The following is a 54766-nucleotide window of genomic DNA, read 5'->3' as shown; positions in this document are numbered from 1 at the left end:
ATAAGAGAGAAAAAGAATATTAGAAACAAATTCGGCTAGTATCACGCATTTAATTATGTTGTTTTTTTTTAAAGATTTATGTTATTCCTTTTTAATTTCTTGAGTTATATATTCTAGCTAGCTAGAATTAATGTATCCTACATGTACTTACAAATATTAATTATGAATCCTGTGAGGAGGTAAAATATATAAGGCCCGATTTTTAAGGCACAACCCATCAAAGAGCCATCACTAGAAGACAAATGAAGAGAGAGGAAAATGAGACAGAGAAAGGACAAGGGAAGGCAATGGGTAATGTGTCAGGAAAGAAAATGAGTTATTTGACTTAAAGTAAAGGGAAATGACATAAAGCAAAAGGGGGGCAGGAGATAAAATAGAGAAGGTGCCTACGGTTTTAGGGACTTTTCTTTTGGACGCTTAGAGGGATTTTTGGATAGGCTTTTTGGAGCAGCTTCTGCTTCGGCTACTTCTTTTGTGGCTGCTTCTTCAACCTCTAGAGATGGAGCTCCAGAGAGAACATATTCTACAGGAAGTAAATCTCCAGCTCTCATTGTACAGTGAGAAATGAGAGACTGTAAACAAGCATATTATAGTTAAAACTCCCCTCCCTAAATCCCCGTGGACGTAGGCCTAGTGCCGAACTACTTAAATTTGTGTGTCCATCTCTTCTTATTTTATCTGTATTTAAATACCATTCACCTCCACGGACACCGTATAGTAGCATCAGATCATCGCTGGGGGCTCCACACCTCATCGATCGAGGCTAGCCCACCTTAACGTGTCTGGGAATGAATTTTTTTCCCCTTCCAAGCTGCGCCTTTTTTGGGCATTAACAAGTATTTCATAAAGCAATTTGGGCGTTAAAAAGTAGCTTTACAATCAAAAGTATTTCTCGATTATAAACGTTAGAAAAGATTGAAACCCTAAGATTAGGGAGAATCAGCCAAATTAAAGTAGTTGACAATAGATAAATTAATAAAGCAATTTATTGTTCGTTTAATAATGGCTTGAAATATTTTGAGTCTTTCTACCTCTCTCACTTGAGATATGGACCTTCAAGTTCGTATTAGAAGGTTTTCTCATTCAAATCTAATATCCCAGAAAGCTAACATTAATCGCTCACCTGCCACTAAAAAGATAAAGAGAGAAAAAAATCAACTACAAATCTGGCTAGTATTACACATTTATTTACGTTGTTCTTTTTTTTATTGAAAAGATTTATGTTGTTCCTTTTTAATGTTTTAAGTTCTGTATTCTAGCTAGGTAGAATTAATGTATCATACACGTACATACAAATATTAATTATGACTGTGAGAGGGTATAATACACCAGATCCAAAATGGTTTTTAAGGCCCAGCCCATCGAGGGGCCATCTCTAGAAGACAAAGGAAGAGAGGGAGAAATGGGACAGAGAAAGGACAAGGGAAGGTACGGGTAATGTGTTAGAAGAGAAAATGGGTGATTTGATGTAAAGTAAGAGGAAATGACATAAAGCAAAGGGGGGCTCGAGATAAAAGGGAGAGGGTGCCTACGGTTTCAAAGACTTTTCTTTTGGACACTTAGAGGGATTTTTGGCCAGACTTCTTGGGAGTTTCTTCTTTGGTTGTTTCTTCAACCTCTAGAGAGAGCTCTAGAATGAACATCTTTTACAACAAGTAGATCTCCAGCTTCCATTGCAAAGTAAGAAATGAGAGGTTATGAGAGACTGTAAACAAGCATATTATAGTGAAATCTCCCTCTTCCAAACTCTCGTGGACGTAGGCCTAGTGCCGAATCACGTAAATTTGTGTGTCAATCTCTTCTTAATTTCTTTGCATTTAAATACTGTTGACCACCATGGACGTACACGGACACCATACAGCCACACCAGATCACTGCCAGGGGCTCCACACCTCACCAATTGAGGCCCGCCTCAGCGCATTCGGGAATGGATCTTTCTCCCCTTCTGGGTTACACTGTTTTTGGGCGTTAATAATGACACCGTCTGTGGGATTTGAGTTACTTTTTACACCAGAAGCGGAAGAATAACGATTTTTCGGTGCAACAAAATATCTAAATGAGCAGATGAAGTATTTTTATAGATAAGTGTCCTCAACCTTCTGCCTTTTATTTTTATGAACAACACTATTGCAAAAACTGGGCGAGTAAACCTTTTATTGCCTAGATGGGAACCCCAAGTTACTCGCCACTTGAATTGCAAATGCTCAGTATCCTTTAAGGGAACTGTATAAAGGGGCATGTATGGGAGGATGCAGTACACTTAGAGTACACAAGCAGGAACAAACAAGCTCACATTGCACAAGCATACAGTGCTTGAGCGCACAATGCATGTATTGTGCATGGCATGAACAGTGCCATGCACAGTGTGGGTTGCATGTTACTGTGCACCTTGGGCTCCCTCGACCACTAGCCATGGTGCCGAGGAGGATACCGGCTGCCACCCTTTGGATTGCCAACGTGCTTTGTCAGCGCAAAGGTGGTTACCGGCAATCCTTGTGGGCTGAGGGTGGCCCATGGCCACGCACCGAGGCCCGCGGTGTACTTGCAGAAGCACACTGCGAGCCACGAAAACCTGTCGGCGACTACCACACAGACCACCGGCGTAGTCTGGACCTCCCAAGGTGACCCTCAACCACCTCCCTCCAGTAGAGACCCCGTCGCGCCAACCAAGTGCATGCACAAGACTGCACATGGCCAAGGTCTCCTTGGCCTAGTCCCACCACGGCAAGATAGAGGTACCAGCAGCCACCATGTATACCGTCGACGAAGTCTGTCGTGGCCTGAGTGCCTCTGGCACGCCCCGATGCACGACGGGCAACAATGGCCTTTGGCCATGTACTTCGTGCACGTAGCAAGCTCACGACAAACTGCCACAAGCCTCTTAATCTCGTCGGAGATCACCACTTGGACCGCCAACATCCTCTGCCATCTAAGGGGTGGTCCCAAACCACCACGACTGACCCTAGTGGCCCCTCAACCACGCACCCAGTGCATGAAATGTGCACTAGATTCCTCGACCAGCTCACAACAATTGCCGTGAGTAGCCAGAGTTTGCTAGCGGCCACTACGAGGGCCACCGACACCTTCTGAAGATTCCATGGTGGTCCTCGACCACCATGGCTTACCCAGCCACTCCTCTCAAACATGCACCTAGTGCACGAAACGTGCACTGGGCTCCTCGGCCAGCTCACGACCATGGTCTCCCCTGGCCCTCCGAAAGACCTCCACTCCTCGGCTATGCTCCACGGCCAATACATTTGTCGCCAAGCAACTTATCGACCAGAGATATCCATACACCACGACCATGCACCACGGCCAGAGATCTCCTCGCCCATAGCCATGCACCACTGACAGAGGTCTCCTCGGCCAAAGCCTCCCTCGGCCAGTGACGACTCATCACCCAGACTCCACGACCATGCAACTCCTCGGCCATGCAAGCTCCTCAGACTCTTCCATGATAAACGGTAGACTCCATGCCAACCTTACCCTACAACAGGATCAGCGTGAACAAGTGCACGGCTCAAGCCAACCTCCAGCACACGGCCACCCGATTTTTTTACCTACATGGGCAACATGTAGCAAACGTTGCATGGCCTGTGCAACGTGCTCCACTAGCCCTTGCTTGCCCTCCACAAGCACGACCAATGGAGTCTTGACCCACCCAGTCGCTCGGCTAACCGTTCCCAACTAGAGGCAGAGTGTTGCCGCCACTGGCATTTTCTACCACCAAGCTGCCCCCACTTGACCGTACGGATAGAAATCACAGACAAGCATGCACCTAAAAAAATGAAAATAAAAATGAGGGACAAGGAAGAGAAGAAATGACAAACAACAGTGAGCAAACAGCAACGGACAAAAATTAGTCATAGCGGCTAAATACTCTGGTTCGTATCCTTCAAAACTTATGTGGATTTTGTTTTCACTAACATAATTGATCCGTGTAGCACGAAATATCCATCAACTACTTACCTTCTGCGATGCACCAAATGGATGCATGTAATGCCTAAGGTTGCTCTATCCCTCTCGCGGAGGAGTGCGGGTTAGCCTTCGGCTACTCAAAGACTGAATCTCGACTAACGGAATCTCCATCAACTACTTACCTTACTGCAAGGCACCAAAGGAAGAGTGTAATGCCTAAGGATGCTCTATTCCTCTCGCGGATGAGTGAGGGTCAGCCTTCGGCTACCAGAAGACAAAATCTTCACCAACAAAATCTCCATCAACAGAATCTCCAGCAATTACTTACCTTCCTGCGAGGCACTAAAGGGATGAGTGTAATGCCTAAGACTGCACTATTCTTCTCGCGAAGGACTGCGAGTCTGCCTTCGGCTACCCAAACTACTCCTGGGACGTCATCTCCTGTAATGGAACACCATCTCCTGCAACAAAACTTCATTTCTAGCAACAGAACGCCAAACGGATAAAGCCTCAGACCTTTACCGCACCCCAGCAAGACATCTTAGGTTCGCAAATTTTGCACTTGTAATTGAAAAATATTTGCACTAACAGATTTGACTTTTGAAACATCTCCTACTTACTTTCCCGTGAGGGTCAACAGGTGCGTCTAACCGTAAGGTGGCCCAACCTGCTTCACGGCGAAGTACGGGTTCAATCTTTCGACTACCCGACATTACTTTTAAGACAACATCTTCTCCAGTAAGTGTCGAGCCTCTGATCTTCGCCGCGCTCCATGACGACAATTCAGCACGATCGGACATCTTCTACTTACCTTCCTCGTTGAAGGTCAACAGGCGGGCCAGCCTTAAGGCGGCCCTGCCTGCCTCATGACGAGTATGAGTTCAGTCTTTTGATTGTCCAACATTACACCTGAGACAACATCTCCACCAGTGAACGCCGAGTGTTCACACTCGTACCATAACTACTGCTTGCAGGTTACCTTCTGGAACGAGCATTCGGAGTTAACGTGCCTCAGAGCTCCACAACCTTTGAAAGTGGACCTAAAATGTCGACGGGCTCTTTAACCACTTCGCGCGAGCTACAACAAACATACTCTAATGTTAACCGTAATTCACATAAAAAAAGGAAAGTTCACCAACATCATCGAAAATAGAAACACCAGAAGAACATATGCCTTTCAACAAGACTCAGAGTGAGTCCAATCTTATAAATTGCTCGACCCTTTTCACCATTTTTATAAAAGTCAACAGGCGGGAAAGGTTAGGGACCACCCGACCTCCTATGTGTACAAATAGGCGGGCAAGTCACTTGATTGCATGACCAACTTTTGTACGCACTTTACGCAGTCAGGCCCATCTCCCGCCATAGCCGAGCTACACTCTCGCATCCTATGCGGTCGAACCCACCTCCCGCTTATCTTGCCAAGACAGGCTTCATGCTTGCACTCAAAGCGATCGAGCATACCTCCAGCTTATCTTGCCAAGACAGGCTTTGCACTCGCACTCCATGCTGTCGAGCCCACCTCCTGCTTTTCTCGCCAAGACAGGCTTCGCGCTGGCACTCATGCAGTTGAGCCTACCTCCCGCTTATCTCACCAAGACAGGTTTCGCGTTCGCACTCCATACAGTTGAGCCTACCTCCAGCATATCTCGCCAAGACAGGCTTCACGCTCGCACTCCATGTGGTAGAGCCTACCTCCTGCTTGTCTAGCCAAGATGGGGTTTGCACTCACACTCATGCAGTCGAGCCTACCTCCTGCTTATCTCACCAAGACAAGCTTCATGCTCGAACTCCATACAGTTGAGCCTACCTCCCGCTTATCTCGCCAAGACAGGCTTCGCACTTGCACTCCATACGGTCAAGCATATCTCCTGCTTATCTTGCCAAGACAGGCTTTACTCTCGCACTTCATGCGGTCGAGTCTATCTCCCGCTTATCTCACCAAGACGGGGTTTGCGCTCGCACTCTACGCGGTCGAGTCCATCTCTCGCTTAACCCTGCGCTCGGAAATCTTTACTGATTAACGCAAGAGGAACGGATGACCAGGGCTAGCTCCCAAAATTTATTTCTCTACGGATTAGGGTCGATCAGTTCGATTGCATATTTTACCCTTGAAAATTTCCAAGATCTTTTTTGAAACAAATTGCCCTTAAGAATTGCGAGCAGCTGTAGGAGTAAAATAAATCAGGCCCAAAATGATTTTTAAGGCCTAACTCATTAAGGGGTCATCACTAGAAGACAAAGAAAGAGAAATAAAAATGGAACAGACAAAGGACAAGGGAATGCAAGGGGTAATGTGTCAGGAGAGAAAATAAATTATTTGACGTAAAGTAAGAGAAAATGACATAAAGCGAAAGGGGCAGGAGATAAAAGGGAAATGGTACATATAGTTTCAAGGAGATTTCTTTTAGACGCTTAAAGGGATTTTTGGAAAGACTTTTTGGATGGACTTCTTCTTTGGCTACTTCTTCAACTTTTAGGAGGTTCCTCGTTATTGGAGTACTTCTTGTCAATACTCCCTCTGCCACCCCTTGGTCTCTTCACAGGCATCTCATGTTAATTTTGTATCTCTCTTGCTCATGCAAGAGTCGTGATTTTGCAATGGCTTTTTGCAGGGGAGGGGTTTCGAATTCGTAGGAAGCTTTTTTCATTTGTTATAGGTTTTAGTCAAATGTGTACTTCTATAATGTGCTGTAAAGCGAACGGACTACATGGAAGGCTATTATTGGAGGGCTGTTTATTGAATTAGAACAGCTAAACCGGTTTAAAGTTTTTCCCTTAAAGTATTGGACAATAGATAAATTCATAAAATAATTTATTGTTCGTTTAATAATGGGTTGAAATATTTTGAATATTTCTACCTCTCTCACTTGAGTTATGGATATTCAAGTTCGTATCAAAAGATTTTTTTCTTTCAAATCTAATATCTTAGATAAGAGAGAGAGAAAAAATCAACAACAAATTTGACTAGTATTACGCATTTATTTATTTATGTTTTTTTTTTAAAGATTTATGTTGTTCCTTTTTAATTTCTTGAGTTATATATTCTAGTTAGGCAGAATTACTGTATCATACACGTACATACAAATATTAATTATGAACCCCACCAATATTGCTGAACATCGAACCGATCATGATCACCATGGCCATGGGTCCACGACTAAAAACAAATTAATCGAAGCCGTTCAAATTAAATCCCAGTTCCCCAATAAAAAATTAAAAATTAAAAAATTAAGGTTTAAGATATGCTAGCTGTAGCATGCTGCATGCACGTATGATATATATGCTAACTGTAAGAGTTCGTGATGGACTAGGAATTATATAAGGAATTAGGAAACCCAACCAAATTAAGATATACATCTGCATCGATCAAGCTAGTGGATAAGAATATTTTGGCTCTCTATCATCATCATCGTGTCCGTCCTGATCAACTAAGTCTATGATCACGATGATATATATATATATATATATATATATATATTCCGTCCTCAAAACTCTCTCTCTCTCTAGACTCTCTCTCTCTCTCGCAAATTAATTAATTAACCACATGATGATCTGATCTCTCAACGTACGTACGCCTCCCACAGGCCACAGCGTTCTTTACAGTACCACCTTCAATCTCCTCGCACGCCCAGGTAACATCGATCATATAATATATATACTCTTCGATCACGGACGGCTTCATGATGATATCCCTGTTTATCAGGCTTTCAATATCAATCGCTAGCTCTTGGACAACCTCATTCTTAACATGATATTAATCTCGTACGTCTTGGATCAATATTGATTATCGTTCTCACGTACGTACGTTGTTTCATGTTTTTGATCATGTTGTTGCTGATTTCAGGGGGATTAATTTTAACTAGGTCTGATTTAATAGGTATTGTTTTTAGACGAGGTTCGAGTAGTTTCTTTGTTTTTATTTATTTATTGAAGTCTAGTACTTCCGCTTGCTATACTGCAAATTAAATACCTCTGATCTGATCGATGAGAAAAAAAAAAAATAGTGTTTTGGGGGCCCTTAGTGTTCACAGTTTTTAACTATTTCGTGGGATATAATATATATGAAACGATATTTGCAGTCATAAAATACGTAAATGTCGTACAATAACTTTTAAAAAAATTAATAAATATGAGACGTATATGATAAAAAATGAATTTTTTCAAATAATGAATCCCACCATTTTTTTTAAAGATTACTTGCGCACTAGTCCACGACTATATTTAAAATTATTCATGTAAATAACCTGCAGGATAAGCAGAAAGGTTATTGTTTTTGTAATATTGTTATTGTTATTGCTTGGAATTATTTTCTTCTTTAAGCGTACTGCGTGGTGATTGAGCTCATCATGTTGATCTGCATTAATGGTTTGGAGTCACAAAACAAAACACTGTTATATATACTTTCGAGAGTACGTACAGACGACAAAGATTAATGATGCATGATGATATTTGAAGATTGTTCATGATATCCATTAATATTGTATTCATGTATTGTATTGATGTAGATCGATCGAGATGGCAACACACGACATGAGCGAAGATGAGTCAGGTGCAGTACCAAGTGCAGAGATGGTTGGAAATGCATTTGTGGATCAGTATTACTGTACTCTTTATCAATCACCGGAGGAGGTTCACAGATTTTACAATGATTCAAGCATCCTTACACGACCTGGACCTGACGGTGTCATCTCATCTGTCACAACTTTGCAAGTAAATTTTTCCAAATAATTAAATAGCTATCTATCAATAAAATGCACATTGTTTGATTATACAGTTCAGATGAGATGAAAAAAAAAATTTTTAAAAAATTGAATAAAATGAGATGAAATGAGATGTTTTGTTTTGCGAATTCCATCTGCAAAAGCATCATCAATATTCTAATTAAAACACACACACGTCATGCAGGGTATTTAAGTTCTCAAAAATCAGATTTTTTATGGTTTTTTTATAGTATTTAAACTAGCTAGTTATAATTTCAATAGTTTTTTTTTTTTTTTATAAATTGGCATTTTTCGCTTTGGAACAGGCCATTAATGACAGGATACTATCCTTGGACAACGTGAACTATAAGGCAGAAATATTGACTGCTGATTCTGAGTTTTCATACCAGGGTGGGGTGATGGTTTTAGTTACTGGTTTTTTAACTGGAGACAACAATTATAGAAGGAAATTTACTCAATCTTTCTTTCTAGCTCCCCAAGAGAAAGGATACTTTGTCTTGAATGATTTTTTTAGACATGTGGGTGAATCTGAAACCGATGATCAGGCTGATTCAGTGGCAAATAATCATATTACAGAAAGCGCCTCGAAAGCTGTTGCTTTAACTCCTGGCTCTGCAGGTAATTATCTTGTTTCGAGGTGTTCTATATTCTTTTGTTTTTGTTTTTCTTTCGAAGTGTCCTGGTAAGTATCCTCTCTGATGGATTTATTGTTTTTTTCAAAATTGCAGAGCCATCTCATTGTTCTGACCACCCAGAACCTAATCAAACTACCCATGTAGAGGATGATACTCATGAACATAAGGATGATAGTCAACAATTGTCCAACGGCCAAGTGTCAGTTAGTGAAAAGGGAATTGATCATGAGAAGCATTCAATTGATCATTCAAATCAGAGTGCTGAAAGTCCACTCACTGAGACAGCTCCTACAGTCCAGGAGGGTGCTCCAAAGAAGTCTTTTGCATCAGTGGTGAGTAAAATTTATAGCCGTCTTGCTAGTGTTATCACTGACCTGAAAATACTCAATTGCCTTGTGTATATAATCCTGCTCGTTCCAGGTGCATGCATTGAAGAAGAATGATTCTCCATTTCATGTGAGGGCTCCCCTTTCCAATCTACACATCGGTCCCGTGCATCTGTAGCACCCGATCAAGCTTCCGCTGCTAGTTCCAATAGTACTTCGGAAATAGTAAATGATCATGCAGGTTTTGTGTTTGATCTTCTTGTGTTCTTGTTCATTGATACCTGGAATATTGCTGAGAATGAGATGTTATAACGCCTTCTATTTTGGTTACCAGCTAATTGTTTGTTCTAAAATATTTGATTGATTCTTGTTTCAGTGAAGACTTATGCCATATTTCTCCCAAATCTGCCTATGCATGCCACCGCCGAACAACTTGAAGTAGTTTTCAAAACATTTGGTCCTATCAAGCATGATGGTATTCAAGTTAGAAGTAGCAAGGTCCATCTCCAACTTGACTTGGTCTAATTCCATTTAGAGTTATTATTGTTCATAGAAAAAATCTATTCATCATCCCATGATGTGGCATTGATTGAAAACTGTAATCTTTATCTTGCAACAGGGGTCATGCTTTGGTTTTGTTGAATATGAATCTGCTAGTTCCATGCAGAGTGCCATGCAGGTATTGACCTCTGCTGTTTCATTTTCTTTGCCCCTTAATTTGTTTCTTTGTCGTGAGCCTAAAGCCCATCGTGTCTTGCTTAATTTCAAACTTCAATCTTATGCTTGTTACCATGCTTTTACTGGGTTCTTTTCCCCCAAAACAACCACTTCTTACTGAAGCTTTTAGAGAGCCTCATGTTCTGAACTGATCTGCAACTTTGGTTTTTAGAAGTTCTGATGTGATTCTACATCTAACTTTCAACTTTTCTATTTGATCAGGCTTCTCCAATCTTCATGTTCGATCGCAAACTTCACATTGAGGAAAGGCGAGGCAAGTAGTTGAACTCTTACCCATCATTCTTCTTCTTAATTTTGATATTGTGTTTGTGGAATGGTTTCCTGGAAATCTCAGCATCTTTGCCAGTTGGGCAAACATACTCTCCTTCCCATCCAATTGGAGCTAGCTAAGGAGTTAAGTTTTCTCTTGCAGCAAACAATGATAGAGGGAAGTTTCCATCAGGACGGGGTGGTTTTCGAAATGATAACTTCAGGATTCGTGGAAACTACAGGGGTGGGAGTTTTGGTGGAGGTAGGGGCTATGGCAGAAATGATTTTGAGAAGATCAGAGGTGATTTTTGAGAAGATCAGAGGTGATTTCTCAAGTCGAACACACCCTAATGGTACTGGACGGAATGGAGAAAATGGACACAAAATGGCCAGAGCTTAGCTACACGTGAAGCGCTCTCAAGGCTGCAGCCAGCATGAACTTGGCTGTGACGGCTCATCATTTTACTCTTTTTTTCTTTCCTTTTCTCTTTTTAATGACAATGAAAATGATTAGTACAAAACTCTAAATAAATAAGTTTCGGGCAATCTTTTAAATAAGTCTCGCGCAATCTTTTATAGAAGAAGAAAATCTCATTTTAAAAAAGTATAAAAAATTATTTTTTTTAGTAAGATTTACTTTTTTATAAAGGATATATACGAAATTTATCTATTTAACACTTGTACCTAATATTACTCAACGATGTAAATGCCAACTTTTTTATTTTATTTTTTCCATTATTTCTAGGGTTTTGAATTTTGGATTATTAAGTACATAATCTAGTTTTTAGACTATTATTTTTTATGTTATCCATATTTTAGTTTTGTCGTTTCGAATTTAATTAAATAACTACCTATTTTAAAAGTTTAAATCAATAAAAAGTTAATTATTTAATAACATCTTAACAGTTCATCTGATCATTGAGAAGTGATGTTAATGGAAACTATCACTTTCACATCTTTATAAAATTTAATTTTTATGGGATTACCAAAATGAAAAAGGATGATGTGACCACTAAGAAGTTTAATCTTCAAGTGATTATATAACCACTTGGTTTGATTTAGACTTAAATATGAAGTAATTCGCATCTCATATTTATTATTGACAACACAACATCAAACAAGTCTAAACAATATCAAATAGAGATATCACTAATTCTATGTTTATGATTTGCGAAATGATTTGTACAATTTTAAACGTGCAAGTTTTTGTATTCTCTTTAGAAAAAATAATAAAAAAATTAAAATAGGTTACTTTTTTTAAAAAAAAAAATTTACAGAACTAGAACATCTTAAAATTATATATAACATTCCTTCATTTTTCAAACAATGAGGCAAATAAAAACTCTGAACATTAATAATCTGATTTGAAATTTTAGTCCTACAACCACCAGCTATTTTTATGTCAGCATTTTGTTATATATCAGTAATTATTTATTTTCACACTTTACACTTAACAATTTTTTTTACAGAATATCGAGTATGGGATAATAAATAGTGACTAATGAGAAGAATTATTTTTTATGTCATGATAAGAATACTTAACATTTCTCTCTTTTTTTTTTAAAAAAAAAAAAAGTACCAAAAGTTGGATCTTGATATATCTGTCAAGTCATTATATAGAACATACATTTTACATGATTTAAATAATATGATTAGATTTGTAATATTTAAATTTTAAAATTTATTTTTTAAATTAAATTATACCTGTAAATTTTAAATTGTGTACTCTAGGTTTGAAAATAATTTTTTTAAAATAAATTACTTTCCACTTATTCACTAATAAAGAGAAAACAAGAAAAAGAATAAAGAAAGAAATAAGAAGTTTGAAACATTATTTCCAGTAAATAATGCGTCAATCATAGAAGAAAAATCAAAACTATAAATATCTTTTTTCATAACAATCACATCGTTCGACGTATCCATGAACTCTTTTTACTTGCGTTATTTTCTTGCTTTCCAAAGGCCCAGTGGCCCATCCATGAATTCTCCCATTTTTCTTTCCTTCTTTCGTTTTCTCACGGTTATTTAGGCTAAAATGTATCCGTATGGACTTGCAAAATGTTCAAGAACTCTCTCATGGTAACAGGCTCCTGAGGCCATGTTTTCAACCGAGGGTATTTTCTCTGTTCGCCGGACGGGGGAACAAATCTCTGTTTTCTCTTCGATTTTAGTTACCCAACCTATCCTTAGATTAGCTTTGACAACATCTGAAACCAATCTTCGAGAGGTATGTTTGTTATTCTTCCATCTCTTCATCTGGGCTTCTCTATGATTGATTGGTTTTCATTTTATACGGGTTCTGTGATTACTGAATAGCCGTCAAGAATCGGCTGATGGGTTTTCATTTCATGCTTTCGTTTTGGTGAAAAGTTACGTTATCGTTGGTTGGGGTTTGGTGCCACTACAGTAGCTATTCTGTGTTTCCATTTGTATACGATTGTTATAGATGGTGGGACAATAGATGCATTGAAATTTCTGATATGGTTCTTAAAGAACGAAAATTTTGGGTTTTCGGGGTTTGAAAACCGAAAATCTAAGTTGCTCGTGCTGTTTTTCATCTCGGTTGGAATGCTCCTGGCAAAACTATTACTTTCCGTCAGTGGCGCGTGGACGATTTTAGCAATTTTGGCAAGTTTAGATGCATTAAAGAAAGAAAGCCATTGGTTTTTGTTGCTTTCGGTTTTTATTTCTTATTAAATTCGGTAAGCAACATATTTTTTACAGTTATTTGGACGAATTTTAATATGACTTTCAAGTCTCTTTGAGCTCTACTTCGTTAACTTAGTGGAGCTAGTTTAGTTTTGGTGTGGTGAAATTGGAAAGATCTAATCTAAAGACTAAAATGTTCTTTATATTTTATATCCTTTTCAACTAAAATTATAATTCTCCCGACCAGTCAGAGTTGATTGCTTCTCCATTGAAGTGATGGTTTTAGGGGATTTGTTCACATTTAGCCCTTTATTTTTACTTATACAACACTTCTAACTTTCAGGTTTTATATTCAGTGGATGAGGTTAATTTCAGTTGATCTGGTTTCAAATATGATCATTGACCTGCTTGCACAAGCAAGACTGTGCTTATGACATGGTGACATTTAGATACCATCTAACATATACTGATGTGGGCAATGCTCAAGCAATTCTCATCTAGGAAGCAAAGCAGGAAAAAGTAAAAAATAATGGAAAAACCACGGTATCATTTTCTTTCTCTTGATCTTTCTGAATCTGCATCTTCTCAGAACACTGAGAGGTCCAATTTAGATGAGAATGGAAGTCGTGGGTCTAGTCTTACTGCAGGCTTGAAGAAAAGAGGTCATGGGAGTCGATCTTGGATTAAAATTGATAAAAATGGGAACTCAAAGATTTTGAAGCTTGACAAGGCCACGATAATGAGGCATTGTTCTTTGCCTGCCAGGGATCTCCGACTTTTGGACCCTTTGTTCATTTATCCTTCTACAATATTAGGACGGGAGAACGCTATTGTGGTCAGTCTTGAACAGATCAGGTGTATAATCACTGCCGATGAGGTTATCCTGATGAATTCCTTGGATGGATGTGTTGTTCAGTACAAGTCAGAATTGTGCAAACGCCTTCGGAGGAATAGAGATAAAGCTGGTAAGAAAATCATTCCAAGCTAAATTGGTTATTGAACTGAACAGAATACTTGGTTCTACCTTCAAAAGCACATCTTAAGTTCTTGCTGAGAAAGGGTGCTGATACCATGCTGTGGAGCCTTTTGAACTCTTTAATTTTACAAAGTTAAATTTTTGCATGGATTGCTTATGATGTCTACCAATTTGATTCAGAGGATCTGCCTTTCGAATTTAGGGCATTGGAGCTAGCTCTGGAATTAATATGCATGTCTCTAGATGCTCAGGTAACAATCTGCAACACAACCAATTTATGGAAATTGCCTTCTTCTTTTTGGTAAAGTTGCCACACCACTTTGGGAACAATTATGAATGTCCTTGATAAGGAAAAAATCCAGTTTTATAATGTCTCAAACTTTAATATTCAGAAGGATATTCCTTTGGGTTTTTGTCCACAAATCTGATTGGTGTGCTTTTGGCGTTCTTAAAATAATCCCATTTGTGCCTATAAAAAATAAATAAATCAATCAATCCCATTTGATGATCACTGATGAGAATTTTAAACCCATCTTTGCATCTCGTTTCACACTACTCGGACCTGGAACGTACTGTTATCAGTCTTAGCTCCTTATGATTGATATGGTTGGTCTGACACACGTTTTTTAACCCTGAGCATAAGGGCTTATCTCCATAAAGTTATAATTTAAAGAGGAAAATGCCTTTTAACACCCTCCCTCAAACTCTTTTTGCAATATGACCACCAAACTATTAAAACTGTCACCTTACCCCCAGATAATCAATCCTTACTCCATATTAGGTGGAAGCTTGGTTTGCAGTCTTGGATCAGATTGAATCTGGGACAACATTTCCTTGTTCTTTTAGTACTCTGATATATTCATCTTGAACTGAGGTTGGCAATTAAGATGAAGTCTTCATATTAAGTTATAAGAGAAAAAAGGTGAAGTCTTCGTATTACTTCAGATGAGTCTGTTGGGATGAATTGCATGCATGTGGGAAAGTATTTCCTGATTGGATATTACCTGTTTCATTAATTTGTTTTTCTTTAGAGAGCCAAAAAAGCCTCAATCTCAATTACTTGGTGCTTATATGAAGTCTTCTCCACCATTGAATTCTATTTAGATCCATATTTTTCTGTTGAAAATTTGTCAAACATAACCACAATTTTAACATAATAATTTAGCAGGAAATACTCCCAAACTAAATCTACAGGATTGTTTCTAATGTCTCGAGCTTAATATTTGCATTCACTTTTGTACTTTGATGGGTTTGGCACAACTTGGGTTTCGCTAGAAGCTATTAAGTGGGTAAGAATATGTATTTAAAGTATCATGCAATCTACATGGAAATGTGTTATTTAGTGGACTCTGAATTTTGGAAGGTCTGCTTGACAAAATGAAGCTTGAAATATTATTTTCTGTTCAACACCTTGCACTATGAAGTTTCTGGATTTGATAGGTAAAAGAACTGGAAAGGGAGATATATCCTGTGCTAGATGAATTGGCGACATCTATTAGCACTCTTAATCTGGAACGTGTGCGTAGACTCAAAGGCCACCTCCTTGCCTTGACTCAGCGAGTTCAGAAGGTAAATATGTCAAGTCTAGGATATCTCCTTGCTTCTCATGTCCTAAATTAAATTAAATTTCCAGGTCCGAGATGAAATAGAGCATCTTATGGATGATGATGGGGATATGGCGGAGATGTATCTGACTGAGAAGAAACAAAGGTCAGAGGCTTATCTGTTAAATGACGTTTCTGTACGAACTGATACTTCAGGTGGGGCCAGAGAGGTTTCAAAATCTGCTCCTGTTTCACCTGTGGGGGCCTTCAGTGGAGCTCCATTTTTGCAAAGGGCTTTTAGTAGTATCATGAGTTCAAGCAAACATGGAAGCTTAATGGGTTCATCTGACGGAGAGAACATTGAACAACTGGAAATGTTGCTTGAGGCATACTTTGTTGTCATTGACAATACCATGAGCAAGTTGTCATCGGTATGAGATGTTTTGACTCCCTGTAAAGCATACATTTGACCTAATATGTTTAGTTTCTTATATAAAAATATTTTAGTTTTGAGATTTATAATTGGGAAATTAGTAAGTTACTTGTATCATCTGACTTTGCCACATCTCCTATCACTTATCTCTAACCAACCCGCTTGCATATATGATTTCTTATCATCAAGGCCCGATTCAGATGTGATTTATTGCATAGAATTCGGCAGGTGTGAGCATGTTATGCTATCCATACTCATAAAGAGAGGCACTTGGTTATTGGGATAGAATCCTCCAATAAGTGATTTGAAGGAATTGCCACTTTACTCTGCTTATGCTGATATCAAATTTTATTTCTTTTATTGGTAACCCAGCTCAAAGAATACATCGATGACACTGAAGATCTGATCAATATTAAACTGGTAAGGCATGATTTTTAACCTTCAGATTTTATGTAGCCTTCCTCATATTCTTTGAATATTAAAACATACATACTAAAATGTGTTATGTTTTTCACCGTGTTCATGAATAGGGCAATGTTCAGAACCAGCTCATACAATTTCAGTTGCTTCTTACGGCTGCGACCTTTGTGGCTGCAGTATTTGCTTCGGTAACTGCAGTATTTGGAATGAACTTTGCAGACTCAATTTTTGACCGCCCCTCTACTTTCAATTGGGTTCTGGTTTTTACTGGTTTTACCTGTGGGTTTTTGTATGTCTGTTTCCTAATTTATTTAAGGCATAGGAAAGTCTTTCCATTGTAAATTCTGTTGTGAACTGGACGTAAATAAAGGTACAAGGTTCTGACTTTGGAACTGTAATTCCATTGCGGGTTTCTTCCCTCTGTTCATGTCTTCCCCCTCCCCTCCGCGGGGAAGCAGAAATGGTTCAATCTAAGCCAGGGGTTGCAGAATAGGTATTTTACAACATATGGTGCTATTGATCAGTACACATGAAAGAATGGTACTTTGGCCATCTGATCACCGGCTGAGTGGGTTATTCAGCAGCAGCTTCTGCTAAGCTATCCCTCAACGGTTGAAGCGCTCAGCAGTTCCATAATAGGTCTTGAACATGGCTACGAGCTGTTGGGATTCACAAGTTCATCCTTCAACTAAACTGGGAGGCAGTCACAGTGAATATGCCTTCTCTGGAAGGGATTTGGGTTTCTTAGAGTGGGAGAGAGAGACACATGAAGCGGACTACACAACATTTATAGTTGTCACAGTGAATTTCTAGAGCAAACATTAAATGCTCAATAGATATAAGATAGTATGTGGCCCATTTTATATTTGAGGAATGATAGAACAATCACTAATTCACAACTTATTTACAACTTCATCTTAACATAATATTATTTTTAAATTTAAACGCTAACAAATTAAAATAGAAATAAAAATAAAAACTCTAAAAACCATTATTTTATTAGATAGTTGTTGTTAATTAGTTGTGAAATAGTGATTTATGTTATCATTTTTCTTTATATATCTATATCTTCTCCGCTCCATATCTCAAAAGTATAGTCTCCTTGACCATGAACATTTGAGTAGCTTCAGTTGTTGGATGTTCTTTTGCTACATGGATTTATTGAGGGAAATTAGGTGCAATTAATGGCATTAAAAGCAATAAAAACTTTATATGCAGTTACTTTTATATACTTTTTTACGCATTCTACTAATATGATTAGCTGCATCATTTTTTTTTAATATAAAATAACTGTTTCGATCAATCACATCAGTAAAATATATAGAGTACATAAAAGTGATTGTACGTAGCAGAATTTTAAAAGCAAAAGGAGTAAGAGGACAGACAATAAATAAATAAAAAAAAAAAAAAAAACAAGGTTGATGAATGCAATTGTGTTTACTTATAGGAGTCTTCAGCTAATAAATAAATAAATAAAAGCCTTCGGATAAAGAATATTTGAGTAAATAAATTCTAGGTAGGTGAAAATCAAAATTGGCAAACTTTCTTTAGGATGCGATGCCTACAGGCTAAATTTCCTTGAAATGTTTTACAGAAGAGATCGAGATTTCTCGGAATATCTCAACTCTCAAGGTTCACGCTTGCTCAACCGATGATGATGTGAGTATGGTCTCTACAATATAATAAAAAAGAACGATTTACAAAAACAACAGCTGGAATAGCTCAGTTGGCTAGAGCGTGTGGCTGTTAACCACAAGGTCGGAGGTTCGAGCCCTCCTTCTAGCGTTTTTGTTTTCGATTTTTTATTTTTGTATATAATAAATGATTTATTAATGTTTCATTCCTGTGAATTTGTAATAATTCATTCATATCTTGAAAGCTTACTTCTCTTATCTATAACAACAGAGCTTTGAAAGAGAGAATGTTTCCCAACTATAATAATGTGATCTTATTGTCTGAGTTGATTTAAGAATAGTAATATTTTATAAGTTCCGTTAAGATGTGTTTGAATGTATGAAGTAGGTTGAGACTTGAGATGGGTCTTCACTTGTTATGAGAAGTTGAAAAAGTAACGAATCTCATCAATGATTGGTTTGAGATAGGTTGAGGTGATTTCATCTTTCCAAACACAACCTGAGTGTTGTTCTATTTCATTAAGCTCCTCTTTCCTTTCGTAATTTGTGGGGATCTATCATAAATCCGTTATTCAAGAGTACAAACGTTTTCAAAACTAAAAATTCATTCATTTTTGCTGGCCAAGAAAGAGAAGTCACTGCATTTTGGGAATGTCTAAATTAGAACAAATGCTGTTGTTATCGTTGATTAGACAATCAAATAGAGAAATTGAGCAGATATACAGCAGAATGCAATCAGGGCAAAGAACATAGTCTGCACTTTAGGCTGACATTCGAAGACTTCCAAATCAAATCTTAAGCATGATTTCACACTCCTACTTTCACCTCAGGCCATTCCTTTGAGTCCAAAATTTGGTGGAACTTGGTCCTGGCTCCTCTTCTTTAAAAAAAGAAAAAAAGAAAAAAAAAAGGCAACTAAAATTTCCACCAAAATGGTCATTACAACAGTACAGTGTAATTATTATGCATATCCCTAAAAGATACATGCTGTCTCAACACTCAAAATGGACAGCAGAAGCCAATATTGATCAGAATAGATGGACATTCACAAGATCAACCAGCGTCCGTCACCATAGCAATGCATCAACCAGAAATACCAGAGGAGTGCAATTAATTTTAAGAAGGTGGAACAAAAAACATAAATAAAAGCAAAACAAAAAAGACAATGCAAATCATTAAGATTCAAATGACATAGCAGGAGGAAGGGAAGGGGGCATTCTTTTTTTATTGCATGAAACAGAGAACACTTGCAATTCGCGTACTGGAAAGAAAATTTACAAGGATATATCGAAAGAACGATTCCAAATACATTTATGTGCAGTTTCTATATCAACCACTTGATGCTGACAGAGATCCATTAAATTCCATATATTTATGCAACTTTGCATCTCAACCAATCACCTAAGCAGCAGAATATGCTTACTCTTGACAAGTGTATCAACTAAATTGATCATTTATGCTTTGTACAATTTCTAGCAATGCCCTTCCGGCAGCCTACTTATTTTCGATGCCCTGATGATCCCATAAGAACTCCAACAGCTACAATAAACATAAACAACATACTGACAAGTAATACATATGTCCTTCCTGATGATTTCCGATACTCTCCAAAGATAAGTATTCCCCAAAAGGTGCTCACAAGTGGAAGTGCCTGATATTACACCAAATTGAAATGAGCATCAGCAGTTGGTGAACATGCAGGTGTGCCAGGCGCAACACTTTTTCTACCAGTTTTTAAGAGAAAAAGTGGATGTATTTAAGCCGAAAATTTACTGACAAAAGAAATCTTATGATTTTTTTCAACGATTTTATGGATGCATTACACTAGACTATCTTATATACGAAATAACACTAACCTGAACAGCATCTGCTGCTGCATATCCTGCAGCTTGACCTCCCATAAATTGGAGACCATTGCCAAACCCACACAAAAATCCAGCCAAAAAGGCCCAGCCTCGGCCATTCCAGTCTCTCACATAAGCCTTAAGTGATGATCTGGGTAAATTTAGTACAGGGTGGTAAAGGAAGGTGATGTTCAGAATGATGGCAAGGACAAAACAGGAGACTGAGAAGTAGAAAAATGCTGTATAGACAGACAAGTGAGGAACCCCTTCCTTTAAAGTGTCCCATTGATCATTTGTTGCCAAATTGAATGCTGGTGTGAATAGAGAGAAGCAGCCACCAGCAAAGAAAGTTATGGTCAGTCCAATCAAGGTGCTCTTCCCAAACACCTGCAGTCAGAATCATACATGTAGTCTAAGTGTTACATCCATGGATAGATGTCTATATATGCCTGGTGGTTGAGCAATTCATTTAAAAAGAAAGAAGTGGGCCAATAAAAAAGTATAGAGGTTCTGGGCAGTCATCAGCTTATAATTTCAAGTACAATTACCTCACATTGATTTCATGCACGTGGGAGATAAATAAATGAAAGTGCCATTGTTCAAGATTAATACCATCCATGGCTATCGAAGCCGCAGTGAGAGAATATAATTTAGATTAATAACCACCCACCTTAATTGCTCTTCTGTTCTCAAGTGCTATGAGAAAACCTGCAGTCCCAGCTTTGGCTTTCTCTGCAGAATAACTTCCATTTTCGAGGTCCTTACCATTGTTTGTAACTGTTTCTTTAGACGTGGAAACATCTGCAGCCCTGTCAAAAAGTTCAGTTTGTAGAAGCATCAGCTTTATATGATCAATACTGCATGAGAAGAAAGGAAAGAATCCCCGATGCAGTATAAGTTTTACTGAAAAATTACCTAACGCTGCAAATTTAGAGCAAGGAACTCTTTCAGAGATCAAAGATAAAGTGGAAAAGCAACATTGTATAATGACGCCTGGTTTGGATAGAGAGATGCTTTCATCTCATCTCATCCCATCTCATCTCATCCTCATCTCATCTCAATATCCAAACACCACAAAGACAAACACTTTTCAATTTCAAATATTCAACTTTTTCATCTAATCATTACCTTATTATTACAATTTTTCCAATCTTCTAAATAAAAACAAAAAGCAATTCAACTTTTTCAAATCCCAAAGCAAAAATTATATTCTAACAATATTTGAATTTTATAATATTTTTATTCAACTTTTCTCTCTCATTTTCCAAAACTCCATAAAACATTTTAACTCAAACTATTCACAAACCATCTCAACTCATCTCATCTCAACTCACTATCTAAACCAGTTACTTCATTGACTTTCCAAAAGGAAAAAAAAAAGCTTCTTTTTATTTAATCCGAGTCTTTTACACTTTGTTGCTGCTTATCATTGACTGGCCCATGTCTATGTTTCTCATTCATCTCTCGTATGCAAGCACGTCACCCAAAAATTGTATTAATTTGAAACCCAGGACAACAATGATTTGTAATTTTTATTTTTTGGATATTGTTTCCCATGGGAAAAAACTAAGCCAGAACAAATAACAGAAAATAATGCAAAAACGAACCACATTGAAAGAGTTTAATAACCAATAAGGATTCAAGATTCTGCAAGCTATTTGGCCCATATAGGAAACCGATTAGGCAACAGTTTCTATAGACAACAGAAACCTTAGTTCTAGATCAGCACAATTCCATTTATAACTAATGAGGACAGAGGCATACTCGGCTCCAACTGTATAATCACTTGACAAACTTTCAAGCTTTTTTTTATTATCAGCTGCATTGGATGCATGAAGAAAAGAGCCAAGACAAACCGCAGTCAAGAAGCAACCAACACCAGGGAAAAGAATCTCAGCTTTATTGATTTTGTCATCCAAAAAGTAATTCAAGGTTGTGCCTGTCACAATCGGAAGAGAGACTATAATGAAAAAAATACATCTTGCCAACCTCTTATTTCATGGTTTCTGTTTAAAATGCATATCCAGACACAAATAGATGTGCACATACATAAGAATGTGTGTGGGTGTGTGCACGTGCTCAGGTGTGCATGTTGATGTGCCACTGTGTGGAGAGATAGAGAGACACCTATAACCACAGTGATGCTTGAAGTGATCACTTCAGTCACTGATAAACCAACAAAAGCCCAAGCATACTGAGTAGATAGGTTGCCAATGCTGAGCACCACCCCACCCGCCATTGCAAACAAAACAGAGGGCCAGTTATTCTGCATCAAGCACCATAATGAAATCACACATCAGTTGTAACTGATATGATGCCATTGAACCAAGACTCATGTCCAACTATGTAGCATCAATCACCTCAGAAGATTCAGAACTACTTCTGTTTGAGACACAACACAATTAACATACTTATGGTACATAATTACAACTTGATGGGGGATTGAACAAAAACTAACTCAAAATGAACCGCCTACTGTAGATTCAATTATTTAAGAAAGCATGGCATCATCCCCAAGCAACAACAGAGATCTCGTCATCCAATGACATTTCATTCAGCATCCTTCAACAGCTTCAAAGGCATTCTCTCATCTCAAAAGAGCATCCCCTCATTACGTCCCAGCATTCACACTATGGTGTCCTAGAGTCAATTGGTAAACATGCCAATAAATCACAATACCAGAGTTTAGCCGCCTAAATCCTAGAAAGTCTGGAGTAGATGGATTTCCTAAGTGAAATCATCAAGAGCATCAACTAAAAATTAAGTTCATATTTTCACCCATTTTTTCCTCACGAACAACAGCCAATTGTTAGTTTGGAAGTTGCACAGAGCGAAGACAATTTTCAAGCAGTTGGGAGGACTTGAACCCAAGCTATACAACCAGACTTCAACAACAAATCAGCTGTTATCACATATAACTATTATTGACACAACAGAGTTGCAGGAATTTTTCATACAAGTGAGCTGTTCAGAAAGATAACTTCATACTTTTTCATACAAGCAAGCAAATTTTTTACTGCAGTTAAAATCTTACATCCCCAGAGAGAGAGAGAAGACATAATACACTAGAGCACTATTAGTGATTATATAACTCCACTCAGGAAAAAAAACCTCCATCTTCCTTCTTTTCATAGATCTGCACCCAAACTTTCTGATAGTTTCCACATACTTAGTTAAGCAATAAAACATGGGATATCAATCTACATACGATAAGCTCCTCCGTTTTAATTGTTCAGAGTTATAGCTGAATAAATTTACAGTCATTACAGTTCCCAATCCATGTAAAGATCGAAAGAATGAAGTATTTCTTTCTTTTCTGTATACTGATCTTAGACAGTACTTTTGCCCCTTTTCATTTCATATGCATGGAAAAGGTGATAGCCCAATGAACTGGGGGAAGAGAGAGAACAAAGTAGAAGGTTGGCATGTATGTTAATGTGATTTAGTTGGGTTTTTTACCACAAGTGGAGCAAAAAAATTGGGTTTCCAGATCTATCCAACTCATATCCATAGAAAAATGTGAAATCATGTCCTTTATACTTCCAGCTCAGACAGAAGAATAAAAAAGAGCAAGTTATTTATGGTGACTACAATAAACAAGTCGTCAGATTCCCAATATTTTCTTCCCCTGCAAGAGGTCGCATTAGAAGCATACCTAAACATAAGAAAGGAAAATAACATGATTATATTAGATCATAACAATTAACAACAGTAACACCAGAAAATAAAACTCTACCATATTGTTTTTACTTTGCATTGAAGAATGCATCTTTTCTATTCACGTTTATACTTTCATCAGAATTAATTTTCATTTTCCAACATTATTTTCATGAGGACTGGTTTGCAAATGCTTCGAGAAATATGTCACAGTAATTTATTCACCAGATAAAAGACATAAATGATAACAAAATGTTAAGAACGCCACCTCTAATATACATAGAGACTTGCCTGAGAAAGTTGAACAAAAAAATTGGGCGAAGCAGGTGTGCTCTTGCCTATCTCCCCAAATGTTAAAGCAATAATGACAGCAGCCAAGAGATTTGTGATCGAGTAGTCAAGGTAAGTATGTTGAGGAAGACGACCACGTCTTTCCAGGAGAGTCATAACAGCAGGCCATGTGCCCAAGAACATCAAGGAAATCAGCATGCATAGGATGGCACCTCCTTTGCTCTCCACCAAATACATTTTCAAATCCCCAGATGTATAATCCTCTCAGTTGGAGTAATTGAGGAGGTATTCAATGAAAATCCAGCAGGGAGACCCTCCTAGAAAAATCGTGCAGGGAGAGGCAATATGAATTACTCTGTTTCATCTGGCTTACCACGTACATGTAGTATAGTACTACCCACTCATTTTGATAGCCAATAAAAGCACTTGCAGCATTCCAGACCCATAAAACAGGATGGAAATTCAGTTGCTGCAAAAAACTGAAATACAGGGGTCCCACTATAAAGGGAAGAAGAGAAACGTTGACTGTGTAAGTAAGAAAGAAAACAAAATCTTCACATACACAGCGGAAATGAAAGAGAACAGGTGAATTATAGAACCACAGATTCAGAAGATTTAACTTATGGCTACTGCTCCTCATGATTAAGAATATGCAATTCAGAGGGTCCCAAAGAGAATATCTTGAGTAAAATAACAGGCAAAAGATCACTAGTGGCGGCGAAAACAGCGAAGCATCCGGAACACACAGCGTTACAGAGCAAAATCCAATACTCTAATGACTAATGAAAAACGTAGAAACCCAACTGTCCACACAAGAAATCTCAAAAGTATCTACAGCCCACTTTTTAAGGAATGTAAATTATAACTTACAATTCACCTACCGATCAAAACCCGATGCAAACCCCACTACATGGGACACCAAAGTAGGCCAAAGAAATCCTCCGCACGCATCACGCATCACAATCACGATCACAAATTCACAACCTCAGATTCTTAGGTAGGAAGTTTCCATACTACGTGCAAAACCGGGAGAAACGGACAAGAGAGTGGCAACACAGAGAACCTAGAGAGAGCAGTTTGGATACAGAGGGTGATAATGTAAGCCGTGTAACGAATCAATCATATAAGCTATAAAGAGCTTTCAGAATCGGAAACCTTGGATGCGGATTCCCTGAGATACAGTTGCTTCTTTTACAGTTTCCCACGTTCACTCGCAATAAGTCATCCAAGGTAGAGATGGGCGGATTTATATTATTATATAATTCCGGGTCAAAGAATCGCGAGAAGTCGACCTCGTGGTTTGAAAAAATTGCAGGAAGATGTCCACAAGGAAAACCCAACATAAATCATGCTAGGGAATGCAACTTGCACATGATTCGATTCCGAATATTCACAACCTCAATACAGGGGAATCAAAAGTAAAACAGTTTTCATATTAAAATATGGATGGGTTGCTATATTTAACATTAAAAAGTGAATACAGTAATCAAATTGATACTACTGATAAAAGCCGGTGCGGAGTACGACCATCACCAGATTTTCATATTCTCGGAGTGTTTTATTTTTTGTCACTTTGTGTGTGATTCTAGCTAGCTTGTTTGTGGGTCATTTTCATTGCCTCCCCTTTTCACACGGAACTCGGAAGTTCTCTTCTGAAAGAGTAATACCCCGTAACAAGCTTGCTGTTACGGAGTATTCCTCTTGGCCAATGGCCATCACGATTGCAATTTTTAAAAAAATCTGATATTGTGGTAAGAGTCTAAGAGATAAAGATCCAACAAGTAATCTCACACACGTTAACTCTTTATAGGATCTGTTAAATTTATTTTAAATAAATATAATTTTATAATCTGATAAATTACATTAATTTATAAAATTATTTTTATATAATCCATTCATAACTAAAGTGTTTCTCTTCTTAAAAAAAAATTTAAAAAAAAAAAAAGAGGCTCTGGTTAACATGCTTATATTGTTGCTAGGCCTGTGCTGAAAATGTTGTGACCCGGTCCGTCCGTGAGACCCGACTCCACCCGACCCAAAAAAAGGGGTTGAAGTAACGTGCAGGTCGAACCCGCTGAAACCGACTGTACGTTTTAAGGATCTCAATTTCTCAAACCCTAGTTGCCATGAAAACCTTTGTCTTAAGGAAAAATTCGAGGCCATGAAAACCATGATTTACCAAGCTGATGTTTGAGTGAAGGACACCGTTGGAGGCTGCTGCAAAGCCCACCTCTTTTCTTTCTCCCTTCGCCTCTCTTCTTCTCTGTCCTCATGCCAATGCCCATCAGTTGATGATGGATCTACAAGTTTCATGAGTCGTAAGTTTGTGAGTTTTAAATGACCACGATGGGTTTATAAGCTTTATCAGGCCGTGGGTCACAGTCACAATTGCAAATCTGTGTTTCTGTACACATATATGGGTCTATAAGCTTTATGACCATGTCCTAACCTCTTTGCGATATATATCCATGAACAATATCATTTGTGCTAATGCTTCCTGACACGTGCATCCACACAAACACACACTCTTTCCTCCCACATTGCAGATTTGGTAGAAAAATAACAGATCTTGAGCTATAAATAAGGTTGGGATTCCGCTAATTCTGTAGAAAAACCCTAAAGAAATGAGGATCGCACCTTGTGTACATGCATAAAATCTTTTCTTCGATGCTGTGGGAAAAAGGGTGCCAAAGGACAGTGAAGATCGCACCTTTTACGTTGATATTTACACGATGCGCACAAGGTTTGATTTGGGTTTGCTTTGTTCTGATTCGCAGTTTTGCGATTTCCTCATTGTGCTTCCAATCTCAGGTCGGGTCGAGGCCGACTTGATTTGTGCCAAAGTCGGGTCGGGTCGAGTCAGACCAAAACACAAACTGGATTGCTCAGGTTGCAGCCCTAATTGTTGCTAAAGAATGGATAATATGGCTACATTTGTCAACTTTTAAAATTTTGGAAATGATAAAATATTTTTGAGTGAAATTTCTCCATGGTCGATAATATCTTTAATCACATTGCCTAACATAGATAGTTCTTCTCCATATTGGCGACAAAAATCTAAACTCATTGATAATAAGTTAATAGCTTATGCCTGTTCATTAACAACGAACAAAAAACTTCGTTGCAAATTTCTCAATCCATACAGTTTTGTTCGTTTAAAAACCTAGCTATTCTTTTTTTTTAAATTCTACTTATCATCCTCACACACCACACTACACATCACATAATTTTTTAATTTTTAATTTTTTTTCTCTTACTATATGTGTGATGTATGGATGATGAGTAAAATAATTCAATTAGTTTAAGAAGAATGAAATCAAAAAAAAAATTAAAAAGTGTCGTGTGTGTGATGTGTGAGGATGATGAGTAGAAGTTTTAATTCTTATTATTAATAATTTCCGTTAATAAATTATCTAGACTTCAAAAAAAAAAAAAACACCACAACCGTAAATGCTTAAAACCTATGCTCACAAAATTTCATGAACAAACCTCAAATGTACCTCCAACATATAGAAGTTTTATGAAGTATGTGAACCCTGGAATCCAAAGCGTGTGAACACACGTTGAATTCACTGAATACAAGCTAGTTGCCAATAGTATCTGGGGCCAAAAGATTCAAGATCAATCAGAGATCGGGTATGATTCTTCATTCCATCAGGAGTGACAACATATAATACCTAGAAATTAAGAGATCACCCAAAAGGAATTTTACCTGAAACAACTTCTATACGAAAATATCAACAGATGTTTTCCGTTTCCTTTCCTTATTATGTAACCTGTTTGTGACGGCACCGATACTACAATCATGTTGACCGGACTGATACTACAATCATGTTGACCGGACTGATCAATCAAAACTTACCTTTTGACTACTCATCGTTGGACATCTCCCTTGACACATTTCTAGACACCTGTTGCAGGAAGTTCCCGAGCAGCCTCTGATCCAAAACCATATTAGGTACCTGCATGGAAGATTTACTAGGTAAAGATTGTACACACCAGTGCATACGCACGTGCACACTTACACACACGGAGAGACAGAGGGACTAGACCTTTTCCCCAAAGAAGATTTTTGTATTATCAGCTATGGCCTCGATGAATTTAAGCTCCAGAAATTGCGGAGTAAGCTTCAACTCGTTTGCTTCAGCTTCCTTCATCACACTAAAGATGTGGGGAAGCAATACCATTAGAATTTCTAAAAAAATAATGAGCATATCCTCTCTCAACGAAAGAGCAAATTAAAAACTTACCGGTAGAAATCTGCATCTGCCAGACTCCTTTCCCGAGCCATGTACATTTGATTATCGATTTCTTGCTGCCTCCTGGCACTATCCTTTTCCGTCAACTTCTGTTCCATAACAATCTTGCTAACGTTTGCATTCTTCTCAGCTTCACTGATAGCCATTTTCTTATTTGTCTCTGCCTCTTTCTCAACTACTCTCTGCCTCTCAATAGCAATTAAGACCTAACAAAGAAACATGAACATAAAGATAGAATAATGCACTCTATGAACTATGAAGACTTGTTATATACTAAATTACCCAATATGTGGATGGGTGATTGGGCTTGGGTACAAATGCATGCATCTTCAGTATTTGGGTATAAGAAATAAAGCTTGTAATATTGAATGCTAGTAGGACCAAAGCTAACTTGTTCAAAGGGTGACTTCAATGTTTCATAATTTGATCGTAAAGATCTGGTAAAAATACATTGAATTTCTATCTGAATGTGCATATTAAGAATGAAGAAATAAGTATATATAAACTGAATTAGACTCTGGATTAAGATAGGCCTTAATACTTTACCATCCACCTTATTTACCTCCATTTTGACCAACAGAGGGGAAAATAGAAGGAAGTAAAGGAGCTCTCCTGTATTAAGGAAAATGAAAGTACCTTAGTGCGTTCCTCTTCCATCTGTTGAAAATTACGTCTAATACTGTCCGGGATAGTTGGCTTTGTAACGCGCACACTGATAATTTCAATACCTGGAGCATAGCGTGTGCAGTCACCCTGGAGAGCATCTTTCATCTTTTCATCAATCTGCAAGACTTTGATTCTTCATAAATACGACCTCAAATAAATAACCACCCAAGGAAACAATAACTCCACAAATATTGTATAACACGAGCACAAGATACCATGACATTATACAACTATAAAATAGAGGACAAGTATGCAGAGCCTCTTAATAATACTGGCAACTCAACACCTACATATAAAGGAGTACAATAAAGATTTCATATACCGTTAGGTTACAATGGAAGTTTTTACTTACCAAAAGAGAAAATTCACATAAGTTTCGAAAATATTGTCATCTATGGCATTAAAAAACATGTTTTATTTAGCATCTGTACTTACTTGATCAAACACATCTATATAGACTTGCTGAAGAGAATGAGAACTACAGAACTGATTGATCTCATGATGAATCTTGTCATATATCCATGTGTTGTCATACTGCACTCCATAGTTCAGCAGCGTTTCATAAACAAAATCCTTATGAAGCCGGTTAACAACCTTAAAATGGCATTCTAATCAATACATATAAACTCAGAATGCCAAACATTAGACAGCTTACAAAACGTAACAAAAAGCACTATCTCATAGCTCTACCTCTATCTTTTCAAAGTTGATCATGACACCACCTTTAGTACCACAAGGAATATCCCTCACCTGCAGTTGTACATATTTTATGGATTTAATCATTAGATTGGCATAATGAATGTCAACATCCACGTATCGAAATTTACCTGATCCGTCTGAAGGGTTACTTGAACAGGCTCATAGTGGGTTATCAAAGGCATCTTTAAATGAAAACCTGAAAATTCAAATTTAAGTACCGTACAAGTTTATGGAGGGAAACTATTATTCCTTCTTTCATTCATTGATGTACAACAACATATATACTACATACACTTGACGATTATACCCTCACAAATTACACTTATTACAACCATGTCATCTAACACTCCCCCTCAAGTTGGAGCATATATATCATATAAACCCAGCTTGAAACAAATAAGTTTCAACCGACTCCAACACAAAGACTTAGTAAACATATCTGCGAGTTGATCGACAGACTTCACAAAAGGTGTAGAAATGTCACCACTTAGTATCTTATCTCGAATGAAGTGACATCAATCTCTATATGTTTAGTCCTCTCATGGAACACAGAATTAAAGGCAATATGCACTGCGGCTTGATTATAATAAAATAACTGGAGAGGGATAGGAGCTCGAAACCCAATCTCTTTAAGGAAGTGTTGCAACCATGTCAGCTCACTAGTAGTGTCAGCCATTGCCCTGTATTCAGCTTCTGCGCTAGACTGAGGTACTACTCCTTGTTTCTTATTCTTCCATGTAACCAAGTTACCTCCCACAAAGGTACAATATCCAGTAGTATATCTTCTATCTGAAGGAGATCCTGCCCAATCAGCATCTGAAAAGGCTTCAACCCTAAAATGTCCATCTGATCGATACAGTAATCTAAGGCCAAGGGCTCGCTTAAGATAACGAAGAATATGAATTACAGCATCCCAATGTGAGACCCTAGGCATTTGTAAAAATTGACTCAGTACACTCACTACATAAGAGATGTCTGGTCTAGTGATAGTGAGATAATTCAATTTCCCAACAAGTCTTTGATACCTACCTAGGTCTCCAAACAACTCCCCTTCCTCTTTCAAGAATTTACGATTTGGGTCCTTAGGGGTGTCAATAGGTTGTGCACCCAACATACCAGTTTCTTCCAGAAGATCAAGTATATATTTCTTCTGAGATAGGTTGATACCCTCTTTAGATCTACTAACTTCAATTCCAAGGAAATATCTAAGCTTGCCCAAGTCTTTTGTCTGAAATTGATCATGTAAACATTGTTTCAGCCTAGCAATTCCAACAAAGCCACTCCCAGTAATTACAATGTCGTCCACATATACAACCAACAAAATGTGACCGGCAAACTATGTAGGTGAAATACCGAAAGGTCTGTTTGGCATCTATGAAGACCAAATGCCAATACAACATCAGAAAACTTCCCAAACCATGCTCGAGGAGATTGTTTCAAACCATATAATGCATTTTTTAACTTGCATATAGTACCTCGATACTCCCCTTGAGCAACAAACCCAGGTGGTTGCTCCATATAAACTTCTTCATGCAAGTCATCATGTAAAAATGCACTCTTAACATCCAACTGAAATAAGGGTCAATCTAGATTAGCAGCAAGAAAGATCAACACTCGAACAGAAGAGATTTTGGCAACAGGTGAGAAAGTCTCCTCGTAATCAATGCCATATGTTTGAGTGTAACCCTTAGCAACCAAGCGGGCTTTCAAACGTTCCACCGAACCATCAGGATGAAATTTGATTGTATATACCCATTTAAGCCAACAGGTTGCTTACCAGGTGGTAGTGGAACAAGATCTCATGTCCCATTATGGTGAAGGGCATCCATCTCATTTTTCATAGCTGTCCTCCATCCCAAATCAGATAAAGCATCCTGAACTATCTTAGGAACAAAAAGTTTTGAAAGCTGAGAAGTAAAACATGAGAATGAAGGAGATAAGGCATGATATGAGACAAATTGACTAATCGGATGTTGAGTAACACAAGATCGAGCACCTTTGCGGAGAGCAACAGGTGGAGAGTCTGAAATACTGGGTAACTTAGGATCTGAAGATGGAGACACGGTTGGTGAAGGCATGGAAGCCGGCGGCCGCCAGTGACCCGAGTAAACCTGCAAAGGAACTGGGGGAGGCATGGAGGAGGGTTAGGTAAGATTGGGTGAGTGTAAAGGAGAAAGTGTAATAGTAGATAACAGTAGAGGATTACACTCATTACTAGAAGCTGCGTCCGAGAAATAGGATACAGACTCAAAGAAGGTAATATCAGCACTCGTGAAATAGCATCTAAGAACAGGACTATAACAACGATATCTTTTTTGAGTCCGAGAATAAGCAACAAAAAAACACTTGGTAGAACGTGGGTCAAGCTTATCAAAACCTGGGCCAAGCTTATGAATATAGCAAACACACCCAAAGATTTTTGGAGGAAGAGTAAATGGTGGTGATGAAGGAAACAAAATGGAAAAAGGAGAGGAACCATCGAGAACTGATGAAGGCATACGATTAATAAGGTGACAAACAGTAAGAACACCATCACTCCAAAATCGTTTAGGAATATGCATGTGCAGTAAAAGTGCTCAGGTTACATCTAACAAATGACGATTTTTGCGTTCAGCCACCCCATTCTGTTGGGTGTATAAGAACATGAAGTTTGATGAACAATTCATTTGTTACTTAAGTAGCAAAGTCACTAGATTGATATTCTCTAGCATTATCAGAACGCAAAACTTGAACCCTTTTGTTAAATTGGGTTTTAATTTTTTCCAAAACACTTTGAATATGGAAAGAAGTTCAGATCTTGCCTTCATTAGAAACACCCATGTCACACGAGAGTAGTCATCAATAAATGTGACAAAATACTGAAACCCATTTGATTTAATGTTGATTGGTCCCCATATATCAGAGTGAACCAATTCAAAAGGACTCTATGCTCGTTTATCAACCCAAGGTGCAAAAGACACACGATGATGTTTACTAATTTGACATGCTTCACAAGGAAAGGCAGACACATTTCCTAGATTCCTAACCTGATGCTTTAAAAGGGAAAGAGAGGGGTGACCAAGACGACAATGTCATTCATAAGCAGATGATGAGAAGGATGTAAGAGCTCGAGTGGGTGACTGTTTAACATCAACATAATATAGACCACCAACTTCATGCCCTGTACCAATCTTGTTTCCCGTCTTGAGATCCTGAAAGACATATGACGAGGGATAAAAGGTCACTGAACATTGAAGACTTTGAGTAATCTTACTAATGGACAGCAAACTAAAGGGACAACTAGGAGTATATGGGACAGATGACAAGGATATATAGTCAGTGAGCTTAGTGGATCCAATGCCTGTAACTTTAGCAAGAGAACCATTAGCAAAAGTAACAATTTTTGAAGATGTTACAGTATCCAACTTAGATAAGACAGAGGACAAACCAATCAAATGTTCATTAGCTCCTGAATCAATGATCCATGAAGCTTGAGTGGATGAGGCAAGACATGCGGACGTTGTACCTGATTGGGCAAGAGTAATTGTGAAAGATGAAACCCGTGTGCGACCCAAAAGCTTATCATACTCATCTTTTGATATACTAATCATATCTTGGCAAATGACTTGATTAGCGGATCCATATGGTCTACCATTTAGATCCCAAAAATAGTTCACCGAGTGGTTAATGCGACCACAATGGATGCACTTACGAGATTCTTGACCTCGAGTGCGATAACCTTTCGCATCACATCCCCCATGTGAGCCTCTACCACCTCGGCCTCCACTCCCACCAGGAGCAACATATGAGGCAACTGCATCATGTAACTGTAACTCAAATTTAGTTGTCATTGATGCAGAAAAAATATCACAACTGAACTTGGAGATTGAAACCCCACACAATATATGAGAAAAACCACAATTCAACTTGAGAATCCAAGAAACACACTCTGAAAATGTAGAAACTTAGCTCAAGTACCCGAATAACAACATTTCGGTCCTGTTTCGATCAGAAATACACTGTATCAGCCTATATCGGTTCTGAATTGGATTGTTTTGGCCAAAATCGGACCGTATCGGCTAGGAACCGGTTAGAATCGGTTATGATTCAGCATGTATCGGACAAAACTGAGCCTGTATCAGCCGGTATTGGTTTGTATCGGGTATCAGCCAAAACCGATTTCAACTTAAACCCAAAACTGGATTAGGTTATCCTAAACGAGAATAAGTGGTATGGGAATTACCTTATCCTCGTTACCAAACAAGCGTTATTCCAGATTCGGGAGAGGATTTTACTCCAGGTTAGGGTTATCCGCACTTGAAGATGGGATTGGTTATCCCCGCAACCAAACACTACTTTTCTTCAATGCTTGTCGGCGACAGGCGGCACTTCCGGAGGCTGCTAACGACGGGGAACACACCGATATGCACAAACGACGATGAGGGACTCACCCCTGGTGTCCAATACCTAAGAAGACACCGGAAACTCGTCGGAAACACTTCAAACACCTATGGGGCTGCCGACAACGGAGGAGAAGCCACTTCAAACGCCTATGGGGACGTTGGCAAACTCGAATCCAACAGTTGCAAACACTGGTGGGCTTAGATCCGGCAACAAAAGTTAGATACGACACCGGAAAACACTCCAACGAGTTCAGACCACAGTGAGCTTGATTTCAGCGTGAACCACTGTCCACCACTTACCACCATCCGACAACCGTGAGCTCTGATACCATGTACAAGTTTATGGAGGGAAACTATTCTTCCTTCTTTCATTCATTGATGTACAACAACATATATACTATATACACTTGACGATTATACTCTCACAGATTACACTTATTACAACCATGTCATCTAACATACAAGCAACATTCCACAAGTTCTAAGAAAGCAACAACCGAATGCAAATCATAAACTGAGGACCATATCGAAACCTGGATCTGTAATCGTCTTTAAAAGGGCACCTCCTCTCCAGTATACCCCAACATGGCCTTCTGGGACTTGGTGCACAACGGACAAGCTATTCTTAAGAGTTGATGATGATGGAATCCCTACCTGTAAATTCCATAATTCACACCAAATATTTTTGAACTCATTAAAATGATAATTGCTTAATCACTTATTCCATTGTAAGAATTAGTTCAAAAAATTTATCCAAACTTGCACTTTATAAGAAAAATACATAATCATCCCACCAAAAAAATATTGCCAGATGTATCCCTGCCAAATTGCCAATAACCAAGTAAAAGTTTCAAGCAACACAAAAACAGATAGAATAACATAGAGATAGTTCTGCAATCCCAAATGGTTATATGGCGGCATGACAATCATTCCTTTTGCATTAAAAAAAGCTAAAATAAAATGGAGATAGTTGTTAGAACCACATATATTCCTTTTTTGATCGGCGGAACCACATATATTTCAATTCAAGGTTAAATCAAACATTGTTGAGGCATATTTTCCATATGCCATAAACTAGTCACAGTGATACTACTTTGAAATGAGCATTCTAATGGAGAATATTAATGAATGTTGAACCCCCGTAGTAACAATGCAAGTCCACACAGCATACTACCACCACCACCACCAAATAGGCAAACAAGCACTGGAGATAATCTCGGATATCCAAAGACCACATTTTGCAATAAAGATTTGAGGAATTTGAGTACATTTACTGATCCTGAAACACAATTGAAGTACTTTAGGATGGAAGATGTTGAGATGGACTAGCAATCACAACACAAAGTAATTACATACTTCCCCATGGACTTGCCATGAAAAAAGGGGTAGAGAAACCAAAATTATATTGTAAAAAGAAATATTAAAAAATCAGATGTCCTTAATAAGAATTAAAGCTTAATTAAACTATAAGTTTGTGTTTGTTTCGACCAAAAAAAAAATAGTATTTTCCCGAGCTTAATGTGGGCAAAAAAAAACTGTTGAACAAAATTGTTTCCATGCCAATAAAGTAATGATTACCACTGTAGGGAAAATAGTGAGATAAAGAATTCAGTTCCGCCCTCTCCCCCTCCCCCTGGCAGGCAAACCCAGCGTCAACCACAACATCCAACCAGCTCTGTAGCACCAGCCCATCAGCCCACAAATGCCAAGCCCCAGAGCCACCCCCTCCCCCTCACGTTGTAGACCCAGCCAGCCAGCCAACCCCTCACCATGACCCTACCCCCCAACCCCGTGACTCATCCCCACCTCAGTGTCACAATTCCAAAAATCTCACCTGTCACTGCCTACCCTACTCCAGAACTTCCTTTCTCCTTTTGAACTTCCCCATTTTGTCCAAGAATAGCATGAAACGAGGTATTAATAATACTGTGGATTATTGTAATTTTATAAAATATTGTGACCTATAGTTGTTTGGTATAACATACCGTAGTAATTCCCACTGTATTCTCTATACAAGCCCTTGAATGAGTACGTTATATGTTGTATAAAGTGAATAAAAAAGACAGTCCCTAGGGCCTCGTGCATCATGAAAGTGGATCACAACTGAGCATATATTATGAGGTTTGCATTCTGTGCAACCATAGACACTCATTTGGAAAAACAAGATAACTATTGGCTCTCTTGTTTTCCTTCCTCTTATTTTCTCTGTACTTTCCAATCTCAATTTCCCTATTATAATACCAAAGCTGTGCTGACACCATTTTATAATATTCCTTGCTCGCAATCAACCTGTACTTGCACCTATTTTAAGATTTTCATCTTTTCTTCGATCACTGATGGCAACATCAACCTCAAAGTGATCTGTCCCTTTTTAGTGAAATCTCAAGCACAAAACAAGCTCCCACAGGCCTTTCAGAGTCTTACAAACCATAAGACGCATCCTTATTGCCTCCAACTGCCCAACAACCTTTACTCCAACAACTAATGCCAAAAAATTGGCTTAGAGTATACCAATCAATGAATTATTAATCCACTGACATTAGTGTAGAGGGATGCATCCTCAATCGCCATCTAGAGTTTGTTGCATTCAGTCTCCTGTGCCACACATGCCGTCACACGTGAAGTGATCCTATTTGGTTTGGACTGGTCTCGCCATATCCGCCAGCTTTGATTTGTGCTCTGTCTATACGGATAAGCTCTTTCCAACTATTTCACAAGTCACTAACAAACTCAAACCGAGTTCAAGTTGCTCCGTACGTTTGAGAGAATATTATCAAGAAAATATGCAATATGTTAATATACTCCACGTATTATATCAGACCCAATGTAACAAAATGAGTGAAATAGAGCCGCTTGAGCTTTGTGCGTCGGGAACGATGGTCGCTACGCCAAACCATGTCAATCTCTTATGTGCTTTCTTCTGTCTTCTCTCCCTTGATTTTTTGTCTCACATCTTCGTTTTCACATCTCAATTTTCCTGATACCCTAACCGGTGTTTTGCAAAAAAAATGCAAATCACCATCTTTCAAACTGAAAATACGGCCTAGACTAAGATAATGAAGTAATGATGCATTACTGAGACAAAAAAAAAAAAATCTTGAATCAAGTTGCGAGAATCCTAGAGAAACGAGAACACGGCGAAATTAAATCAGACAAAAACCAATAGGGTGATGGATTAGATGCTAAAACACTATTAAAAGACCAAGAAGTTTAAAAAGAAAATACAAAGTGGATACAACAAGAATGAGACATTAAATTGCATAACATCCTGGGAAGAACGAAATGGCAGTAGAACTTTTGAGAGTTGTATACCATGACGAAGATGGCTATGAAGGAGAAGAGGACTGTGAGAATCGCTGTGAAATCTCCGCTACCGCCCCCTTGAGGCCGAGATGCAGGTGTCTGAGGCCGAGGCTGTGGACTTCCGGCTCTCTGCTGCTGCTGCGATTCCATGGCCGCTTTTGCACTCCAAGTCTCAAGAGGAACCCGAGTTTCTTTTGTCTTTAGCGTGGAAAATGAAAAAGGAAAGATGGAATTTGGTCTTTCAATAATGATACCCTTTGCTACCGACTACAACTCGATTAAATTTAAAGTCATCAGTATGCACTAATTTTAAATTTTCAAAAATCGATTAAGCATTAATTACTTTTCTAAATCAGTAACTTCAATTTTATCAGTTTGGTCAAATTTTTTTATTTTAATAATATTAATATTATGACATAAAATATAATTAATATTATTAATTGTTATTAATATATTAGTATTATAACATAAAATGTTATTAATATATATATTTTATATTTAAAGCATATAATTAAATAAATTTTTATATTTAAAATTAAAATTTTATATTATAAATTATAATAACATTATATTATATATAATTATAATTTATATTATTATATATAAAAACTATATATAATATAAAAAATATTATATTTAATATTAAAAAAATTAATTTAAAATATATAATATATTGAATTGGTCCGATTCAATCTTAAAAAATATAGAATTAGAATCGAACCGGTACCGATCAATTTTAAAATTAAGATAACCGATTTCAGACCGAACCAATATAAAATGGAAAACACTACTCTGCCCTCATAATTGTACCGCCCAAGTTGATCACTGGTTAAATTTTATTTTTTTTATTTAGTAATTAAGAAAGTGATTTTAAGTATATTGATATATTTTTTATTTTTTAAAAATATTTAAAATTATTAAAAAAATATGAAAAAAAAAATCAAAAAGCCTAAGCGGTACACCCAACATAAACGCTGGCGGCATGATAGCGTTGCCCATATAAAGTTGGACCGATTACTCCTGTCCGGATCGGTTTTTTAGTTTTTCGTACACTCCTAGGTATTAGTAGGGTGGGGGTGGGGGCTGGAAAAGAGATCTGCCATCTGATGCGGTCCCATTCAGTTTGATCCATCCCATAATAATTCAATTGAGTTTTGACATTGCACGCCTATCAACGCAAATCTTTGATACTTGTATTTGGCGGAACCCACCACCAGGATTTAGCAAGAGAAATGCTTTGCGGGATCCAAAAATTCTATCGAATGAATTTTTTTTTTTTTTATTTAGTGATTAAAAAAATATTTTTTTAATGATATTGTGAATTTTTCATTTTTTTAAAAAATATTTATAATGATTATAAAAATACATAAAAAAATGAAATAAAAAATAAAAAAATAAAATACACTATTCGAAATCTTTATTCGGGATCTATTTTTGGTAGCTGTAACAATTCACATTTAGCAATATCAATTCGAACGTGGTAATCAATAAAAGTCAGTGTATAATTGGAATTGGTATAGTTGTCAGGGACAAGGAAGGTAACATATTGGCCACCATGAGAAAGAAACAGACTCTACTTCATGATCCACTGTTAACAGAAGCAACATGAGCTATTATAGCAGTAAACTTTGGAGTTCATATGAGAATGAGGAAGATAATTTTAGAAGGTGATTCCAAAAAAGTGGTAATGGATATTCAGAAACAACCAGCTGATGAGAGTTATTTTGGTTTGATTATATCAAAAATCAGATCTACTATCTTATGTTTTGATGTTTGTCTGTTAATCATATCCATAGAGAAGGCAATATAATAGCATAGACTCTAGATAAAGATGCTTTGTCTATTCTGATGGAATCTCAATGTATAGTGGATATGGAGGAAACACCTCTATGTATTCAGCACTTGTTATGATCATGTTTTAATCAATGAGATGATGTTTACCCAAAAAAAAAAAAAGGCAAATCTTTGGTTGTGCTGGAGAGCAACCTTTGACCATTGACCACCAACGAATACATTCTAAAAATCTGATAAAAATATGTAGAAAAATGTTAGATGGCATATAGATGTTAAATTGAATTGAGTTGAGATGATAAAATATTATTTTTTTTAATATTATTATTATTTTGAAATATAAAAAAAATTGACTTATTTATTATATTTTATATTAAAATTTAAAAAAATTATAATAATAAGTTAAAATAAGTTGAAAATAGATTTAAAAACCAAACTAGAGTGACGTGTAAGGATTAACAAAAAGTAAAAATTTATAAATTAGTGCAATAGATGTAATATGTTGGGTTTTCTTTTACAGTAAAAAAGAATTTTATAACCCGACGCAATACTTTTAACAAAAGATGTATTTGTGAACAAAAGAAATTTCAAATCCTCACAAACAACAAATATTGAGGAGTACTACAATTATAAAAAAATCTCATAAAAATAAATCTACAGACTAACATGACTTTATATCTAACTTATTTTATTAAGTTATGTCAGTTTGTAAATTTATTTTTATAAAATTTTTTTATGTCTAAAACATTTCTCATGTTAAATTCAAACATGCTATGATATTCTAACTTTATTTTAACATCTGGAGTTAGGGTTATGATTGTAACACTTCTCAACAACCATATATATGCTATTTGAGGGATAGGATAGTTAAACCTCCACAACATTAGAGAGAGAAACAGACTAATTTTCAGTCAACCTTTTTCTGATTATCTAAATACAGGAAGTTGTTCTGTTATCTATTTATACATAGCTATTGTATTCTAATTATTCTGTATGTGCATACTCTGTGTGAAGGCAAAATTCATTTTCCAGATTTGCATCTATTGGTATATTTCTATTTTTATTAGCTTTTATTTTCTTTTTTGGGGGTGTTGAGTCACTGGTACATCTTGTTTAGTTATGAGCAATAATTAGTTTGTGTTGTTTGATTTAATAGCAATAATTGGTCTGTGTTGTTTGATTTTGTTGTCACTGGTAAAGCTTTTATTTTATCATGTGTTACATTTTTTACTCTATTTTTCCTTTTTTGTTTTCATCTTCTTTTGAAAACTTAGCTAGGTGACCATGAGGTAATTGTGCATAGAGTATACCCTTTTGATAACTGCTTAATTCCCTCAGAAACTGTAAAATAATGAAACTAACAGAACCCTCTTTGTAATCATTCACCTGGGTAGTTCCAAAATTAATACATTGCATAATTACATTAGGACCCTCTTTCAATGTATGGCAGTTAGAATTGATTTTTTGTTGAGATTTTTTTCACTGTATTGGGTTTATGGAAATTTAAGGTTTTAGGTGGAGATTTAGTAGTTGTTGGGTCTGGTTTTATTAATGCTAGCTGCTAGCTGTTTATACTGAGATTGTATTGATTAAATTTGAAGATTTAGTAGTTGTTGGGTTTGGTTTTATTAATGCTCTGTGCTGGCTATTTATACTAAGATTGTGTTGATTAAATTTGGAGATTTAGTAGTTGTTGGGTCTGGTTTTATTAATGCTATATGCTGGCTGTTTAAATTTGGAGATTATGTTGATTAAATTTGGTGTCTTATGCAATTGATTGAGTTAAAGGTAAGGTTAATTTGGTGTCTTATGTTAATATTTGGTTGGTTCATTTTCTGGGCATTTAGTGTTCAATTGTTTGGTCCATTCTCTTGTTGATGTTTTACTCCAATGAGGCCTCTGTGTTTAGCCAGGGTCCTGAGATTCCTTCACTGGATTGCTTCTATTTTCCATTGGGATGCTTCTATTCATGGTGGCCAAAAGATTAGTCCAACTTAAACACATGCATTTATTTTGAACTAATCTATAGCTTAAACACAAGGTAAGGGAGGTTGCTGCTTTGTTGGCTATTGATATGCAGCTTGGTCACTTCTCTTTGATATGCAGCAACCTCCCTTCTCTTTGGCTTGCTGCTTGGTCACCTTGCCGCTTTAGCTTGGTCACTTCTCTTTTATATGCAGCAAGGTTACATATTCTGCTGGTTAGTTGTTATCCTTTTGTTTGACTCCTTAAAAATTATGATTCTTAAAGGATGGACACTCTATTCGAGGAAGACCCCTTCTTCACTACTCTCTTACAAAGTGGAGGAGAAACTGTAATATTACTCCAACATATACACAATATTCTAATATTGTGGTTCAAGTAACCCCCCTTGACAATGAAAAGAGGACTCTGGCAGAAAAAGCTCAAAAAACTGCATCTTTTACTGTAGAGGAGGATAACCTCATTGTCTCTGCTTGGTTCAACATTAGCATTGATGCCATACGAGGAACTAATCAAAAACTCACTCAAATGTGGGACAAAATTTTTTATTTTTATCACGAGTATAAAAAACCAAACACGGTGAACTGTTTTGTAGGCTCATTGATTAATCATTGGTTCATGATCCAGAAATGCACAAATAAGTTTTGTGCATTTTTTACACAAGTAGAATTATTGCACCCAAATGGTGAGACCAAGCAAAATAAGATATGTAATTTTCCTTTAATATTGCAATTATGTAGGTAAGAAATATTTTCTAACAATATTCATTCACCTTTTCAGATTGAAAATGCAAAAATAATATACAAAGAGATTGAGAAAAGGAACTTCACAATAGAGCATTGTTGGTGTCTTTTGAGACACCAATCCAAATGGCAGCAACACATGATTTCACTGAATATGAGGAAAAAGTCACACGATAAATGTCCAGTCAATGAGCAGTCAAGTGAAGTTGCCGACGATATTGTGCAGGAGAACGTTGAGAGGCCTTCAAGCAAAAAACCTGAGAAAGAGAACTTGAGGAAGTGGAAGTCCCAAGAATCATGTGATGCTGAATTACACAAGGCATTAGCTAGAATGACCGAGAATAGACAGTTGTTCATGGCAGAGAGGAGAGCATGGGTGATAAAGACAAATCAAGATAAAGGTGCACAACTGGAACTTGATAAGAAAAAGTTCGAGGCAGAGATGATGAGCAAGGATCTTACTGGCATGAATGCCATACAGGAAGCCTACTTCCTTAATATTCAAAGAAAAAATTATGAGGACTCTTTGAATGTTTCCGAAGGTATATCCGACAAATCTCCATCCATACCTTATGGAGATGTCTAATTGTTGGTACTAATTTCATATTTCTAGCTTTTAGTGGCTAGGCAGCCACTATGAGATCTGGATTTTGTGGGCTGATTGTAACTATTTGTGGGCTGGATTGTGACTTGATCTAAATTGTGACTCGTTAAGTTTGTAAATACTTTCGTGGGCTGATGTGCATTTTTCTAGATTTGTGGACTGAGATGCACTTTTTGTGTAAATACTTGATCTGATTTGTTAAGTTAGAAATTGTTTTGATTTCAGATTTTTGTGGGCTGAGGTGCATTTTTCCAGATTGAGTTGAGATTTTGTTGTGGTTTTGTGATGGCTCATGGTCTGATTTCATATTTGTGGTGGTTTTGTGATGGCTCATGGTTAGTTAGATTGCTGTTATTTCTTTAGTGTCATTTTACCTCATGGATGGCTCTGTTTTGTGTTTTTATATGGCTTTATTTGTGATGGCTCATGGTATTTTAGGATTTCATAATTGTGGTTAGATTGCTTGTTATTTCCGGTTTGTGGTTTGTGGAAATATAATGATGCTAGGACACCTAATCTGGATAATGCTGTGAAGCTAGGAAACACACACGAGTTGGTGTTATTAGATGGATTTTGAGTAAGGAATCTTGTGTACTTGGGTGGATGTGAAGGTAGGAAACACACAGTTTAAGGGCAGGTTTGGGGGATGGGATGAGACACAAAATTCTCATCTCATCTCATCATTACACATTTTTTAAATCTTCATACAAAATATAATAAACAATTCAACTTTTTCAAATCTCAATTCACATTTTTCAAATTCTAATACAATAATAATATTAAAACATAATATTTTAAACTCTCAAACAAAATATAAAATTCTCATCTTACCCCCCAAACCTACCCTAAATATTAATCAGGATTAATCCCGTCACGGTTTAAGTATTTCATATTAATGCCACCACGATTGGTGTTATTAGATGGATTTTAGATTAATGCCACCACGGTTTAAGTATTAATCTGGATTAATTAGGTTGAGAACAAAAATTTGTTGAGAAACAATAATTTAAGTATTAAATTAAATTATTAATTAATATATAGTTAGTGTAATTGTAAAATATGAAAAAATAAATAAATTAAAAATATTATTGTTAAAGAAATATTATATTATTATTTTGACTTATCTAATGACTAATTCAATATGGGGGTTATAGTTAGGAAAATTTTAGATTTATAAAAAGTATGTACTTTTCATCAAATTTTAGATATAATTTTGATAAAATTAATGTCAATTTTCTTAGACTTATAATTGAAGCTTTGACAGAAAGTTCAAATCTCGATAGAAGGCAGAAAGTGGAGCAGGAAAAAAGAGCCACGTAGGCTTGGATGGTAAACGAGTTGTAGTTGGTAGTAAGGTATGATATCATTACCCTTCATTTCAAAAGGGCGAGAGAACGAGTTATGGTGTAGTACAACATAGGAAATGAATGTGGTGTTAAAGCAGTTATTTTAGTGTGACAGTACATGCGGTAGTTGGTACACATGATTAGGAGGTGATTCCATGATCAGGAATTTTTTTGCCAATCTTAAATTAAGGTGTTTCATATGATCGTTAAATTGTAAAATTAAATTTAGGTCTCGTTTATTTTTATAATTCATTTTAATTAATTTTATCTAATTATTATAATTTTTTCAAATTTTTACACAAAATAAAATAAACAATTCAATTTTTTGAAATCTAAAAATAAAAATAATATTAAAAAAATATATTCTAACAATATTTTATTTAATTTTTAACTTTATTCTCAACTCATTTAATTTCGTCTGCAAAAACAAACAAGGTTTATTATAAATTAAATATAAATATATCACATAAAACTACATCGGTTTATGAGTTTATTTCAACTTGTACTGAAAGTGTTTGGATAGTGAAAGTATTTCATCTCATCTCATCATTACAACTTTTTCAAATTCTCACACAAAATATAATAAAAAATTTAAAATTTTCAAATTCCATAATGATAATAATATTAAACAATAATATTCTAACAACATTTTATTCAACTTTTAACTTTCATCTAAAACTATCTCATCTGATCTCATCTCACTATCCAAACTGAACCTTAGATAAGATGATATGTATAATGTACGAATAGTAGTGAAATAGTTTAAGTTAATATGTTTTATAGAGTTTTGAAAAATGAGAGAGAAAAATTTAAATAAAAAAATTATAAAGTTAAAATATTATTATAATATAATTTTTGTTTTAAGATTAGAAAAGTTGAATTTTTTGTGTATTTTGTTTAAAATTTAAAAAAAATTGTAATGATTAGATAAAAAAATTAAAATTTTAAAAATTTAAAATTGAAATCTATATGTATTTAAGTAATATTTAAATGTTAAAATAAGATAAAATAGAATGAAAATGAGACCATCTCAAGGATCTTATGAGTCATGACAGTGACATTGCCGAGGTAGTTACAAAGAGTTGAATTTTTTTTTTTTTTTTTTCTTCATATTCTTCTAACTTATCTGCGAAAAAATGTGTTACTAATGCTTTCGCAAATAGCCCAATATGTAAAAGGTGTTAGGGTCCATTGAACATCAACTTGATCATTGTCGATATGTTGTCGCTTGTGCATACGGTTGTAACTTGTAAGCCTAATTAGTTGAGTTCCTTTTAGCTGGGCTGAATTGTCTTGGTTCGAGGCCATACATAATGTTAGACTGAGTTAGTTGGACAACACGATAGCTGTATAAATAGCGAACAGAACAACTTCCTATATTTAGATAATCTGAAAAGGCTGACCGAAAATTAGTCTGTTTTTCTCTCTAATGTTGTGGAGGTTTAGCTATCCTATCCCTCAAATAGCATAAATATATATATATATATGGTTGTTGAGAAGTGCTAAAATCATAACCCTAACTCTAGATGTTAAAATAAAGTTAAAATACCATAGTATGAGTATTTTCAATCGATTCTTCATCCTATCCTTAAAAATATATTACCAAAATCTACTTTTTCTATTTTGCATACTAAATTTTATAATATATCATGCATCAGATTATCTATTTTTTCTTTATATTATTTAAATATTATACTTTTTAATATATTTTATTCATATCAAGTAATGTAAAAAGTAGAAAGTAGATAAAAAGTATAAAGTAGAGAGAAAAATAAATTAAATATTTATACAAGTGTGAATAGTGTTCCATAGATATAGAGATGGTACTGTTGTAAAGTGGATATTAGTTATAAAATACATAATCCATTGGATGGATTATATTGAGCTATTTCCTTCAAATTTTACAAAAACATGAGTTTTACATAACCCATTGGAAATGTTCTTAAATTTAACATGAGAAATATTTTAGACACAAAAAGATCTCATAAAAATAAATTCACAAATTGACGTGACTTAATATAATACGTTAGATATCAGACGTCATATTAATCTCTAAATTTATTTTTATAAGATCTTTTTATAATTGTATCACTTCTTTTTAAATATTTGTTGTTTGTGATGATTTGGAATTTCTATGGTTCACAAATACATCTTTTGTTAAAGTATTGTGTCGGGTTATAAAATTCTCTTTACTGTAAATAAAAAAATAAAAATAAAAATTTCTAACATATTACATCTACTGCACTACTAATTCATAAATTTTTACTTTTTGTTAATCTTTTACACGTAAATCTAACACTTTCTCGCATATTTTTATCACAGATTTTTAGAAAGTAACCAACCCGTTGGTGGTCACTGGTCAAAGGTTGCTCTCAAGCATATCCAAAGATTTGTTGGATGGGCGTGCAATCTCAAAACTCAATTATTATGAGATGGGCCTCACACTTGTCCAACTATATATATTTACATCAAAATGAATGGGACGGCATTAGATGGCAGATCTCTTTTCCAGCCCCCACCCTACTAAAACCATCTTCACGCCCATCGCAGCCGAATCAGTAATTTTACTCTTTAGTTATTATTCACTCAGTTACTCCATGCCTATAATTTATTTTTAATAAAATATAAAAATATTTTTTATAAAATGTAAGATAATAAATAATAACTGATAAATAAAATTTCTTATTACCTATCCATTTCCGCACTCTACACTTACAATTTTATTTATTTTTAATAGAATTATAAGATATAAAATAATAAACAGTGACCGATAAATAGAATTTTTCGTTATCAAATATTGTGTACCGTACACACCTTCCCCCCTAAATATTCCTTTTACTTCTTTACTGACGTTTTTTTTTTGAGAATTACTGAAATTGCTCAAAATTAATTGAAAAATAATATTTATAGTTTTAGATTGTGCAAATTTCATATTTTTTTAAAAAATAAAAAATAAATCTAATTTAGCATATACTAAAAAATTATTTTTCCAATAATGAATCCGCTAAATTTAGACTATAACTTGCATTACTCAAATTAATTAACCTGCACAGTCATTCAATATGCGGAGAGAAATTAACTAGGTAGATCCAAAGATCCCCCCCGGGTAAAATAAAGTTCCAATAATTTTTTTTTTTAAAATACTACTACTTTCTAGATACAAAAAGGACAAATTTGAAAATAAGAGATCAGGTTCTACACTTCTACCCTCAACGGCAGAAAAAGGAATCAAATTCCCCAGCTTTTTTGACATAGGAGAGGAGGAGGACCCACTTCATCATCAATCTCATCTCGCCTGCTGCTGTGGACAAATCTAATCCACAGATCATGCCCTCCCGTGACTTCTCTTTTTCACCTCCAGCCACCCAGCAATACTGAGCAGAACGTCAGTGCAAGGGAGAAGAAGAAAAGGGCAATGCCTCTGTTGAGAGGCACGGCTTCACTGTCATTGTAGCTCGTGGCGCCACTCCCTGTGGGGCTGATTCCTGCGCCGTAGACCGTGGGAGGGGTGAAGCCTGTGGTCGAGGGAGTTGTGGGTGTGGTAGTCGAGGGAGTTGTAGGTGTGGTGGTCGAGGGAGTTGTGGTTGTGGGCGTCGTGCTTGTGCTTGGAGTTGTGGTTGTCGGAGTTGTTGATGGCGTCGTTGTACTGTTTGTTCCTACTTGGCTGAATAGAAGAGAGCACCAAAAATATTAGCATAATACTAGCAGCCACTGCTTATGGAACCAAAACCCAGTTCAGAACAACCAACAAGATCTCTGTAAACAGCCACAATAAAAAAAGAACAGAGTAGGATTCGAATTCAAGTCCTCACTCTGATAGCAATTCCAAAACTTTGAAGAATATATTAAGGAAAGTTTAATTTTTTTAAATTATATTCTAACAAACACAAAATCACAGAACAGAGAGCAGAGTATCAGATTTCTTGACAGCAGAGTTCATCAGTACGAAGATCTACACCTAAAATAATGGAGGAAAAAAAATGTTCACGGGTAATGGAAAGGAGGTCCCCTACATGGAAAAGAAAAGGAAAGAAAGGGAATCTAAGCTTTAAACCAGATTCTTCAGTCCACAAACAATGCAAAAAATTTTCATTTATAGGAAATAGCTAAAAAGTATTCCTCCTATGAGGAAATGATCCAACACATTAAGTAGATAGATCAAGACTGGACGTAAAGGACTAAGAACTATACCTGGAACTTGAAGGAAAAACACAGGTAGAAGACGCAGCTGTGAATCACCCAAAAAAAGAAATGAGGATCCAGAATTAGTAAAAAAAATTAATCAAACAAAGGATTGCGGGTTTTTTGTTTTGGGGGGGGGGGGGGGGGGGGGGGGGGGGGGGGGGGGGGGGGGTGGTGGGGGTGTGGTTGGTGCGCGCACAAGGGTACGTACTTGGGGCAGTCATAGAAGTGGTGGCAGTGGCTGAGAAATCACAGCTCCCTTGAGCTTGACCCTTCTTTTGGAAATAGCTGTTCACAGCCCAGTCGCAGTGATTCTTTACGGTGTTAGGTTGGTAACAGGCACCGCTTTGAAGGATCGGAGTACAGTCAGCTCCAGCTCCACAAGCATAATCCAACGCCTTTTGAAGGTCTTGTTGATTCATCCCATCTTTGCACAAGCAATAAGTAGCACCTACGGGGGAGAACGTGCACATCAGTATATAAGAGAGAGAAAATAAAAGAAAAAAAGATCAGTTAGTTTACAATCCAGCTTTCCAGAACGGAATCAGGAAAAACTGGTCCAGAAATTGATAAAATATATATATATATATATATATACAGAGAGTCACTGATCTCCAGCTCAAATCTTGGCCATATGTGTAGAGAAAAATGTTTGCCATTTAGAAATACAAAAGAAATAACACGCTCCTAGAGATCGAAGGAAAAAAAAAAAAAAAAACTTGTCTCCATTTCGCTGCATGAGGAAAAACAGGGTAAAAGCAACAAAAAAACAGGAAGCGAACCCATCCCAGAAACCATTACTCATACTGATCCTAAACCTTTACATCTAAGGTTGAAGAAGGAGAAAAAAAAAATACAAAAGGAGGTGGGAGGGCTTACTTGAATGACCAGTGAGAGCCAAAAAAAGCACCAGATATGCTAAAACTGCCATGAATGAGATGAAAAATTGGAGAAAGCAAATTATATGAGAAGATTTAGTATCCTTTTAGGGGCGTTGGTTGAGCTTCAAATCAAGGTGGCGTAAGTGTGTCCGACTGAGGAGAGAGAGAGAGAGAGAAAGAACGAAAGAAGAGGAGAGATGATGATGTTGGGCGGAGGAGAGATTTCTCGAGAAAGAGAGAGATGGATGGCGGTGGGTAGTGGAGGGGAAAGTGTCTGTATCTGATAATGTTTGGCTGGGCGACTCTTTTCGTGATTTTCACAATTCCTGTGTTCCCACTTTGTGTTTATTTTTACCTTTATAGATATTAAGGGGGGAGTATGATTTAATATAATTTAGCATTATGGAATTATATTATTGTGCCGTGGACGTGGGATGGTGTTTTGGGAAACCGAGCAAGCTAGAGCTTTTGTCGCGTATTTGGACTGTTGGTGTACTTGCTAGTTAGCCCAGTTTCTAACGGTCCTAAACTCTTCCGGTTATCAAAACTTAACCCAACCTGGTTCCGGTTGGTACCGACTTCAGCTTGGGGCGGGGCGCGTGCAAATTTCGCTCAAAGCCATTTAGATGTTATTTGAACAGTAAATTGAGATGAGATAAATTGATATAAAAATTAAATAAAATTTTATTTTTTAATATTATTATTATTTTAAAATTTAAAAAAATTAAATTGTTTATTATAATTTATGTAAAAATTTAGAAAATTTATAATGATAAGAGGAAATGAGATAAGATGAAATATTTTCACTATTTAATCAAGGCCTTAAAAAAATAATAATTATTTAAAAAAAAAACATGAATCTTATTTTTCTTAAACGATATGCACGAAATTTATATAGGTATAAATTATTTTTCTTGAATAAAACTTAAAATAAGATATATGAGCAGAAAAATTCTATGCATTGGTCACTATTCACTTTCACACCTCAAACCTATAACTTTTTTTTTATAGGATGTGAAGATATTTTTTTTAAGATGTAGAAGTATTTTTCATAACGTGTGAGATATAAGATAATAAATAATAACTGATGAGAATAATTTTTTTATAAGAGCGACTACAGCCCCTCAATTAGCCCCATCAAAATTATTGTTAGCTTAATTTGGTTTTTTGTGTTAGTTAAAAATTATGGTTAGTTCACTCTATTTATAAAAAAAAAACTCACTTCTCCCATTTTCTCCCTTTATTTTTAAATACTTGCGTGTATAAAAACAACCATACAATATCTAATATTGTCCCAAATATCTCTATCCCACTATGTGTGATGTCTCTGAAGTCTGAAGTGTTTGATTAGGAGAAAATGATAGGGTTACTACTAGGGATGAGCAGTGGAGGGTGGATTCCGCTTCTCCCCCGCATGACAGGGCGGGCAACTCCGCTCTGCATCTAAGGCCCCTAGCGAGGGCGGGTGACGGGAAGGGCCAACCCCACCCCGCCCCCATTTATATATATATATATATTATATATATATATATATATAAACATAAACATATTTTTATATTTTACAAATTGTGTATATATAAATATATATTACAATTTGTTAGACTTTTTCACAAAATATACATTGGCAAATTTACAAACTACATAGTTTAAAAACTAATACACTACAATTTACACAAAATATGCACTAACAAATCTAAAAAGTATATAAATTTTAAATTATAGTCATATTTACAAATTTAAATTTATAATTTAGATCTAAAAATGTATTTTTAATTACTTTTGCACTTATAAATAATTTTTAAATAAAATAAATGTAATATTTTTTTTAAGTGAAAAGAAGCGGGACGGATAGATTCCCAGCCCCGCACCCCGCCCCCGCATCCTGGGGACAGGGGACTGGGGTGAAAACCCCACCCCCCGCCCCATGCAGGCGCCCTGCCCTATAGGAGGTGGGTAGTACCCCTAGTTACTACTCTCTTATTATTCATTTACTACTTTTTTTATATTTAATCTTTTTTTTATTTTACTTAATAGTTAAGGAAGTGACTATTAATAAAATTATATATTTTTTTAATTTTTTCTTAATGATTAAGAATGTTAAAAAATATTTAAAATAAAATAATAAAAAAATAAAAATTTTTTAAATACATATAAATAATAAATAAATAATAATAAAATAGTAACCCTATTATTACCACCTTGAAAATCCTTAACCGGAATAAATGGATCACAGTCACACCCATGCGGCCTGCCTGCATGGGACATGTGTTGGTCGGTGGCGCCAATAGTTTTATGAAATTCTAGAAAAAGATAATAAAAAGTGCCAAATTACATTACTGTTCCAAGACATGCTGGAATCATGTGAGATTATGCGAACTAATCATGTAAGCATGGGTTGATTACTGTGGCACTTTTGTTTTAATGCCCTGCTTATGCGCAATACAAAAGCTCTCTGTCTCTAGGCCCTACCATACAGCAAACTCCTGCTTGTAGTTTACTCAAAGAGAAGTGATGCTTATAAAAGAATTTCGTAAAAGTAAATTTATATATTGATATGATTTTATATGACATATTAAATTTACTTTATAATAAAAGTAATTTTATAATTTAATGTAACACATTAAGATATATTAGTTTATAAGTTTATTTTTATGAAATCTGTTTGTAACTAAAACTTTTCTCTTACTCAAATATAATGCACATTATTGAAGCTGAAACAAATAACCACAACACTCGGCCAAGCAATCCAGTAGATAACTCATGTGCAGATACGGATCACTCCAAGACTCGGTCAAGCTCTCCTAAAGATAAAGCACTTGCAGATCAAATTCAAATTGATTGTATTATGAATTCAAAACCAAAGGATAAAGATAAGAATAGTTAGCATGTTTTTTAATTATATTTATTGTAACAAATACTTTGTAATTATCTATATATATATATATATCAAGCTCCCACAGATTTTAGTGAGAAGTTTTTTCAGAATTCTATCGTGGTATCAAGCCAGATCGATCCTCCTTTTTAATTATGTCCACAAATTGTTCAACCACATCTACTACTCCTTCCACCATGTCTTGGCTTTCCTCTCCTATCAATCCCACCCACCATATCGCCCTTAAACTAACTAGAGATAATTATCTATCTTGGAGAGCACAACTCCTACCTTAGCTTGCGTGGTCAGAAACTTTTTGGCTATGTTGATGGTAGCATCTCAGCCCCTCTTGCTCTTATTCCTCCCCTTTATCCATCTAATCCCCCTCAATCCAATCCTGACTATGACTTGTGGTTTGAACAAGATCAACTTATTCTAAGCACCTTTATTTCCTCTTTATCTGAACCAATTCTAAATCATATTGTAGGCCTTGAAACCTCTCGTGATGTTTGGACTACGTTGGAATGCATGCTCTCCACCACCTCCCGTGCTCGAGTAATGAACACTCTTCATACGGAGTATGAATCCCTCATTACATCAGTCAACACTCGACTTGAACCAATGGCCCTTGATGAGTTTTTTGGTCATCTGCTGCATCATGAAATGCGCTTGGAACAACTTGTTGCTATCACGAAGGTAAACCTTCCTGATGCTAATTTTGTTACTCAAAACTCTAACAATTCAGGTCGTGGTTGAACCTCATCCAATCACCAATCTTGTGGTGGTTCATTTGGCAATCGAGGTGGTAGGGGTCGTGGGCGTAGTCACGGAAACTCAAATTCCTTTTCTTCCGGCTCTACTACAACTCGCCCATTTTGCCAAATCTATCAAAAAGCAGGACACACTACCACCAAATGTTGACACTGATCTGATCAAGATTTTCAAACACCATCTGCTCCACAAGCCTATCATACTACTCAACCACTCATCACATAACCTCAAATTTCCAAAACATCAACATTCACACTGAAGACTACTCTGGACAAGATCAAGTTCTGGTTGGTAACGACAAAGGTTTGAAAATTCATCATCTCGATAAATCCATAATATTTTCTACCTCTAAATCCTTTTTCCTTAATCAAGTTCTTCACGTTCCACACATAAAAAAGAACTTATTATCTGTTTTCCAATTCACAAAAGATAATGATGTTTATTTTAAATTTCATCCATCATTTTTCTGTGTCAAGGATCGATCATCGAGAGCAATCCTTCTCCAAGGCCAGAGTGATCAAGGTCTCTACCCACTTTGCAACTTACACAAGCATCATCACGTCCAGTTGCTTTTTTCACCTCTCGGATTCTTGTTGAACAATGGCACTCACACCTTTATCATCCATCACTTTGCATTGTTCGTCAAGTTTTATCTCAAAATAATCCGTCTACTACCTCCAATAAAGCTAATCCAGTTTGCTCCTCTTGTCAACTTGAAAAGAGCCATCATTTGCCATTTTACTTATCTCCTTCTATTTCAACAGCACCATTACAACTTATGTTTATGGATGTATGGGGTCCTTTCCCTCAAATCTCAAGTCATGGCAATTTATATTATTTAAGTATTATGGATGACTTCTCTAAATATATTTGGTTATTTCCTACGTCTTATAAATCATTTGTTACTTCTACTTTTCTGCAATTCCAAACTCAAGTAGCAATTTTTTTTGAACGCCCTATTAAATCTATACAATCGGATTGGGGTGATGAATTTCGAAAACTTCATTCTTTACTTCAATCCTATGGCATTGCTCATAAACTTACTTGCCCTAACACACATAAACAAGATGGATTTATTGAGCATAAACACCTTCATATAGTTGAGACTGGCCAAGTTCTTATTGCTGCTTCTTCCCTACCAAAGAAATATTAGGATGCCTCTTTTACTACTGTTGTTTATCTTATCAATAGGTTGTCATCACCTGTTATTAAAAATAAAACTCATCTTGAACTTCTCTACAAACAACAGCTCGACTACTCATTTCTTCGAACTTTTGGGTGTGCTTGTTGGCCACATCTTCGGCCCTATAATTGTCATAAACTTATTATCATTTCAACTTATGTGTTTTCCTTGGCTAAATGCTTAGATATATGCACGGTCGTGTGTACATCTCTCAAAATGTATGTTCAATGAGTCTTTGTTTACATTTGCTAATCACTTTTTCGTAGATTCACCTGCCCCTCAGCCACATTTCTCTGCAGGTACAGGCTTGTCATCCACTATTCGTCTTATACCTTCCTCTCCATAGAATATTCCATCTACTGCCAATGATGAAGGCTTGAATCTACCAGTTACCACACTAGAACCTGCATCTTCAACAGAATCTTCCACGACACCCAGCTCTTCAGCTCCTACACCTACACCACAATCCACCCCACATCCCATGAAGACTTGTTCAAGAGCCAATATTTTCAAGCTCAGAACTTTGTCTGATGGAACATTGGCCTATCTTCCAAAGGCACAACTTGCAGAATCCCCAAGTCTCTCATTCATTGAGCCCACTTCATATACTATTGCCTCCAACTTTCTAGAATGGCGTAAAGCCATGAATGAGGATTTACGACCTTAGTACAAAATAGTACATGGACTCTTGTACCTCCCAGGCTCAAAATGAAATTAGTAGGTTATAAATGAGTTTTCAAAATCAAAAGACGGGCTGATGGATCTCTTGAACGATATAAAGCCCTACTCGTTGCAAATGGCTATCACCAACAAGAAGGGAACGATTTTGGTGAAACTTTCAGTCCAGCTATTAAGCCCGTAACTATTCGACTCATACTTTCTATGCTTCTTTGATGTAGCGTCATAATGAGACTATGTGATTTTAAAATTTTGGGTTTCATCTTTTTGTATTTTTAGAAGTTATCTTTATTTTGAATATATGTTTTTTAATTTTTTTAATAAACCACGTAACACAACATTGTGGTACTATGTCAAGAGGCAAAATGAGCAGCATAAATTAGGA

The 54766-nt window shown here is 36.5% G+C and overlaps 5 protein-coding genes and 1 non-coding gene across 8 annotated transcripts; 3 read left to right on the top strand and 3 right to left on the bottom strand.

Annotated features, from left to right (window-relative positions):
• The first annotated feature begins 7435 nt into the window (after positions 1-7435).
• On the top strand, positions 7436-11027 carry LOC121258768 (nuclear transport factor 2-like). The gene is made up of 9 exons (XM_041160305.1): positions 7436-7553; positions 8427-8631; positions 8948-9260; positions 9371-9609; positions 9730-9844; positions 9980-10101; positions 10223-10282; positions 10543-10594; positions 10754-11027. The coding sequence occupies exons 2-9, from the start codon at positions 8437-8439 to the stop codon at positions 10900-10902; spliced, it is 1245 nt and encodes a 414-aa protein (XP_041016239.1). The 5' UTR covers positions 7436-7553; positions 8427-8436; the 3' UTR covers positions 10903-11027.
• Positions 11028-12527: 1500 nt separating this feature from the next.
• Positions 12528-17010, top strand: LOC121258039 (magnesium transporter MRS2-5-like). 2 transcript variants are annotated; one of them, XM_041159369.1, is made up of 8 exons: positions 12529-12817; positions 13583-13782; positions 13876-14204; positions 14396-14466; positions 15656-15784; positions 15849-16190; positions 16565-16612; positions 16723-17010. In XM_041159369.1, the coding sequence occupies exons 2-8, from the start codon at positions 13769-13771 to the stop codon at positions 16951-16953; spliced, it is 1164 nt and encodes a 387-aa protein (XP_041015303.1). In that variant the 5' UTR covers positions 12529-12817; positions 13583-13768; the 3' UTR covers positions 16954-17010. The 2 variants fall into 2 exon arrangements, with proteins under 2 accessions (XP_041015302.1, XP_041015303.1); XM_041159368.1 differs by having other exon boundaries at positions 12528-12817; positions 13583-14204.
• A 1313-nt stretch (positions 17011-18323) lies between these two features.
• Positions 18324-18397, top strand: TRNAN-GUU. Its single transcript has one exon. It is a non-coding gene; the product is annotated as a tRNA-Asn (tRNA).
• A 797-nt stretch (positions 18398-19194) lies between these two features.
• On the bottom strand, positions 19195-25645 carry LOC121257060 (ureide permease 1-like). 2 transcript variants are annotated; one of them, XM_041157929.1, is made up of 8 exons: positions 24920-25645; positions 24039-24366; positions 22218-22356; positions 21855-22029; positions 20761-20899; positions 20103-20477; positions 19714-19897; positions 19195-19374 (listed from the first exon to the last, which is right to left on the bottom strand). In XM_041157929.1, exons 2-7 carry the CDS (start codon positions 24273-24275, stop codon positions 19745-19747), a joined length of 1218 nt encoding a protein of 405 aa, XP_041013863.1. In that variant the 5' UTR covers positions 24276-24366; positions 24920-25645; the 3' UTR covers positions 19195-19374; positions 19714-19744. The 2 variants fall into 2 exon arrangements, with proteins under 2 accessions (XP_041013863.1, XP_041013864.1); XM_041157930.1 differs by lacking the exon at positions 19195-19374 and having other exon boundaries at positions 19587-19897; positions 24909-25643.
• A 2214-nt stretch (positions 25646-27859) lies between these two features.
• On the bottom strand, positions 27860-37628 carry LOC121257062 (erlin-2-B). The gene is made up of 9 exons (XM_041157931.1): positions 37357-37628; positions 34578-34698; positions 29791-29858; positions 29654-29713; positions 29399-29557; positions 28934-29080; positions 28289-28503; positions 28091-28199; positions 27860-28000 (listed from the first exon to the last, which is right to left on the bottom strand). Exons 1-9 carry the CDS (start codon positions 37495-37497, stop codon positions 27908-27910), a joined length of 1113 nt encoding a protein of 370 aa, XP_041013865.1. The 5' UTR covers positions 37498-37628; the 3' UTR covers positions 27860-27907.
• A 9293-nt stretch (positions 37629-46921) lies between these two features.
• LOC121258021 (PLASMODESMATA CALLOSE-BINDING PROTEIN 3-like) lies at positions 46922-49216 on the bottom strand. The gene is made up of 4 exons (XM_041159340.1): positions 48876-49216; positions 48208-48447; positions 48006-48042; positions 46922-47478 (listed from the first exon to the last, which is right to left on the bottom strand). Exons 1-4 carry the CDS (start codon positions 48925-48927, stop codon positions 47166-47168), a joined length of 642 nt encoding a protein of 213 aa, XP_041015274.1. The 5' UTR covers positions 48928-49216; the 3' UTR covers positions 46922-47165.
• Between the last annotated feature and the right edge of the window lie 5550 nt (positions 49217-54766).

The sequence above is a fragment of the Juglans microcarpa x Juglans regia genome, chromosome 3S, assembly GCF_004785595.1.
Source record: "Juglans microcarpa x Juglans regia isolate MS1-56 chromosome 3S, Jm3101_v1.0, whole genome shotgun sequence".
NCBI classification, from domain to species: domain Eukaryota; kingdom Viridiplantae; phylum Streptophyta; class Magnoliopsida; order Fagales; family Juglandaceae; genus Juglans; species Juglans microcarpa x Juglans regia.
Note: the sequence above shows the minus strand (reverse complement) of the source record. Positions and strands in the feature narration are given on the sequence as shown.

Coding starts and splice junctions, on each gene's coding strand:
- LOC121257060 (XM_041157929.1), bottom strand. CDS start 24,275: ATGTATTTGGTGGAGAGCAAAGGAGGTGCCATCCTATGCATGCTGATT. Junction 22,357..24,038: donor TTTTTGTTCAACTTTCTCAG/GCAAGTCTCTAT, acceptor TGCTTGATGCAG/AATAACTGGCCCTCTGTTTT. Junction 20,478..20,760: donor AGAACAGAAGAGCAATTAAG/GTGGGTGGTTAT, acceptor TTCTGACTGCAG/GTGTTTGGGAAGAGCACCTT.
- LOC121258021 (XM_041159340.1), bottom strand. CDS start 48,927: ATGGCAGTTTTAGCATATCTGGTGCTTTTTTTGGCTCTCACTGGTCAT. Junction 48,448..48,875: donor GGCTCTCACTGGTCATTCAA/GTAAGCCCTCCC, acceptor TCTCCCCCGTAG/GTGCTACTTATTGCTTGTGC. Junction 47,479..48,005: donor GTTTTTCCTTCAAGTTCCAG/GTATAGTTCTTA, acceptor TCTTCTATTCAG/CCAAGTAGGAACAAACAGTA.
- LOC121257062 (XM_041157931.1), bottom strand. CDS start 37,497: ATGGAATCGCAGCAGCAGCAGAGAGCCGGAAGTCCACAGCCTCGGCCT. Junction 29,558..29,653: donor TCAACTTTGAAAAGATAGAG/GTAGAGCTATGA, acceptor TGCCATTTTAAG/GTTGTTAACCGGCTTCATAA. Junction 28,504..28,933: donor TGGAAGAGGAACGCACTAAG/GTACTTTCATTT, acceptor TTTCTTTGTTAG/GTCTTAATTGCTATTGAGAG.
- LOC121258768 (XM_041160305.1), top strand. CDS start 8,437: ATGGCAACACACGACATGAGCGAAGATGAGTCAGGTGCAGTACCAAGT. Junction 9,610..9,729: donor AGAAGTCTTTTGCATCAGTG/GTGAGTAAAATT, acceptor TGATTCTCCATT/TCATGTGAGGGCTCCCCTTT. Junction 10,283..10,542: donor CCATGCAGAGTGCCATGCAG/GTATTGACCTCT, acceptor CTATTTGATCAG/GCTTCTCCAATCTTCATGTT.
- LOC121258039 (XM_041159368.1), top strand. CDS start 13,769: ATGGAAAAACCACGGTATCATTTTCTTTCTCTTGATCTTTCTGAATCT. Junction 14,467..15,655: donor GCATGTCTCTAGATGCTCAG/GTAACAATCTGC, acceptor TGGATTTGATAG/GTAAAAGAACTGGAAAGGGA. Junction 16,191..16,564: donor CCATGAGCAAGTTGTCATCG/GTATGAGATGTT, acceptor TTGGTAACCCAG/CTCAAAGAATACATCGATGA.